The sequence below is a fragment of the Pinus tabuliformis genome, chromosome X (assembly GCF_031772625.1).
Source record: "Pinus tabuliformis cultivar Carrire ecotype Pingquan chromosome X, CPIR1, whole genome shotgun sequence".
Taxonomy (NCBI): domain Eukaryota; kingdom Viridiplantae; phylum Streptophyta; class Pinopsida; order Pinales; family Pinaceae; genus Pinus; species Pinus tabuliformis.
This window is the reverse complement of record NC_142308.1, coordinates 1,327,494,231-1,327,566,319: the sequence shown is the minus strand read 5'-3', so window position 1 is coordinate 1,327,566,319 and position 72,089 is coordinate 1,327,494,231. Positions and strand designations below refer to the sequence as shown.

General features: G+C 39.1%; 1 protein-coding gene across 1 annotated transcript; it reads right to left on the bottom strand.

The window, feature by feature from the left end:
- Window positions 1–43,317: 43,317 nt before the first annotated feature.
- LOC149144985 (uncharacterized) lies at window positions 43,318–68,379 on the bottom strand. Its single transcript, XM_089452325.1, has 4 exons — window positions 68,138–68,379; window positions 67,101–67,993; window positions 65,608–66,924; window positions 43,318–43,376 (listed from the first exon to the last, which is right to left on the bottom strand). Exons 1-4 carry the CDS (start codon window positions 68,377–68,379, stop codon window positions 43,318–43,320), a joined length of 2,511 nt encoding a protein of 836 aa, XP_089308451.1.
- Between the last annotated feature and the right edge of the window lie 3,710 nt (window positions 68,380–72,089).

Below are 72,089 nucleotides of genomic sequence, written 5' to 3'. Positions count from 1 at the left end.
ATAGATGGACTTCTATTTTTGATGAAAGTGTGAGTGATCACAGTGTGAGTGATTACAGTGTGAGTGATCACAGTGTGAGTGATCAAAGTCAAAAATAGAAAAGTCAAATATTATTATCTCACAATAATATTTGGACTATAAACTTAATCTTATTCTCTTGGAGCACTTCAGTTTGAGCTACAGAAGTGGCACATGCAGTTGTCAGAAGGAAATACGCTTTTCTCATGAGTCAGTTGAGTTGGTGCATGCATGACTTTAGTTAGAACTCAAGTGAGTTGAGTTTAGTGGACTGGAGGTACAGTTGATGGAGTTGTGTTCAGTTTAGCTTTGTTAAACTGGTTGTATTTAGTCTAACTGATCAATAGACTAAAGATGAGTTGGGTGAATTAGTTATTAATTAATTCACAAGTTATTAACTCATAATGCAACTATAGAATACATCAGTTAACTCAGTTGCATGTCAGTGCATGTTCAGTTCAGCAGGGACAGGTGTTAGAGGATCAGATTGCTATCAGTTGTGACTATAGCTGTGCATGATGATTTGCACAATCAAAGGATTGAGTATGCCAATGAGTTTGCTCACGTATCTTCATGATATTATAGCTTGTGCTCACGTCCAACATAGTGTGGGTGACTATTTTGCAGTGTAAAATCGAGTTTGGGAAGCTATTCTCATCAGTTCTCGAGCAGGTTTGAGCAGTGGAGGCAGGCAAGCAGCGGGAGAGATTTGGAGATCAAATCTGAGCTGTATTGTGTGTAACAGGTGGAGAAACTTGTGAGAAGTATTATGCTTTGTATTGTTACATGATTCAATCAATATAATATACAGATAGTGTGGGGTTTTTAGCGAGATGCTTTCCCCGGGATACATACTGTGTTTATGAGTTTGATTGATGCTTCTATGTGTGCCTGTGGATGTTTCTGCTTCTGTAATTTGATGATCAACGTAGAGGAGATTATGTATTATACATGTTCCGCTTAAATTGTATGATCAGGATAATCTCTGTTGAATATGTGTCATATTATTCAAAATTTCTACATGGTATCAGAGCTAGATGATTTGTAGAAAAAGTTTCTACATGGTATCGGAGCTGCTTGATTTGTAGAAGAGATTTTTACAGGATATCAAGCGAGGATTGATCATCAGATCTACTATTCTCACGAATTCTAGATCGGAAGCAATTGAGTTTTGTGCTGGTGGAATTCGAATTTAATTCCAAAGCAAGAGATAAAACTCAGAAACATTCAGTTCGAGAATGGAGATAGTATGCCCCAGTATCTCACGAGGTTCACTCAGTGTCGAGATGAGCTGGGAAGTGTGGGGGTTACTGTTGATGATGAGGATGGTGAGTCTAGGACTCCTTGACCTTCCTAAGAGTTGGCATAGATACCAGGACTCGGTGAATGGAAGGGAGAAACTGCCAAATTGGGAACGACCATGGTCGGATTTGATGCAGGAGGAGATTAGACGGAGCACCAGAGACGGTTCTTCATCCATGCAGGATGAGGAGAACTGTGCCTTAGCGAGTAAGGCGAAGAAGGGGAAGGGGAAGGTTTCTCTTTTTGAATCCAGTTCTTCCAGTGATGGGAAGAAGGTTGACAAGTCGAAGGTGAGATGCTTTCGTTGTCATGAGATTGGTTCAAGGGTCAGGAACCTGTATGCTCTTGAGGTTCAAGATGCATGCGAAGCCTTGAGCAGCGAGGCAACTGATGGAGACTTGGTGGTTGAGAGGGAGCGCATATTACCTCTCAACATGCAGAGCCAGAAGAAGTCTCAGACGATTGTGGAGGAGCCACGATTGGTGCAGCAGCTTCAGGAGATTGTGGAGGAGCCACAACAGGGGAAGCTGAGAGGAGATCGAGTAGAGACATCTACTCATCCAGAGACCTCCAGTAGGGGGAAACTTCAAGCCAGGTGGGCTGAGGGATCGCATGCATCCATACCTCCAGGTAGGAGGTGGGGTGATGTGGATTGATTGTCCCAAGGAGGAGGGGCAAGATCCTTGAGGTACCCAACCTCTTGGATGAGACCTTGCTACGGGAGCCCCGATGTGTAGTAGCAGGAACTGACTGATTGGGTAGAGACAGATGCGGATGGAGCGGCAGAGAGAGCGACAGTGCAGGGAATCCCAGGACAGCGCATAGCTAGCAGGCTGTAGCAATGCGAGAGGCACAAGTGTTTTGCACAGTGCTAGGTGGCACAGAGAGGTGTGCAATGGTGCGAGATGCATGGAGATGTTGCAGTAGCGCAGATGTCAGAGAGGGAGCACTTGTCAGCAGCAGGTAGAGCTTCAGCATCAGAGGATGTTTCTATCCCAACAGGGAGGTCAGTTGGGAGGTGCAGTGCGGATGCAATGCTGGGAGATAGAACCAGCAGCAGCACGGATGCAGTCAGAGATCAAAGTGACAGAGGCTAGAGCAGTCAGATACTGAAGAGCACAGAGATGCAGAGTTTCAGTCGACAGAGGCAATAGCAGTCAGAGACTTTGATGACAGAGCAAGTGGACCGGCCAAATGTGTTGCATGGAGAACATTCCAGAGTTACAGGATCGGGTTTGAGAGGAAGCCTTTCTTGTTGAGAGGGAGTGTTGAAAAGTGTGCAACAAGAAATGCTTGTTGAGAATACAACAAGATGATGGAGCTTAGTGAAAAGAGTCGCCTTCACTAAGTGGGCCCGCAGGCTATTTTTGGCGCAAGTCTATTTTTAGACTATGTCTATTTTTAGACATATGGATCATGTCTATGGATGATTGATCAAGTTGGGAAAAATAGATGGACTTCTATTTTTGATGAAAGTGTGAGTGATCACAGTGTGAGTGATTACAGTGTGAGTGATCACAGTGTGAGTGATCAAAGTCAAAAATAGAAAAGTCAAATATTATTATCTCACAATAATATTTGGACTATAAACTTAATCTTATTCTCTTGGAGCACTTCAGTTTGAGCTACAGAAGTGGCACATGCAGTTGTCAGAAGGAAATACGCTTTTCTCATGAGTCAGTTGAGTTGGTGCATGCATGACTTCAGTTAGAACTCAAGTGAGTTGAGTTTAGTGGACTGGAGGTACAGTTGATGGAGTTGTGTTCAGTTTAGCTTTGTTAAACTGGTTGTATTTAGTCTAACTGATCAATAGACTAAAGATGAGTTGGGTGAATTAGTTATTAATTAATTCACAAGTTATTAACTCATAATGCAACTATAGAATACATTAGTTAACTCAGTTGCATGTCAGTGCATGTTCAGTTCAGCAGGGACAGGTGTTAGAGGATCAGATTGCTATCAGTTGTGACTATAGCTGTGCATGATGATTTGCACAATCAAAGGATTGAGTATGCCAATGAGTTTGCTCACGTATCTTCATGATATTATAGCTTGTGCTCACGTCCAACATAGTGTGGGTGACTATTTTGCAGTGTAAAATCGAGTTTGGGAAGCTATTCTCATCAGTTCTCGAGCAGGTTTGAGCAGTGGAGGCAGGCAAGCAGCGGGAGAGATTTGGAGATCAAATCTGAGCTGTATTGTGTGTAACAGGTGGAGATACTTGTGAGAAGTATTATGCTTTGTATTGTTACATGATTCAATCAATATAATATACAGATAGTGTGGGGTTTTTAGCGAGATGCTTTCCCCGGGATACATACTGTGTTTATGTGTTTGATTGATGCTTCTATGTGTGCCTGTGGATGTTTCTGCTTCTGTAATTTGATGATCAACGTAGAGGAGATTATGTATTATACATGTTCCGCTTAAATTGTATGATCAGGATAATCTCTGTTGAATATGTGTCATATTATTCAAAATTTCTACATGGTATCAGAGCTAGATGATTTGTAGAAAAAGTTTCTACATGGTATCGGAGCTGCTTGATTTGTAGAAGAGATTTTTACAGGATATCAAGCGAGGATTGATCATCAGATCTACTATTCTCACGAATTCTAGATCGGAAGCAATTGAGTTTTGTGCTGGTGGAATTCGAATTTAATTCCAAAGCAAGAGATAAAACTCAGAAACATTCAGTTCGAGAATGGAGATAGTATGCCCCAGTATCTCACGAGGTTCACTCAGTGTCGAGATGAGCTGGGAAGTGTGGGGGTTACTGTTGATGATGAGGATGGTGAGTCTAGGACTCCTTGACCTTCCTAAGAGTTGGCATAGATACCAGGACTCGGTGAATGGAAGGGAGAAACTGCCAAATTGGGAACGACCATGGTCGGATTTGATGCAGGAGGAGATTAGACGGAGCACCAGAGACGGTTCTTCATCCATGCAGGATGAGGAGAACTGTGCCTTAGCGAGTAAGGCAAAGAAGGGGAAGGGGAAGGTTTCTCTTTTTGAATCCAGTTCTTCCAGTGATGGGAAGAAGGTTGACAAGTCGAAGGTGAGATGCTTTCGTTGTCATGAGATTGGTTCAAGGGTCAGGAACCTGTATGCTCTTGAGGTTCAAGATGCATGCGAAGCCTTGAGCAGCGAGGCAACTGATGGAGACTTGGTGGTTGAGAGGGAGCGCATATTACCTCTCAACATGCAGAGCCAGAAGAAGTCTCAGACGATTGTGGAGGAGCCACGATTGGTGCAGCAGCTTCAGGAGATTGTGGAGGAGCCACAACAGGGGAAGCTGAGAGGAGATCGAGTAGAGACATCTACTCATCCAGAGACCTCCAGTAGGGGGAAACTTCAAGCCAGGTGGGCTGAGGGATCGCATGCATCCATACCTCCAGGTAGGAGGTGGGGTGATGTGGATTGATTGTCCCAAGGAGGAGGGGCAAGATCCTTGAGGTACCCAACCTCTTGGATGAGACCTTGCTACGGGAGCCCCGATGTGTAGTAGCAGGAACTGACTGATTGGGTAGAGACAGATGCGGATGGAGCGGCAGAGAGAGCGACAGTGCAGGGAATCCCAGGACAGCGCATAGCTAGCAGGCTGTAGCAATGCGAGAGGCACAAGTGTTTTGCACAGTGCTAGGTGGCACAGAGAGGTGTGCAATGGTGCGAGATGCATGGAGATGTTGCAGTAGCGCAGATGTCAGAGAGGGAGCACTTGTCAGCAGCAGGTAGAGCTTCAGCATCAGAGGATGTTTCTATCCCAACAGGGAGGTCAGTTGGGAGGTGCAGTGCGGATGCAATGCTGGGAGATAGAACCAGCAGCAGCACGGATGCAGTCAGAGATCAAAGTGACAGAGGCTAGAGCAGTCAGATACTGAAGAGCACAGAGATGCAGAGTTTCAGTCGACAGAGGCAATAGCAGTCAGAGACTTTGATGACAGAGCAAGTGGACCGGCCAAATGTGTTGCATGGAGAACATTCCAGAGTTACAGGATCGGGTTTGAGAGGAAGCCTTTCTTGTTGAGAGGGAGTGTTGAAAAGTGTGCAACAAGAAATGCTTGTTGAGAATACAACAAGATGATGGAGCTTAGTGAAAAGAGTCGCCTTCACTAAGTGGGCCCGCAGGCTATTTTTGGCGCAAGTCTATTTTTAGACTATGTCTATTTTTAGACATATGGATCATGTCTATGGATGATTGATCAAGTTGGGAAAAATAGATGGACTTCTATTTTTGATGAAAGTGTGAGTGATCACAGTGTGAGTGATTACAGTGTGAGTGATCACAGTGTGAGTGATCAAAGTCAAAAATAGAAAAGTCAAATATTATTATCTCACAATAATATTTGGACTATAAACTTAATCTTATTCTCTTGGAGCACTTCAGTTTGAGCTACAGAAGTGGCACATGCAGTTGTCAGAAGGAAATACGCTTTTCTCATGAGTCAGTTGAGTTGGTGCATGCATGACTTCAGTTAGAACTCAAGTGAGTTGAGTTTAGTGGACTGGAGGTACAGTTGATGGAGTTGTGTTCAGTTTAGCTTTGTTAAACTGGTTGTATTTAGTCTAACTGATCAATAGACTAAAGATGAGTTGGGTGAATTAGTTATTAATTAATTCACAAGTTATTAACTCATAATGCAACTATAGAATACATCAGTTAACTCAGTTGCATGTCAGTGCATGTTCAGTTCAGCAGGGACAGGTGTTAGAGGATCAGATTGCTATCAGTTGTGACTATAGCTGTGCATGATGATTTGCACAATCAAAGGATTGAGTATGCCAATGAGTTTGCTCACGTATCTTCATGATATTATAGCTTGTGCTCACGTCCAACATAGTGTGGGTGACTATTTTGCAGTGTAAAATCGAGTTTGGGAAGCTATTCTCATCAGTTCTCGAGCAGGTTTGAGCAGTGGAGGCAGGCAAGCAGCGGGAGAGATTTGGAGATCAAATCTGAGCTGTATTGTGTGTAACAGGTGGAGATACTTGTGAGAAGTATTATGCTTTGTATTGTTACATGATTCAATCAATATAATATACAGATAGTGTGGGGTTTTTAGCGAGATGCTTTCCCCGGGATACATACTGTGTTTATGTGTTTGATTGATGCTTCTATGTGTGCCTGTGGATGTTTCTGCTTCTGTAATTTGATGATCAACGTAGAGGAGATTATGTATTATACATGTTCCGCTTAAATTGTATGATCAGGATAATCTCTGTTGAATATGTGTCATATTATTCAAAATTTCTACATGGTATCAGAGCTAGATGATTTGTAGAAAAAGTTTCTACATGGTATCGGAGCTGCTTGATTTGTAGAAGAGATTTTTACAGGATATCAAGAGAGGATTGATCATCAGATCTACTATTCTCACGAATTCTAGATCGGAAGCAATTGAGTTTTGTGCTGGTGGAATTCGAATTTAATTCCAAAGCAAGAGATAAAACTCAGAAACATTCAGTTCGAGAATGGAGATAGTATGCCCCAGTATCTCACGAGGTTCACTCAGTGTCGAGATGAGCTGGGAAGTGTGGGGGTTACTGTTGATGATGAGGATGGTGAGTCTAGGACTCCTTGACCTTCCTAAGAGTTGGCATAGATACCAGGACTCGGTGAATGGAAGGGAGAAACTGCCAAATTGGGAACGACCATGGTCGGATTTGATGCAGGAGGAGATTAGACGGAGCACCAGAGACGGTTCTTCATCCATGCAGGATGAGGAGAACTGTGCCTTAGCGAGTAAGGCAAAGAAGGGGAAGGGGAAGGTTTCTCTTTTTGAATCCAGTTCTTCCAGTGATGGGAAGAAGGTTGACAAGTCGAAGGTGAGATGCTTTCGTTGTCATGAGATTGGTTCAAGGGTCAGGAACCTGTATGCTCTTGAGGTTCAAGATGCATGCGAAGCCTTGAGCAGCGAGGCAACTGATGGAGACTTGGTGGTTGAGAGGGAGCGCATATTACCTCTCAACATGCAGAGCCAGAAGAAGTCTCAGACGATTGTGGAGGAGCCACGATTGGTGCAGCAGCTTCAGGAGATTGTGGAGGAGCCACAACAGGGGAAGCTGAGAGGAGATCGAGTAGAGACATCTACTCATCCAGAGACCTCCAGTAGGGGGAAACTTCAAGCCAGGTGGGCTGAGGGATCGCATGCATCCATACCTCCAGGTAGGAGGTGGGGTGATGTGGATTGATTGTCCCAAGGAGGAGGGGCAAGATCCTTGAGGTACCCAACCTCTTGGATGAGACCTTGCTACGGGAGCCCCGATGTGTAGTAGCAGGAACTGACTGATTGGGTAGAGACAGATGCGGATGGAGCGGCAGAGAGAGCGACAGTGCAGGGAATCCCAGGACAGCGCATAGCTAGCAGGCTGTAGCAATGCGAGAGGCACAAGTGTTTTGCACAGTGCTAGGTGGCACAGAGAGGTGTGCAATGGTGCGAGATGCATGGAGATGTTGCAGTAGCGCAGATGTCAGAGAGGGAGCACTTGTCAGCAGCAGGTAGAGCTTCAGCATCAGAGGATGTTTCTATCCCAACAGGGAGGTCAGTTGGGAGGTGCAGTGCGGATGCAATGCTGGGAGATAGAACCAGCAGCAGCACGGATGCAGTCAGAGATCAAAGTGACAGAGGCTAGAGCAGTCAGATACTGAAGAGCACAGAGATGCAGAGTTTCAGTCGACAGAGGCAATAGCAGTCAGAGACTTTGATGACAGAGCAAGTGGACCGGCCAAATGTGTTGCATGGAGAACATTCCAGAGTTACAGGATCGGGTTTGAGAGGAAGCCTTTCTTGTTGAGAGGGAGTGTTGAAAAGTGTGCAACAAGAAATGCTTGTTGAGAATACAACAAGATGATGGAGCTTAGTGAAAAGAGTCGCCTTCACTAAGTGGGCCCGCAGGCTATTTTTGGCGCAAGTCTATTTTTAGACTATGTCTATTTTTAGACATATGGATCATGTCTATGGATGATTGATCAAGTTGGGAAAAATAGATGGACTTCTATTTTTGATGAAAGTGTGAGTGATCACAGTGTGAGTGATTACAGTGTGAGTGATCACAGTGTGAGTGATCAAAGTCAAAAATAGAAAAGTCAAATATTATTATCTCACAATAATATTTGGACTATAAACTTAATCTTATTCTCTTGGAGCACTTCAGTTTGAGCTACAGAAGTGGCACATGCAGTTGTCAGAAGGAAATACGCTTTTCTCATGAGTCAGTTGAGTTGGTGCATGCATGACTTCAGTTAGAACTCAAGTGAGTTGAGTTTAGTGGACTGGAGGTACAGTTGATGGAGTTGTGTTCAGTTTAGCTTTGTTAAACTGGTTGTATTTAGTCTAACTGATCAATAGACTAAAGATGAGTTGGGTGAATTAGTTATTAATTAATTCACAAGTTATTAACTCATAATGCAACTATAGAATACATCAGTTAACTCAGTTTCATGTCAGTGCATGTTCAGTTCAGCAGGGACAGGTGTTAGAGGATCAGATTGCTATCAGTTGTGACTATAGCTGTGCATGATGATTTGCACAATCAAAGGATTGAGTATGCCAATGAGTTTGCTCACGTATCTTCATGATATTATAGCTTGTGCTCACGTCCAACATAGTGTGGGTGACTATTTTGCAGTGTAAAATCGAGTTTGGGAAGCTATTCTCATCAGTTCTCGAGCAGGTTTGAGCAGTGGAGGCAGGCAAGCAGCGAGAGAGATTTGGAGATCAAATCTGAGCTGTATTGTGTGTAACAGGTGGAGATACTTGTGAGAAGTATTATGCTTTGTATTGTTACATGATTCAATCAATATAATATACAGATAGTGTGGGGTTTTTAGCGAGATGCTTTCCCCGGGATACATACTGTGTTTATGTGTTTGATTGATGCTTCTATGTGTGCCTGTGGATGTTTCTGCTTCTGTAATTTGATGATCAACGTAGAGGAGATTATGTATTATACATGTTCCGCTTAAATTGTATGATCAGGATAATCTCTGTTGAATATGTGTCATATTATTCAAAATTTCTACATGGTATCAGAGCTAGATGATTTGTAGAAAAAGTTTCTACATGGTATCGGAGCTGCTTGATTTGTAGAAGAGATTTTTACAGGATATCAAGCGAGGATTGATCATCAGATCTACTATTCTCACGAATTCTAGATCGGAAGCAATTGAGTTTTGTGCTGGTGGAATTCGAATTTAATTCCAAAGCAAGAGATAAAACTCAGAAACATTCAGTTCGAGAATGGAGATAGTATGCCCCAGTATCTCACGAGGTTCACTCAGTGTCGAGATGAGCTGGGAAGTGTGGGGGTTACTGTTGATGATGAGGATGGTGAGTCTAGGACTCCTTGACCTTCCTAAGAGTTGGCATAGATACCAGGACTCGGTGAATGGAAGGGAGAAACTGCCAAATTGGGAACGACCATGGTCGGATTTGATGCAGGAGGAGATTAGACGGAGCACCAGAGACGGTTCTTCATCCATGCAGGATGAGGAGAACTGTGCCTTAGCGAGTAAGGCAAAGAAGGGGAAGGGGAAGGTTTCTCTTTTTGAATCCAGTTCTTCCAGTGATGGGAAGAAGGTTGACAAGTCGAAGGTGAGATGCTTTCGTTGTCATGAGATTGGTTCAAGGGTCAGGAACCTGTATGCTCTTGAGGTTCAAGATGCATGCGAAGCCTTGAGCAGCGAGGCAACTGATGGAGACTTGGTGGTTGAGAGGGAGCGCATATTACCTCTCAACATGCAGAGCCAGAAGAAGTCTCAGACGATTGTGGAGGAGCCACGATTGGTGCAGCAGCTTCAGGAGATTGTGGAGGAGCCACAACAGGGGAAGCTGAGAGGAGATCGAGTAGAGACATCTACTCATCCAGAGACCTCCAGTAGGGGGAAACTTCAAGCCAGGTGGGCTGAGGGATCGCATGCATCCATACCTCCAGGTAGGAGGTGGGGTGATGTGGATTGATTGTCCCAAGGAGGAGGGGCAAGATCCTTGAGGTACCCAACCTCTTGGATGAGACCTTGCTACGGGAGCCCCGATGTGTAGTAGCAGGAACTGACTGATTGGGTAGAGACAGATGCGGATGGAGCGGCAGAGAGAGCGACAGTGTAGGGAATCCCAGGACAGCGCATAGCTAGCAGGCTGTAGCAATGCGAGAGGCACAAGTGTTTTGCACAGTGCTAGGTGGCACAGAGAGGTGTGCAATGGTGCGAGATGCATGGAGATGTTGCAGTAGCGCAGATGTCAGAGAGGGAGCACTTGTCAGCAGCAGGTAGAGCTTCAGCATCAGAGGATGTTTCTATCCCAACAGGGAGGTCAGTTGGGAGGTGCAGTGCGGATGCAATGCTGGGAGATAGAACCAGCAGCAGCACGGATGCAGTCAGAGATCAAAGTGACAGAGGCTAGAGCAGTCAGATATTGAAGAGCACAGAGATGCAGAGTTTCAGTCGACAGAGGCAATAGCAGTCAGAGACTTTGATGACAGAGCAAGTGGACCGGCCAAATGTGTTGCATGGAGAACATTCCAGAGTTACAGGATCGGGTTTGAGAGGAAGCCTTTCTTGTTGAGAGGGAGTGTTGAAAAGTGTGCAACAAGAAATGCTTGTTGAGAATACAACAAGATGATGGAGCTTAGTGAAAAGAGTCGCCTTCACTAAGTGGGCCCGCAGGCTATTTTTGGCGCAAGTCTATTTTTAGACTATGTCTATTTTTAGACATATGGATCATGTCTATGGATGATTGATCAAGTTGGGAAAAATAGATGGACTTCTATTTTTGATGAAAGTGTGAGTGATCACAGTGTGAGTGATTACAGTGTGAGTGATCACAGTGTGAGTGATCAAAGTCAAAAATAGAAAAGTCAAATATTATTATCTCACAATAATATTTGGACTATAAACTTAATCTTATTCTCTTGGAGCACTTCAGTTTGAGCTACAGAAGTGGCACATGCAGTTGTCAGAAGGAAATACGCTTTTCTCATGAGTCAGTTGAGTTGGTGCATGCATGACTTCAGTTAGAACTCAAGTGAGTTGAGTTTAGTGGACTGGAGGTACAGTTGATGGAGTTGTGTTCAGTTTAGCTTTGTTAAACTGGTTGTATTTAGTCTAACTGATCAATAGACTAAAGATGAGTTGGGTGAATTAGTTATTAATTAATTCACAAGTTATTAACTCATAATGCAACTATAGAATACATCAGTTAACTCAGTTGCATGTCAGTGCATGTTCAGTTCAGCAGGGACAGGTGTTAGAGGATCAGATTGCTATCAGTTGTGACTATAGCTGTGCATGATGATTTGCACAATCAAAGGATTGAGTATGCCAATGAGTTTGCTCACGTATCTTCATGATATTATAGCTTGTGCTCACGTCCAACATAGTGTGGGTGACTATTTTGCAGTGTAAAATCGAGTTTGGGAAGCTATTCTCATCAGTTCTCGAGCAGGTTTGAGCAGTGGAGGCAGGCAAGCAGCGGGAGAGATTTGGAGATCAAATCTGAGCTGTATTGTGTGTAACAGGTGGAGATACTTGTGAGAAGTATTATGCTTTGTATTGTTACATGATTCAATCAATATAATATACAGATAGTGTGGGGTTTTTAGCGAGATGCTTTCCCCGGGATACATACTGTGTTTATGAGTTTGATTGATGCTTCTATGTGTGCCTGTGGATGTTTCTGCTTCTGTAATTTGATGATCAACGTAGAGGAGATTATGTATTATACATGTTCCGCTTAAATTGTATGATCAGGATAATCTCTGTTGAATATGTGTCATATTATTCAAAATTTCTACAAAATGTACCCAATGATAGAGCAGAAAAACGAGATAATCCGGCAAAAGAAAGTGAGAAAAGTCAAGCATTCAGCATTGAGAACGAAGTCTCGAAATTGAAATTGTCCATTCCACTAACAGAAGTCATGAAGAACACTACCTACAGAGCACAAATTTCTAAGATGTTCAATACTGATCCAATGTTAGATGCGGTAAATGTGGAGGATGATCAGCCGGAATTAATCTTTGGGCCAGCTCTAAACGGTGAGTCTCCGGAAAGCGATGTCCCGCCATTCTATATCAGCTTAAGAATTCATGATTATGTGCTTCATAATGCTATGTTCGATTCGGGAGCATCACACAATTTAATGCCCAAGGCAATAATGGAGAAGTTGGGACTTGATATAACTCGTAAGTACCATGATCTATATTCATTTGATTCCAGCCGAGTTAGATGCATCGGTTTGATTAAAGATTTGGTTGAGTCTAGATCAAATCCCAGCAAAGAATCTTTTGATGGATGTTGTGGTGGCGGACATTCCTCCACGGTTTGGCATGCTGCTCTCAAGGTCATGGGGAGCTAAGCTAAAGGGTACACTTCAGCTTGATTTTTCATATGCTACTATTCCGGTGTTTGGCCAAATGAGAAAGGTGTACCGAGAGCAAAAGATGAAGTATATGATTACTAGCAAGGAAAAGCCAGTAAATCATCCTGTAAATTATGTAAAAACAGATTTAGAATCTTTTGTTTTGTTTGCGGAAAACTTAAATGATATAGATAGTCAGCTAGTTCAGGTAGAAGATATCCCAGGTATTGCAGAAAATTTCAGAGAAGTTTTGAGAACGGAAAGCGAAGAAAGGACTGCTGTCATAAGATCAATCGCTGAGACAAATGGGCAGCAAATTATGACTGAAACAGCATCACAAGTGCAGCAATTAGATGATGATGAGGAGGGTCTTTGGACCATGGATTTTGATGATGCAGTGGGCAGCGATGGAGCTGGCATAGGTGTGTGGATTCAAAGTCCATTTTCAGTCCAAAACCAAGTTCCAAGCAAGGTACGGGTGTGTTCTTATAAATTAGCTTTTGATTGTTCAAATAATGAAGCGGAATATGAGGCTCTTATTGCTGGTTTGAAAATCCTTCGCAAATTGAAAGCAAAGAAGATAGCGGTTTATGGCGACTCCGAATTAGTTATCAAACAAGTGAAGGGGGAATTTCAAGCCAAACACCCTCGTATGCGGGCTTATCGCAATGCTGTCCTAGATATTTTGAAGCGGTTTTCAGAACATACTTTGACTTGTGTGCCCCGAATTCAAAACGGTGTGGCGGATGCATTGGCAAAGGCAGCAAGTAATTTGAAGATACCAATGAATTCAAGCAACAAGTTCGAAATCTATGTAAAGCACCGTCCTACAGTCCCGGATAATCAAAGATGTTGGCAAGTGTTTCAAGATGACAAGGAGATCAAAGATTTCTTGCATGGAGAAGGTAAATTCGAAGAAATCTCAATAGATATGGAGCCTGAAGGAGTGAATCAAATGGATGTTTTGCAGCTGAAAGACAATTATATTCCTAAAGGGTTAATTCCTTTAGAGGAACTTTTTGATCAAGATGATGTGGCCCGCAAGCCAAATTTGATGCCAACAGAAGAAGGTGTGGAAGATGTGAATCTTGGAACAACCGAGAATCCAAAGATGGTGAAATTATCAAAAGCATTGCCGCTCAAGGTAAAGAATCAATACATTAGATTATTGTCATCATTTTCTGATGTTTTTGCTTGGGATTATTCAGATTTAAAGACCTATGATACAAGCATTATTCAACATACTATTCCCATAAAGCCAAATCAAAAGCCTTTTCGACAAAAGTTGCGGAGGATCAATCCCAAGTTGTTGCCCTCGATTGAGAAGGAAGTCAATAGGCTCTATAAGTCTGGAATTATAGTCCCTATTCGCTTTTCTGATTGGATCTCCAATCTAGTGCCTGTGAGAAAGAAGACCGGTGAAATACGCTTATGCATAGATTTCAGAAATTTAAACAAAGTGTCGCTAAAGGACAACTATCCGCTGCCTAAAATGGACCACATATTGCAGCGGGTAGTGGGCGCTTCAAGAATGTCATTGCTTGATGGATACTCCGGGTACAATCAGATTTTAGTGCACGAGGATGACCGTGATAAGACAGCCTTCACTACACCATGGGGAACATTTCACTATGCCAAAATGCCATTTGGGTTGAAAAATGCGGGTGCCACATTTCAGCGAGCTATGGATATGGCTTTCGCTAATGAAAAGGATGTATTTTTAGTTGTGTATCTTGATGATCTAACCGTGTTTTCCAAATCAGATGAAGAGCATCTGTTTCACTTAACTAAAGTGTTCCAAAAGTGCAGAAAATATGGCATTTCCTTGAATCCGAAAAAGAGTCTTTTTGCCATGAGTGAAGGCAAATTGCTGGGACATATAATTTCCAAAGATGGCATCCGAATTGATCCCGCACAGGTGGAAGCAATTCAGCAGCTAGAGCAACCCCGAAACAAGAAGGAAATACAGTCTTTTAATGGCAAATTAAATTTTCTGCGCCGCTTCATTCCCAACCTTGCAGAGCACCTTAGAGAAATAACCAATATGCTCCGGAAGGACATCGAGATTAAGTGGACCGAGGAGGCAGTCAAATCTTTCAATCTAATCAAGGTAATCTTGTCTTCAGCCCCTACCTTGATCAGTCCCGATTATACTCAAGATTTCATCTTGTTCTCTTTCGCTTCCGAGCATATATTGGCAGCAGTATTGATGCAAAAAAGAGAAGGAGTTGAGAGGCCAATAGCTTTTTTCAGCCGGATTATTAGAGATGGAGCACTAAACTATAACATCATTGAGAAGCAAGCTTTGGCGCTGATCAAAGCCTTGAAAGATTTCCAGGTATATATTCTCAACTCTCATGTGTTGGCATATGTTCCTAATGCGGCCGTAAAGGATGTCTTGGTACAAACAGAGCCGGAAGGTAGGAGAGGCAAATGGATTGCTGCTCTCTTAGAGTATGATGTTGAAATCAAGCTACCAAGCTGATTAAAGGTCAAGGTCTCGCGAAATTAATGGCTGAAACAAACCTTCATGCTCTTGACATCAACTTGATCGCTGCCTTATCCGATGGTGACGAAGAAAATTCAGCAGTTCAGGTATCAGACATCTTTGTTTCTTCACCTTGGTATGCTGATATAGTTTATGTACTTCAAAACTTATCTGCACCTCCCGAAATGTCAAGAAATAAGGCAAGAACATTAAAGCTAAAGGCTGATAAATTTTGCATTTTGAAATCTGCACTTTATTGGAAAGATCCCGGAGGCATCTTGCTGAATTGTTTGGTCGAAGAGGAAGCGAAGGCAACAGTAGAAGACTTCCATAAAGGTGATTGTGGAGGTCATTTGTTTTGGAAGACAACGGCCAACAAGATCTTGCGAGCTGGTTTTTATTGGCCTTCCCTATTTTCTGATGTGTACAAAGCGGTGAAGAGCTGTCATGAATGCCAAATATTTCAAGGAAAGCAAAAGTTGCAGCCATTGCCTCTCAAACCAGTGGAGATTATTGCGCCATTTCAGCAGTGGGGCTTAGACTTTATTGGCGAAATCCACCCAGCATCATCCGGGCAGCACCGTTGGATCTTAACCGCTACTGATTACTTCACAAAGTGGATAGAGGCAATTCCTACTCGGCAGGCCACAGATTCGATAATTATCTCTTTTCTTGAAACTAATATCTTGTCACGTTTCGGCTGTCCATTCAAATTAATCACAGATAATGCAGCTGCCTTTAAGTCCAATAAGATGGTGGATTTTTGCTATAAGTACAACATCAGCTTGGGTCACTCCACCGCTTATCATCCGCAAGGTAATGGGCTGGCCGAATCGTCAAATAAGTCACTAGTGAACATTATCAAGAAGATGCTGGAAATTAACAAGAAAAGTTGGCACAAGAAATTGGTAAATGCGTTATGGGCTGATCGGGTGAGCCAAAAGAAGTCCATTGGAATGTCGCCATTTGAGATTGTTTACGGAGTTGATGCAGTCTTTCCAACATCACTTAGTGTACCGGTCGCGAAATTACTTCAAGAAACGGGAGAAGATATGGATCCAATGCAACGGAGAATCAATCAAATGGTCCACTTACAGCAAACAAGGGAAGAAGTTCTCCAAAACTCTTTAAGGCTGCAAGAACGTATCAAGAAAATCTATGATAAGAAGGCAAAGTCGGAAAATTTTCAGCTAGAGGATGTTGTTTTGAGATGGGATGCTCGAAACGAGGACAAAGGTAAGCACAGTAAATTTGATAATTTGTGGAAAGGTCCTTATAAGATTGCTGCATTTCGTGGTCCCAATGCTTTCATTCTCAAAGAGTTGAATGGGGATGAATGTCCCGGTGGGTCGGTGAATGGCCGGCTTCTGAAAAGATATCATGCTTGAGCAATGCTGCTCTAATCATCTTCATTGTAATTACCGTTTTCCTTCATTATAGCAAGTGTGAACTGATCTCTCATCCTTAGTTTGGGGCCCGCAGTGAAGGCTATAATTCCGAGGATGAAGATTGGTTGGTGTGAAGTTTTCAGTTTGTTTATTTTCTGCAAAAATCAGTTTGTTTGAGTCATAGTCCTTTGAAAGTTTTCAGTTTATAATCCAAGTCAAATAAAGTCTGTTCGAGTATGGTTATATTTGTACTAGTTGACTCCATTGCCCAATGGGTGGAGGCACTGGTCTGCTCTCCCAAGAGGTCTGAGGTTCTTGGCACCTCCAAGGAGCTGCCATCCCCATTGGAGCCAATGTTAGTGTCGGTCTTGAGCCCTCCATCGGTGATCAATAGCTCTTTGCATATGCATAGGTAGGTGTCTCATTAGTGTCAGTTTTGCATCCCGCTAGGCATGCCATAAAACTGAATGGAGGGCTGGTCTTTGTTCCCTTCTTGGCTTTGCTGGATCAGATCATACCACAATGAAATTGAGTCATGTTTGTTTTTATTTTTGTCTTGAGGTCCCAGGTCTTAGGTCTAGGGTTTTGAGTCAAAATCACTGCAAGGTCATGAGTTCAAGTTCAGTGAGTGCCCAGCAAGCCAGAAGGAGGTATGTACATATGTTTCATTGTTATTTTCATTAGCTACAGGTCATTTAATGCCTTGGATTTAAAAACCCTGTTTTTAAGTCCAAGGTCATGAGAAATTTGCAAAAATAAAGAAATTTTCAAAAGTTTTCAAAAGTGCCGGCAACAACCCTGGTTCATTCGCCATAGTCCATCAGATGGTCAACCTGCAAAAAGAACGGAGTCAAACGCCTCAAAAAGCTAATTTCAGGACAAAATCAACTCAAAAACAGTGTTAAAGAGAATGCAAAAGTGAAAACATTATAAAGTGGGTTTTTCAAGTTAATTTTTTCAAATGTGAGCATATAAAGGCAAATTCCCTCTTTGAAGAGCCTCATTATGCATTTGAAGGCAAGAAAACACAAGGAGAGAGGCAAGAGGGCGAATTTGGTAAGTTTTAGCAGTTTTCAGGCTTTTTGAGGGTGCGCGACCACTCCACCAGGGTGCGCGACCACCTGGGAGGTGCGCGACCACTCCAGCAACATTTCCCTGTGTTAATTTGGTCGGGCGCGACCACTCGAGGGGGGCGCGACCACTCGAGGCTGGTGCGCGACCACTCGACCAGCTTGCTCCAGAACCCTCCAGAAACGCATCAAAACTTCAAATTTCTTCGTGTTGGCTCGTGATTGGAGTGAGGTAGGCTTCCCTTACAATGTTTATGATGGTGCCATGGATGGATAACTTATTTATGGTCATTTTTTATCATGCAAAATTATGAAAAGATAGGTTAAGTGATTTTTTGTTTTGCAAGCATTATGCTAGGGTTATTGTTTGTTCTTCAAGGTTTTTTATTCCTTCATTTCCCTCCATGGTTTCCCATCATTATGCACAAATGTCAGAGTGTTAATTTATTAAATCTCATTTGCAAGTAATGCTGAACCCCAGCTCAATTTCCTAAAAACCCTAATCCCTCCCTAAAACCCTATTCAAACCCTAATTTCTCCCATACAAACCTACCAAAACCCTAGTACTATGTCACACAGCAAATATATATGTAAAAAAAACACAGCAAAAAATGAAAAGAAACATTTTGAAAAGAAAAAATATGATGGCGAGAGGCATGCACATGAATATAATAAAAAACAGAGTAATGTAATTATGCATAGCCTAGTAAAAGACATGAGCAAAACAGATATGTTGTTGTATAAATATCAGAGGTTAGATAGCTGTGGGAGTGTCCATGACAAAGTTTATCAATGTACTAGTGGTCAAAATGAACAGTTTGCTGTGCTAGGGTTTGCACAAGGGCATGATACATCTCCCTAATTCCCTTGATACAAAGTATCCCATTTCCCTTTCAAAACTGTCATAAAAACCCTTCCCTTCCTCTATGATCAAATAAGTAAAAATCCCTGTTTCCCATTAGCATCAAATGTTGAAAAACAGAGTATGCTCATGAAAGACATTCAAATACAAAATAAAAAGGAGTAGCCTGTTAATTGTTCATAATTGATGCTACCCTATTCCCCTATGCTCATGCCCTCATTCTCTCCATGATGAAAATTTATATTGTCCTTTCCCTTGGTGATCATAACACCTATTTTCCCTAATAAAGTATTTATTTGCAAATGATGAGAGATGGAATGACATATTTGACATTATGTGATTATTTCCTTCAAAATTCCCTGTTGTTTATATATATTTTCCCTTTCCTTATGTAAATTCCCTCCCCTAACATTTCCCTCATGATTTTCCCCCTTGAAAACAGCATACTTCTCAGCATTTTTGCAGGCAGGGCAGCAGTCATCTTGGCTTATTTGTTCCACCTTGTTCAATAACATCATGTCAACCACTGAGACTAATGAGCAAGGTGATGACCGATCTTCATCCACGGAGGTTGAGACACAGCGGAGGCCTCGTAAGGGTGGCAAGGGTGGTCATCACAAGAGAGAAGAGCCCACATCCTTGGCAGAGTTGCAGGCTTGCCCATTGGCAAGTGACTTGCTTTCAGTACATGTCATGCTATCAGTTTTGCGAGAGGCTTGCACAGATTCAGCATCATAGGGAGCTGGCCCGGTTATTTGTTCTACACCTTCATGACGGGCAGGTCACCCTTGCAGGGGTGGATTTTGTGTTTTCTCCAGAGGCTATTTCACAGGCTACCGGGATACCAAATGTGGGTGAGGTGTGGCCAAAGCGCAAGTGGCTGGATTTTGTTTACTTTGAGCCATATGTCAGGCCAACATACATACACAACTTGTCAGGGAACTTTCCTATCAGGTTCCTCCGAGGGGAATATGCATCTATCATGAGGCTTATTATGCACTATTTCACATGCGAGGGGAGGTTCTCACGAGTATTTGCTTGCCACATTCGCATGCTGATGCACTTTACCAGGGTGAGGATGATGAACATCCCGATTTACCTTTTTCATGACATTCAGAGGATGGTTTCTATATTCCAGAAGCAGACCCCAGCTCAGCAGCTCAGGAGCTTGTGTCATCATGGTCTCATCCAGCTGGTTGTTTCCCATCAGCTGAGCCAGCAGGGCATTCCTTGGGCAGATTTTATCTCCCGTGAGTTCTTCACACAGCCACAGCCAGAGCCAGAGCCAGAGGCAGTTCACGAGGAGGGAGGGCCATCACATCAGCCTGAGGCTAGTATTCCGAGACATATGGCTTCTTCTCCTTGGGTCACTTATCAGAGAGGTCATAGGACCTTATTTGCAGCAGCTCGACGAGTACTTTCTCCACAGCAGGTGGAAGGGGTCTCGTCATCCTCTTCAGATCAGCGAGTGTTATCTCCACACCAGGTGGAAGGGGCCTCGCATCCTTCAGCAGCAGAGGCAGTACGAGAGGGCAAGCAGCCCATGGTTGAGGATGAGGCAGTTGGCGAGGCACATCCTGATTTCATTGATTTTGATGCTCATTCTCCTTCCTCTTCAGATTTCTATGAGCTCATTAGGCAGAGAGAGGAGGAGAACCTTGTGTTGTAGCGGAAGCTTGAGATGGCTCAGTGGACTATCACTTATTTAAAGCAGCGGAACAAACAGCTAGAGACGGAGAAAGAGCTGGATGAATTATGGAGAATCCGCGGTAACAGAGGCTTGAACCGCAGGAGGCCCGGGGACCCATTGCCGCTGATAGGGAGTCATTGCTCATCCAAGCAAATTTTCGCTTGGAGAGATTGTTGGAGAAGGCAAATCATGACAAAGAGCTGCTACGCAACATGAAAACACACTATTGGGCAAGATTGCATGTTTGCAAGGCTAAAATGAAAATTCTCCGAAGGAAGCTGTCAGAGGCCCAGAAGAAGAAGAAAAGGACAAACCCACTCCGTATCTTGGCTGAGGCATCCCTCACTCACCATGGTACTCATTAGCCTTCATCCAACAACAAAATCAAAAAATTTTGAGAGTTTTGGAGCATTTTGGAAATTTTTGGAAATTTACAGGTTTTTGCCTGTGGAGTGGTCTCACCCCCCGCGCGACCACTCAGGAGGACTGCTCAGAATCACAAAAAGTTGACATTTTTGGAAAGGGCATGCAAAAACTAGAATTAACTATACTTGGGGTCAACTTGATTTTGAGATTTGGGCCTCCAAAAGCTCAAAATACATCAAAATTTTGACTTTCTGCCCACTTTTTGAGTTGCAAAAAGTGACCTTGGGAGAATTGACTTTTGAGGGGTCAGTTCAACTCCAAATCCAGAAATTCCACTTGGGATGGAAAGTAGACACACAGAGCTTTCCAATGAGCCATCTTTCACTTGATTTGGACAACTGGAACCCATTCAAAAAGTGCTGCAGGGGCGCGACCACTCGAGCTAAAATTGCCAGTTTTGACTTTTCAGGCCTGCAAACTCTGTTTTTACCTTGGTTGATCATTTGTATGTGTAAATGATGGATGTATGGATAATTTTCATGGCACATTGATAGATTTAATCTCTCTTAACCCTTATAGAAGCTTCCTTGATGTAAATAGTGAATTTTTAATGCATGGATGAGTTAGCTAAGTTTTAGAGGCAAGTTGTTTTGACTTCCTATTATCTAGTGCTTAGTTTAGAATTAGTTCAAACTGCTCCTAGGAAGCTGAGCTCGACCCCTAGAGGTGGGGAAAGGAGTTAGATGGTCTATATTATGCCTTCTCTTGCTCATTTTCACGGTTGGACTCTTGTGGGAGAAGCATTATTGTATATTGTACATCTATTACTGCAATTTAAGGAAAAGGAAGGCCAGGGTTTTGCATACATCATTGTGGATTCTTGTGGATTGTTGTGTTGATGGTGTGTTCTCTACATGTTATTGTAAGTGTGTTTATGTGTTCCATCTCTTTCTTTGCTGCTAATTGAACAGATGAAGTGATAAAGTTTGAATTCATGCATGCCATGCTCAGCTTTTAATTTTGTTCAATATCTATGTTTTCCACTGTCTAAAGAGGATTCAAAGTTGTTGTTTGCCCTCTTTAGCTCCTCCTCTATCATTCCTGATCATCCATCTCAGATTAAGGCATCAGCACTCACTCCTACCTTTCCCCAAAGATCCCCCTGCAAAAACTGAGCCCAATCCCCGCACCCTGAATTGCACTCCCTCCAATTGCCACCAAAAACCCCAAAAATCTTTAAATCAACCCCCCTTATCAATTTACTAGCCTAAAATCTTTATTCCTAATTGGTCATCTTATCATATTGAAAGATCTACCGAATCTGACCCGAGAGAGCCTTCTCATACCTCGTAGGGCTAGCTACGAGGTGAAATGGTTTGATGTAGCCTTGAGAGTCTCTCTATCTCAGCCTAGGTGAATTCCAAGCGCTAACACCTTCCAAAATAGGTCAAAGTCTATTAAAAGCACGTCGAAATGTCCCAAAACAAGGCTGGTCAATGTTGGTCAAAGTCACCCAAACAGAAATAGAATTTGGCCAAAAAAAAATAAGACTTCCTCCTTCACACGTGTGAAGAGACCTTGCAATTTTTAGATGTACAAAACCAATGAGAGAAGAGAGAGATGTTTGATGTGATGTCTCCAAATGAGGTGCCTTGACTTGTATTTATAGGCGTTAAAGGAGGGCTAATTAGTATTTTACGCTGACCTTTACTTTTGAGCCATAGTGGTTTTTCACTTTAAAAATACATTTTTCCTTAACCAAATTAAATTCTTCCAAGGGCAGTTTGGGGCTTCTCTAGATGAGGGAGATTGTCTAATGGAGGGAATTTTCCCCTGAGTTTCCAAATTAACAATATGTTATGCGGTTAATTCTCTGAGTCAATTCATGACTGAACATCAACATGCACACTAGGTCACTACTAACCATGTTCTTAGATATTTACATGGGACGATTAATCTTGGTTTGAGATATACTGTTAGAGATGTTAGATTACATGGTTACACTAATGTTGATTGTGCCAAAAATTTTATTGACAGAAAGAGCACATCAGGGTGTTTCTTTAATCTGGGTCCTACCATGATATCTTGGATGAGAAGGAAGCAAAAGTATGCTTTTTTAAGAATGGTTGAGGCCGAATACATTGTTGCTAGCATGGCTAGCTACATGGAAGTATGGTTGAGGAAGCTCTTTGGAGATATGTTTGAGTAGGTCCTTGATACAAAAGTGATATATTGCAACAACAAGAGTGGGGTTCGTCTGGAAGAGAATGCCATGTTCCATGACAAGCCTACGCATATTGAGATTAGGTATCACAACATTCGAGATATGGTGCAGAAAGGAGCCATAATACTCCATCACATTTCCACTAATGAGTAGATAACAAATATTCTCACCAAGGCTTTTCCAAAAGGGAAGTTCTTGGTCTTAAACCACTAGCTTGGACTAATGGATGTGACCCTCCCAAGTAAGGGTCATGGCTGATCGAGGCCACTGAGTTATCCTCTTCCACCTATTTGAGCTCACAGGGGGAGGAATTGAGCTGGAGAGATCTTAGGGTTGAGGGACCTCTATACAATAAGTGTGTGTGATCCTTATCCCTTGTGGTAAGTTGTATCTCTCCTAATGTCACTATAGGGTGTGTGTGATCCTTATCATTTATGAAAAGGTTTATCTCTCCCTTTTAATTCTTGGACATGACAGAGTATACCCCAGTTGTACATTTTAACCCTGTACAGATATCACCTGCAAATAGATTCTTAAAACAGGAAAAAAAATACAATGGAAAGAACATAAAATATACACAAATATTTTCTCTTGGAACCGAAACTAGGAAACCAAATTGATTTTTCATTACATTCCTTTCAATGTTACAATACATATATAACATGCCAAAGCATTCATAAACTCTAATGCATTAACCCTTGATTATAACATAATTATGGTTCCCTTGACTGGATCTGCAACATACCATGGGAAAAAAACCATGCGCAAAACCATGGGTAGGTTCGCCCACCATCTTTGGGTCCTCCCCCTATCCTTCGGTTCGCCCCCCATCCTTGGGTCAACCTAACTATTATTGGGTCCGCTAGTTGTGAAAATAATATAACACACCCAACACCAGTATGCATCCTAGCTTCAAGTGGGGCTTGTAGGGATTGCCCCCCATCTGGCCAATGGGTGAGGGGACTTGGGTGTGTGTTATCCTTATATTTTATGGTAAGTGGTATCCCTCTCAAATGATGGGATGTAGGTGTTCTACCAATTGATTCTTAAGGGTCAAGGTTGGAATATCAACAGATAATAGATGTGTAAGATCCTTAGCCTTTGCAGTAAGTTGTATCCCTCTTATTATCATGGAATAGTTGTTTGTGATCCTTACCTCTAATGGTAAGTTGTATCTCTCTATTTTCCTTGAATATAGGGTGGAAACTGGAGCTCCCCTATAATGATTCTTCTTCTTTAGATTCAATAGTGTTTAGTAGATGAGTAGGGATGAGTAGAGACAAGACAGTATATGATACAATGATGACAATGACAGGAAATTTGAGATGGAACTTATGATGCAGTTGGAAAGTTCTACCTATTTGAGAGGGAGTATTAATTTTGAACCTCAAAGAAAAATTTCCTCCATTGGAGAGCCTTTGTCATCTAGAGAAATCCCTCCTAGCCCTTGGAATAATTTAATTTGGTCAAGGAAAAATATTATTTTTAAGGTGTAACTCGTGTTAGGGTCCTATAATATAGGTAATCAAGGTCTCTTTGTCCAGTTATTTATTTTGGGAATCTTCTAGTAAAGTTTAGCCTATAAATCCACCAGGTCTTATAGTCTAAATTGTGTTTGTACAAAGGTCCCTAAGGGGTGATCATTGAGGTGTCATGAGTCAGTTGTGAATAACCCTTTCCATTGCTAAAATATGAAATTTCTCTAAAGTTATTTTTAATAATTTTTATTTTAATGAGATTTAATTTTATAAAATATTAACCTACCCCTCCCCTCTCTGAAAAAATTGTTTTACTTTACTGGTCTCATTCATTTCGGATTGCCCCCCCATTATTATTTGTATTGATTTAAATTTTATGAAAATGTGGTGGGAAAGGAGGTAAAGGAAATTTCATATGTTTATGAAATGAGTTTTTGGGTGAAAGGAGGCTGAATGAAATGAGTTTACCAGTGAAAGACTATAAGTAAAAGGAGGCCGAGTAAAATGAGACTGAGGTAAAAGGAGGTTGAGTAAAAATGAAATTTTACAAAGGAGATATTTTGTTTGTTTGTTATGGTATAAAGAGGAGAAATGCATGGAACATAAATGTGGATGAATAATTATCCAAAGATTTTATAGGAGTAAAAGGGGAAAATAAAATATACTTTACCAACCATGGCAAAACAAGATATGGTTTTTAAAATCCATGGGAAGGAAGTGGATGGTCTTTATAAAATGTGTTTATGAATCCCATTTATTCATCAATATATAAATTCAGGGAAACAAGACATGGATTTCAAAACAAGAGGATGGTTTGTAAAATCATCTAAAGGAATATATTGAGATTTTATTTATGAAATTCATTTATAGGTTTAAGAAAAATATTTTTTTCCCAAATATTTTGCGACAATGATGAAGTATTTAAAGGATGATGAAGGCAAAGACTATGGGAAAAAAGGTCAACACATAAGTTTGGTTTAATTCCAAAATACAAATAATTCATTGATCAACTAGGTGGAAAACATAAACAGACATACAATTATTTTCAGATTTTTGACTCAGAAATAATAGTCAAAGGGACAACTAGTTGATACAGGTGGCAGAGTTAATCAAGTTTGAAAGGGCAACTAACAGGTTTTGTGAAAACAACTTCAACCATTCCAGATTCCAAGGCAGAGGATCAACATTAATGAACCAATTTCCAGATTTGAAGGTTGAAGATTTTCCAGTAGTTCCAGATTTCCTGCAGTTTTCCAGTGATTGTTTTTATCTTTAGTTTATTGTTCAGATTTTTTCCAGAAATTGTTAGATATTATTTTGTAATCAATTCCTTTTTGGAATCTGAATTTAGTTCAATAAGAAATCTATAAATATTTTGTAAAAAGACTTATGAAGGGTTATAACATGTATGAAGAAAAGAGTTGCACATTGAGGTAAGTCATGGATTGTACTCAAAGTGATCAATTTACAGAAATACAGAGAAAGTTTGTTCCAAGATTCCCATGTCAAGCAATTGGTGATGTGTTCTTTCATGTAAACTTGTTTCTTTTCCTTAGTTTCCATATGATTTTCCCTCCTTATTGTTGCAAGAATATTAAGGGTCGAATTTTCTTAAATGTACTCTGCTCTAGCTTTTTAACAACATCAATGTTTTCTTTCTTATATTAAGTATAGAATTCATCTGTGTATGCTCTATATTTAAATTGACACTAAATATAATTCATCTGTGTATGCTCTATATTTAAATTGACACTAAATATAATTCATCTCATTCACACCATAAATGTCTTAAATGATCCAAGAGTTTTCCTACCCTACCCTGTTACAACGACTTTGTAAATTTGTAGTTGATTACTGACAAGGTTTATGACTTTATGCCCAATGGACTTTTCTAGCATCTTTCAACCAAACTTTTGAAAAACCCACCTCGAATTCAAATAGCTAGCCTAAGATCTTCAACACAGAAATCTAAAATAAAAAAGAGAGATCCCTCTCTAAAGCTGGAAGGGCTATATCCCAGCTTTAAAAGTGGTTTTGTGGTTACCTCTGGATTTCTCTCCTCAGCCTAGGGAAATTGCAGAGTGATAACATTTTGGCGACCATACTGGGGACCGAAAGGTTTCATCTTCCCTAGGAAAGACTACAAAGTCTCAGATCTTACCGTTGATGGTGCACAATAGTCAGACACATATGAAAGCTAAATAATTCATTGGGTTACTCCATTATCAAAGAATCCAGATTGTAGAATGCTCATGGTGACTCCATTGGCTGAAACATTCAGAGTTTAAATTGCTCATCTGACTTCTTTTCAAACAAAATGACAAGGTTTATGACAAACCCTATTTCTATTAAAAGTTTCAAAGAATATTGGGATGTTTGTGATGGTGATCAAATGGAGGAAGATTTTTCCAATTTACTAATTATTTATTTGAGGGCATGCAAATGTAGCTCTGAAGCTAAAGCCAACTTTTTAGAAGAGTTTGCTGACAAACTTGAGAAGGACATTCAGATCTTAAATGTTCGACTTCAATCTTACAATTTTCAAGATCAAAATCAGTTTTTTGAGGACCCTTTATAGTTGAAACCAGCGTTTGATTTAAACAACATATATGAGCAGTCTCATTTTGACAAACAAATTACAGAACTTCATGATGATCAACAAATGAAAACTATTTTCTTTGATCACATAACTGTCTATATGGAGGAACTGTTCATTACAAAGTTCTAATTATGTTTCTGTTGTGAAATAAAGGTCTACAATCATCTATCATTGCACTTACATTTTCCAGTTTCCATTTTGTTGAAACGCATTCCATGAATCACATGAAGTATGCAGCTACTTGATTGGTTCTTTTGGTATTTTTCTATTACTTAATTTTTCAGGGGTATAAGTAGCCCAAAGTAGGTAGGAGAGTGAATAAGCTCAACATTTTGAGAATTTTTTTATGCCATATTTTTCATACTTCAGTTTGCAGCAAAGTTTTCAATTTTTATTGTACAGCTTAGATTATAGTTTGAAGAATGAATTTGGTTCAGTTTGAGGATTGGAACAGATTACTAGTTGGGTTTCAGTTCTAGTGGTTTTAGGGTAGAGAATGTTGCATGTTTGGGATCAACCCAATGGATCAAGCTACTAGTCTACAGTGTTCTTGGCACCTACAAGGAGGATGCCATCCCCATTGGAGCCACTGTTAGGGTCCTATAATATAGGTGATCAAAGTTTGTCTGTCCAATTATTTATTTTGGGAATCTGTTGGTAAAGTTTAGCCTATAAATCCACCAGGTCTTATAGTCTAAATTATCTTCGTACAAAAGTCCCTAAGGAGCCACCATTGAGGTGTCATGAGTCAGTTTTCAATAACCCTTTCCATTGCTAAAAGATGAAATGTCTCTATAGTTATTTTTAATAGTTTTTATTTTAAATGAGATTTAATTTTATAAAATATATAATGATATTTTTTATAATATTATTTATTTGGAATATTAAACTTAATTAAAAAATAACAAATCAATCCAATCTCTAAATTATAGGAACCACATCTATTATCATACGTCAGTCACAAGTCAAAATAAAAAACCCTACCCCACAGTTCATACATTAAATTTACATGCCTAGAGATGTGTAAATACATAAAATCAATGGTATTGATGGATTTGGGGGGGGGGGGTTGCCTATTTGACATTTAACCATTATTTGTATTGATTTAATTTTATGAAAATGTGGTAGGAAAGGAGATAAACAAAATTTCATATGTTTATGAAATGAGTTTATGGGTGAAAGGAAGCTGAATGAAATGAGTTTACGGGTGAAAGACTGAAAGTAAAAGGGAAGTAAAAGGAGGCTGAGTAAAATGAGATTGAGGTAAAAGGAGGCTGAGTAAAAATGAAATTTTACAGAGAAGAGAAATATTGTTTTTTCTATGGTATAAAGACGAGAAATGCATGGAACATAAATGTGGATAAATACTTATCCAAATATTTTACAGGAATAAAAGGGGAAAGTAGAACATAAATGTGGATAAATACTTATCCAAAGATTTTACAGGAATAAAAGGGGAAAGTAAAAGATACTTTACCAACCATGGAAAAACAAGACATGGTTTTTAAAATCCATGGGAAGGAAATTAGTGGATGGTTTTTATAAAATATGTTTATGAATCCCATTTATTCATCAATATATAAATTCAGGGAAAAAAAACATGGATTTAAAAAACAAGACATGGATTTCAAAGCAAGAGGAGGGTTTATAAAATAATCTAAAGGAATATTTTGATATTTTATTTATGAAATTCATTTATAGATTTAAGAAAAATATTTGGAAATAATATTCAGAATATTCGGAAATATTATTCAAAATATTTTCTTCCCAAATATTTTGGGACAATGATGAAGTATTTAAAGAATGATGAAGGCAAAGACTATGGGAAAAAAGGTTAACCCATAAGTTTGGTTTAATTCCAAAATACAAATAATTCATTGATCAACTAGGTGGAAAACATAAACGTGCATACAATTATTTTCATTTTTTTGACTTAGAAATAACAGTCAAAGGGACAACTAGTTGATACAGGTGGAAGAGTTAATCAAGTTTGAAAGAGAAGCTAACATGTTTTGTGAAAAAACTTCAACTATTCCAGATTCCAAGGTAGAGGATCAACATTAATGAACCAATTTCCAGATTTGAAGGTTGAAGTTTTTCCAGTAGTTCCAGATTTCCTACATTTTTCCAGTGATTTTTTTTTTCCCAGAAATTGTTAGATATTATTTTGTAATCAATTCCTTTTTGGAATCTAAATTTAGTTCAATAGGAAATCTATAAATATTTTGTAATAAGTCTTATGAAGGGTTGGAACATGTATGAAGAAAAGAGCTATACATTGATGTAAGTCGTGGATTGTACTCAAAGTGATCAATGTATAGAAATAAAAAGAAAGTTTGTTCCAAGATTCCCGTGTCAAGCAATTGGTGATGTGTTCTTTCATGTAAACTTGTTTCTTTTTCTCAGTTTCCATATTGTTTTCCCTCCTTATTGTTGCAAGAATATTAAGGGCCGGATTTACTTAAATGTAATTTGCTCTGGCTTGTTAACAACATCAATGTTTTCTTTCTTATATTAAGTATAGAATTCATTTGTGTATGCTCTATATTTAAATTGACCCTAAATTTGATTCATCTCATTCACACCATAAATGTCTTAAAGGATCCAAGATTTTTCCTACCTTGCCCTGTTACAACTACTTTGTAAATTTGTAGTTGATTACTGACAAGGTTTATGACTCCATGCCCAATGGACTTTTCCACCATCTTTTAACCAAACTTTTGAAAAACCCACCTCGAGTTCAAATAGCTAGCCTAAGATCTTAAAAAGATAAATATAAAATTAGATAGAGAGATCCCTCTCTGGGGTTGGAAGGGCTAGAGCCCATCTTTAAAAGTGGTTTTGTGGTTACCTCTGGGTTTCTCTTATCAACCTAGGGAAATTACAAAGTGATAACAACCGACATGTGCACAAAAGTACAAGTCAGTTTCGGCAAGCTAATTCAATCCCCTGAGACACATATAAATAGAGCACATGTTACATCACTTTAGAGCATCCTCACAACATTCATATATTCTCTTCTATAGTTCATAAAACTCTGAAATTGTAGGTTTGAGGCCACACGTGCAAATGAGGAGAGAGGAAATTATGTGACTAAGTTTGACTTCTGTTTGGCACTTTTGACCAATGTTGAATTGACATGTTCTTACTTGGCTTGAATGGATTTGGATATGTTTTGAGAGGTTGAGGTTAAGGAGTTTTTGACCTAACTTTTCTAGGTTATTTGACCATAGTTGATTACAAAATTTGACCACAGATTTTTTGAAGTTGGATCGCATTCTTTATCTCTCTTTTGGCTGAGGATTTGTTGACTATTTTGGCTGGAATTTAACCAACAAATAAGGCCACATATTTTGACTATTGACTGAGCTAATTTGGAGGGTTTTTGACCATTGACTATTGACTGGTTAGGGTTGTTGTTGAATTTGACCAGAATTGCAGATTTGACTTTTGGGATCATCTCTTATTGCATATTGGTTGGTTGATTTTTGGAATAGTCAAAGGTTTGACCTTGACTCATTGTTGATGAATTGGATCATTGTATCTCTTTGTTGAACATTTGATGAAAATCTAATAGAAGAAGAATTTTCAAAGGGTTTTCCCCCTTGTGGGGTTTTTCCCTGTTCTTTGACCAAATCTTGTGTCTCTCTTATTCTTGTTCTTGGTTATCTTCTATTCCATTTGGATTGTTGTTCTATCTACAATTACTTACTTTCATTGGAAGATTGAATTTATTGGATAAAGTTATTTCTAATTAAATAAGAATTGTTGTAAGTGATTGTGCTAAGCATAAAACACTGGAAAATTAACACTTCACACATCAAAGAAATACCATTGCAAAAAATTAAAGCAATAGATATCTACAATATCTAAAGAAGTTAAGCTCAGACATGGAGCACATATAAATAAATCACACACCAAATATTCAAATAAATCCATAAACACTTGATTCTATATATATAAAAGAATGAAATAAAGAATGGAATAGAAGACAATGGGTTGGTTTGTTGGGCCCTGGCCAACCAACTCCTTGTCCATAAGAAAATTGAATTACAAACTTAACAAAATTGAAGGAAATGCACAAATAAACATGGCACTAGCTTGATATTAGATATATGAAGTACTTAATACATGAGCATAGAGTTAAATATATCCTAGTGGTATTGGAGCGATCCAAAAATTCAAAATAATAACATATGAATGCAACAGGACCAATAACCCAGATTAAAAATAGAGCTAGGTTTTAAAACTATTTACATTACATGTGGAGTCTGCGATGAGTCGAGATAATTACATAGTAAGAAAAACAATGATCCTAATAGTTTTCCATACTTGAAATTCTGATAACATTCACTTGTTTAAGTTGGAATAAGGTTGAGCTTATGTGGAAAAAGACTTGAAAGACTAGTCATTGGATCTTGGTCAAAGTGGTTGGACTGCCAGTCTAAATGTCCAAAGGCATCCTACTCTAATATGAAGCATAAAAACCATTTCCATAACATAGTCCACATGCCCATGCCAACCAAAAACAACAATGCAAGTCTACAAGTCCTATTGGAAAAACCTTAATCCCTCATTAGTAACTTTTAGAATAAATTTTAGGTATCATAAATGTACAAAAGCCCAAGATATTTGGCTTAATTCAAAATTTTACCTATTAACCTTGAAATATCATCTAGGTAGACATGTTAACCCCTTATTGTGTCTAGGGTAAGGTTGAAAATTAGGCAAAAGGAGGGGTAAAAAGGAAAAAAATGGGGGCAATATAACAACAAAACATCTTCAATTATTGAACCCAATATCTCCCCCAACCCCAAATATTTATGTGTCCTCACACAAAGAAAAAGGTCACCATCAATGCGTCAGGGTGAGAAAACATCTTCATACAAAATTACCCGAAATTTTAAATCTTTGCAAACTTACCTCCCAATATTGATATTTACTTTAGGCATACTAAACTTGTGTACTTCTCTCTGTTTCTTCCTCATATTCTTGTTATGGACTTGCAAAAAGTAAGACCGCATATGCCACCTCTTATCCCTTCTAACATTATTCTTACTCTCCTCTAAAATATTCTCTAATTCCTCACAAGGCTCTTCATGTCTCTCCTTCAGGGTGGCATTCTCAACTTTTAAATATCGATCAATATCCTTGTATTCCTTGGCATTTTGTTTTAAGTTCCTAATCCTCTTGACCTTTTCCTCTACTTTCTCAACGTGCATCTCAAAATGTAATAGGTATTGAGTATATGTAATGAACTAATAGTTCCAGTGAATGGACTTGCAAGGGTCATGTTCGAAATTAAATGATTTTCCTCTACCCTTAGAAACAATCTCCTCCTTGTAGACAAAATGGCAGTCATCAACAATATTCTTTGAAAAACATTTACAGGGCTTAAAAGTTTTTCCCCAAAACCTACAACATTCAAAAGGGTAGGATTACCGACAAGTGAATAATCCTCTCGAGGAACATAGGGCTCTTTCACATTGACAATTGCATCGTCACAACGAGATAGAGAGGATTGTAATGGATTTTATTCGAAGGCATCCCAATCAAGAGATTTTGAAGCATGAATAGGGGATTTTGGAACGTTGATATATGGTTTGGATGACAATGTCGTAGGATTCATCTTCAACATACTCCGTGTTATACTTCTAAAAGATTGTGTCTCTACTACCTTTCCCCATTTTGTCCTCTTCTCAATTTGACATTGATATTTTTATTTTCTATTTTGGACAAGGATTTCATTGAGTTGTTTCTCTGGTGCAATTCCAGACACAATGCGTGGATTACAAATTTGATTCATAGCAAAAAATAATACCAGGTAGACTCTCTCCCTTTTAACTCTTCTACAATCAAAATCTTAATTAATCCATGGTGATATAGTCTATACTAAACCTGGGATGGGGAATTCCACTGGACACCATGTGCCATGAGATTTAAGCTGTTACAAAGGAAATATGGGAAGTTGATGATCACATTAGATTCAAAATGTAGCAACATATGAATATGGTAAAGGAACGTAATGGAGTACTTGCCTTCGCAGGTCAAGATTTTTTCTAAAATGAATAGTAAATAGCTCCTATTTGAGATGATGTAATGCCTGGGCACCCCTTTCTTCTTGTTTACCTTTAATTTAGGATCAATGATGAAACATTTCCAAACCCCCTGGGTAACCTGTTGGTTTTTAAGCCACCTTTCCGTTTTTCGAGAAAGTCTTATAGCTTGGGGAACAAGTTCTTCATATATAACCATTACTAGATTACCCATTCTAGCCACCTTTCCATCAAACCCATCTGCAAAATCTTGACTGACAATAGTATCAAACCCCTAAAATTTATGAAGGAAGGGCATCCAATCCATAGCCTCCAAAATGGGTTTGTTGGTATTAAAATTTGGGCATCCCTAGAGTACTTCCAATGTCCAAGACTCCAACCTTATAGGCCCGGGCTTCCCCATAACACTGATAAAAAATTCCAAAATATTTCTTGCTTTACAAAGAATGGAAAATATGGAAACAATAGACTATGACAAGGGATATATATCATAAATATGAGTTAGTGTGGGACTTAGTATGGGAATCAGGCTTGGGAGTGAATAGAGAACCAATGTAACATAAAGACTAGTAAATCATGACATGTGGTCGCCCAATAAATAACCATTATAACACATATTATGGGAAGAAGGTGGCCATTTTAAATATTTATTTTAAAAATCACAAGAAGTAATGGGTCGTTCATGCACTAAATTTTAAATAAATATGAGGTTAATTGGTTATATGATCCAAAAAAGTATTAATGCTTAGTACACAATGAAACCTTATTTAAAATAAGTTACCTCAGGTGGGTTTACCACCAAATACTATGATATAAATTATATACCATTATGGTGACATAGACTTAGACAATATGGAGAAGCATAAGAAATTTGAAACCAAGAGACTCCTTTACCTCCGACCGTAATAAATTGATCATAAAAATAAATATTTATTGATGTCTCTTTATGATCAAACTTGTCTGAAGATGTTGTATTGTTTAAAACCCATGAAGAGATAGAATGAAGGCTATAGGTGTCTTGCAATCTTGTGCAGTTCTAGCAACTTGTACATGATCCTACTTTTATTTATTTATTTTTATTTTTATTTATTTTTTTTTATTTTTATTATTTTTTTATTTATTATTATTTTTTATTTTATTTTATTTTTATTTATTTATTTTTGTTTTATATTTTATATTTTATTTTATTTATTTTTATTTTATTTTTTATTTTGTTTTATTTTTTATTTTATTTTTATTTTTATTTTTAATTATTTTTTTTTTAATTTTTAATTTTTTTTTTTAAATTTTTAAATTTTTATTTATTATATATATATATTATTATTATTATTATTATTTAAATATTTATATAATAATAATAATAAATATATATATATATATATATATATATATATATATATTTATTATTATTTTTTTCTCGGTAAATCTATTCTATTCTATTCTATTATATATAGGAAAACATTACATTCAAAGAGACAGGTTGCCCAAGGCCGACTGTGGCACTTTGGGTTGGCATTTCGCATTCAGTATTCACCCTCGCAGGGGCAGCATTTCCATCGTGACACAACACAACATTGTTTTCAGACCATACCAAAACATCCCGCGCAGGGGCTTCAGAGCAAAATTCATCCCTCGCAGGGGCATCAGAAGACCTATAACAGCTCCCTTGCGAGTCCTACTGACCAAACCAGAGCAAACATGGACATAAACATGAACTATAGGGACACAAACATAGATATATAACCTATACCATACACAGACAGAAACGAAAGTCCTAAACCAGACCTGAATAAGAGAAATGGATGACAAAGTGTGCCATTGGAAGCTATTCCTCAGGCTTTTCCTCAATAATTCTGCACCACCCGTGGCCTTCTGGAATGCCTTCCCACATTTCCATGGGGTTCTACTTGGAGGTCGATGCCTCCTGCTCCTGAGGTCGGATGGGAGTCTGCTCAGGTTCCTTCGCTGGCGCTTCCTTGACAATTTCCGGTTGCTCACCTGGGTGTTCCTCCCTTCTGCCCGAACCATCTTCATCTTCCAGAGGATCCTCAGTGAAAAGAACCGATATGTGTGCATTAATGCGTGAATTGTCCCTCGAGCTGCCAAGAGTGAAGATCGAAGAGCCGAACGCTGGAAGAGGGTGCTGTCCAGCATTGGGATTGCCGGCATCCATGAATTGACTTGCCTGTATAGGAGTGGCCCCTGCCCTTCTATGGCAATAACAACAGCAGCAGTGGTGGTGGGATTCCGCAGCAGGGCGGCGTGAGGAACCTCCATGAACAAAACCCCTTCTGCTGAGCATCCTTTCCCTGGGTCGAACCATGATTGCAGAAATGTCGGCGGCTTGTGGCAGAGCAGCGTATGAGGGCTTTTCCGTCTTGAGTCGCCCCCCAACAGAATTACGTCCTCTCCCAACTGTTCTGGTACCGATCTCAGCAGAACATAAACAGCAGCCCACTGAAAATACAGGCTTGAAATTTCCTTTGGCGTCTTGAATGCCGGCAAGACCAGCAAGATCTGAAGCCTTAAAGAGACGATTACCCACAGAGACCTGAACTGCAAGCTTTTTTCTCTGATCATGGAACCGCAACATTCCTTCATCCTCCTTAAATCTCCTGACATTCTCTCGAAGCTTGTTCTCCTTAATTGTTCTCTGCAGACTCTCCATTTCACCTTACGCCGCATTGAGTACCCTGCAGAGCGTCTCATCTATTAACTCTCAGCGGCAAGAGGCATTAAATTCCCGGAGTGATCACGAGGCGGCACATGTCTGGCATGTGGCTCCTCACTGCCATTCATGCTAACACCCGCATCCGGGGATATTATTTATTTATTATTATTATTATTTTTTTTCTTCAGAAATTCCTTAAATTTCTCAAGACTATCACAACCAATCCAATTTTCTCAAGATCAATCTAAAACCATTCTAAACAATCCTCTATACTTGGTTATTATAGCATAGAAGCCAAACATAATAAAAAATATCAAAAACAAGAGAGAAATTTTTGGCTTGCTTTTACAAGACTGAATATTGAAGATTTATAGCTGATGCTTATGACCGCCACTTGGAGAGTGTCAAGACTGAATTGTTGAAAAAGACTGATGATGCCATTTCTAATAAGTGTTGAGAGTGAGGGGGGAAATATAAATAGGGAAACGCTAATAGGGATATAATGAAATGATGAGAATGGGAGGGATATAAAAGAGGGACAATATGTAGAGGGGTTGATAGAAATAGGGAAATGAAATTATAAGAATTGGAAGGATATGAAAGAGGGATAGTGATAGAGGGGATGATAGAAACATGGAAATGAAATGATAAGAATGGGTGTGATAGGAAAAGGGATTGTGAAATAGAGGGGATGATAGAAATAGGAAAATATGAGTAGAACAAAAATGATCATATTTCAAAAGAAATGATCATCATACAAGACAATAATAATAATTTTGTTGGAAAATACTGAACAAAAAAAAAAAAATTGTAGCGGAGCTATGTTTTCCAAGTATATAAAGATTTGGAAAGATGGTTGTTCTGAACTTCGTAAAGAGAGAGACTTGCCCAGATCTAGTTTGTTGCCACAAGGACTGATCATAGAAAACTGACTTCTTCTTAGTAACATACTATAATACTTAAAAAAATAAGTTATCACCCCCATTTTATTAAGTTATGGGGTGAATTTTCCCGCTAGTGACTTGGTTTTCAAGCAGATATCCTATTCAATTGTGCCAACAAGCTGGTTTTCACAATTGAACGTTATTTTTATCTCTCTCGTTTTTTCCTGTTTTATGATTCTCTTTTTCTTTTTCCTTTTTTCAAAGGAAAAATTACAGATCAAGGAATGCTTACAACAATCTCGAAATCTTCCCTTCCTACCATTTCCAATTCAGTTTGCTGCTTCATTTATTCGATAAATTCTTCCTCGTTAGTGGCTTGCTAATATAATTTAAGTCTATGCCCATTTACTAGGAAGGAAGTCCCATGCTCATATATAGTTTTAACCTTTACTTCTCCATTATAAAAGACATGCACTACCTCATATGGACCCATCCAATGTGTGTGGAACTTCCCTTTCAATTGTTTAAAATTTGAATCATACAAGAGAGCCTGGTTGCCTGGCTGAAATTGCTTCCTCTTTATGAATTGAGCATGCCACCTACTCCTTTGTTGTTGAACTAGAATAGTTTTTTGAATAGAATCACCTCTAATATCATTTAATTCATTCAATTGTAGAAGTCAATGTATCTGCGCCTCAGAGAGTTGTAGGCCTAACTGTATTGCAATTCAGAAAGTTTTGATTTGAAATTCAATAGGTAATAGAACTTGTTTTCCATACACTAATTCATAAGGCTTGTGTTTGGTGTTGGAGAATGTAACTAGTTTCAGTCTTCATAGTTTTCATTTAACTCATGTAATGATGTAACCTCTATGTATTGATCAAAATAAGAAATAAAAATGTAAAAGAAAATTATTTATAAAGTATGGGTTTCATGCTTGGATCATTGGTCAGTAGGTCAAAGCATCCATTGTATGCTTCTAGGTTTTTGTCATGAGCCATGGTCATTGTCATATTGTAAAAGACCTTATTGGGCCCTTGTATCAAAGAAAGAAACATTATTTTGTGATTTAGAAGTGTTTTGTAGGCTCTCAAGACCAAATCATCCAGCGAAGATGAAGTCGGCCTTAATATGGCAATTCGAGCCTCTTGGAAAGATATAAAAGGAAGGTTATTCAACCTCTTTCACACACAAGAAAGATCACTCATCTTAATTCAATTTGAAGGAAAAGAAGGAATGTTAATTCCTTGAGGAACAAAATAAAAGGATAGCGAAGCAAGGAGGAAGCCTTAGAAATTTAAGAAGTCTAAAACTACCCTTTTCTAGTCACATGTGAGAGAAACCTAGAGGTTTTTAGGGTTACCTCAGGGTTGAAGTTGAAGGTGGTATTGCAGATTGGTTTGGTAAACTTGAAAGGCTATAAGAGCCCTAATTATGATTAGATATTGTCTTGCTATCCTTGGAGATTGGGTGGTTGACTTAGTGGGAGGCCTGATCTAGGGTTAGGTCTTGGAAGTATCCTTTGAAATATGATTCTATAAGAAGAGAAGTTATTTTGGAGTTCCCCTTTGAGGGGTTTTTCCCTGCCTTGGAGCCTATTTCTGGTGTCTCTCTTTTATGGTTGTGATCTTTAATGTTTTGGAATTTATTTGATGATGAGAACATATACATAATAATCAAAGAAGAACTAAATATCACAATTAAATGTCATGTATGGAAAATGGATTTACTATGATGCCCTAATCTTAATTTTCCAACATGGTATCAGAGCTAAGGTCAAGGTTAAAGGCAGCTGGAATATCACTATTGCTTTAAGGGTTCCAAAGAAAAGAAAATGAAATCATTTGAAGACTAAAAGTGTTTTAGTATAGGACCAAGTTCCATAAGTGTCTACGGGACCGAAAACTTGTAGATGATCTTCTGTAAGAACCAAGTCAAATCAGGACTATTATAAGGGCTCTTTCACTTATAAAAAGGTGGGCTATCAGGCTGAGAATATCCCTATGGAGAGAGAGGTAAATAATGAAGTAATGAGGGCTCTTGTGTATGTACCAAGGCAACTACTATCTAAGGTTCATGTTTGTGGTTTCACAAAAATTCAAAGAGGCTAAAAATTATTCTTCAAGAAACACAAGAAAAGGCCTATTCTGTGTCTCAACATTAGTCTTCCTTGACAAGAAGAGAAAAATATATGGTCTTAATTTTGGGAGGCCTATAATGGACTACAAGGCCAATAAAACAAGACATTTGAAGAAAACAAAAAATTGAAGTTATAAGAAACGTTATAGGCTTGTCTAGAAGACTATTTCAATGACTATGACAAGCCCTGTATAAGAGGAGCCAAAATTTCATAATGATGGCATTGAAAGGATTGAAGTGAATTCTATGGAGTATCCTTCATATCTATGTGGAAATTTGTGCTCCTATAGATATACATTTGAGGAACAAAAGGTAGAAATAGTCATCACCTAGTGGAGGAAACTAGGTCAACTTATGTGGAAGGATTTTAGGCATGTTCTAAAAATATATAGTAAAAATAAAATCCCTAGTTTGAGGGTCAACAGTACAAAATTAAGTGGTTTGTAAAGGTGCCAATACATCTTTCTAAGAAAATATACGAGTAAATAAAGAAGGTACAAACTCGTTTAAATATTTGTTATATCATATACCAAAGCTCAAAAAGAGCAGAAGGTTAGTCATCTTTCAAATGAATATCATGTCCTATCATCCAAGAAAGCCTCTCTTAAAGGTTGTTCTAGAAGAAGAATATCTACCATGAGATCAAGTGTTTATCCTTGGAAAGCAGTCAAGCTGAAGGATAAGGATGAATTGGAAGGATTGTAGTAGTGTATTCAAGGAGAAACAATATTGGCATATTGGACAACATGGATCTTGAAGGAAGCTTTGATAGAACATTCATAACAATAAAGATTTGGATTATGAAGATCAAGATATTAGAAACACTCAATTATTATGAAATAAAAAGGTATGCAATCCTTGTCTATAAGGTATGCATGATTTCTATATGTTCATTTGAATTTTTTTATTAAAGGGTCTGTGTAAAGTATTAGGGTTTTGCTACATGTTCTAGGGTTTGTTCGGCTTATTTTTTTGTAAATCCTATGTGGATATTGGTCAAATAAACCCTAATGAAAAAGACTAACCCTAATCTGGCATGTTCCCTCATAAAAGATATAGTTTTGTTATCTATGGCTTGTAAGGAGAATCTAGGAAATGGTAATCACTAGTGAGGGTAGAATTGTTTGAAATCTAGGGTTTGATATTAAAACCCTAGGGTCGATGTTTCTAAGGGAAATATTAAGAAGTTTAGGTTTTGTACCTTAGGAATTTACCCTTTAAGAAATCCATGGAAACTGTAGATTGTTATTATGCTCTTATACTTGTATTTTGCTTGGTTGTACTTGTCAAGGAATGTTATAGGTACATAATGAAGGAAGTAAAGTGAGAATGATGGATAAGCAAAGAAGTCCTTATGCTTGGTAAGGATGAGTACGATGGAAGGAGGGAACAGTAAGGGCCTTGAAGTATTGATGCTATCAAAGAGTAAGTATACATCATTGTAGATATGGAATCATACATAGAAGCATGTGAAAGTAGCATATTTAAAAGTCTACTTGTTTGAATTGCTTGACATTATCTAGTCCTTTAAAGAATTAAAATCTTGGGACCATTCTACATGTGTGTTCATATGTTGTATAAAACTATGTTAAAGGAAGTCATTTTGATGAGATGGATTATCAAATTTGTATAAGAGTCAAGGATCTTAGAAAATGAATTATGAAAGGATCAATATATATTCCATATTACATTGAAACAATACTCTTAGAAAGATGAAGAAATGTAGTTGGTCAAGTTGCAAGCTCATTATGCATATATCTATATGATTGTGTGAAATATTATAATACATGTTTAAATGTAACCTCTAGGTAGGATTCATATGATCCTGAAAGAAAGGATGGTCACATGCATAGTAAATATTTCATTTGATGCCTAAGCAGATGAATCTGACTTACTCAAGAATGCTTATATTTTTATGACTTTCTAACTAACTGGTGATCAACATCTAGCATAATCTCCGAAAGAATAACAGTAACTTTGTAATCAAGTTCGATCCTTGGGAAATCAGATGAATGAAGGAAGGCATATGTGGAGATAGACTTTGAGGGTGTTGATGATGAGAGATTCATCATGATGAGGTAAGTCTTGTATTTCTGTTTCTGGTTATCTAGTTAACATATTGTTTTGGTAGGTTCAACTATATGAATGGAATGATAGGGAAAGCTCAATATCTAGTACCTAGCAACTGTGAATTCAAGATGTGCTCATCTTGGGATTTAAAGGTAGTAGTGCGAGAAGATAACCTAAAGGTCAAGGGAGATCACTTTATGGAGGAAGCTATGATCATATGGGAACTTGGGAAGGATCAATGTTATGCATGTATCAAAATTAACAAGATGAAAGTGATGTGAAAAATTGATGAACTATAACTTGTCACTAATATTGGAGGAAGAGGATGGTTCCATGATACCCAGAGTTGTGAAGGAAAGAGGGAGCCATGCAGAACTATGGATACAAGCTAGAGATCTTGTGGTTATGGCTTCTCAAGGAAGTCTAAGATCTCTTCTAGATTTGAGAGGGAGTAAAGAAGTCTCCTTAAATAGGAGAAATCATTTAATCTCAAGAGAAAAGGATAATAGGGATGTCCTCTCTGGTTGAGGGGGAGTGATGTTGGACATCACAGTGTATTCTCTTCTTCAGGTAATGGACAGAGAATAACAGAGGATTGGATAAGCATATATGGTTTCCTTGAGGATAGATCATCTAAGAAAGGAAAGGGATTGATACTTGAGGATTTGGAATCCAAGATAGGTAGTAGTCTCGAGGACTGGCACTCTTTGAGGATAGGAATTGAGAAATATAGGGCATATCAATTAGGAGTTTTCTCTTCTAATGATAACTTCTTATGAATATTGTTTACTTATTTAGATTAGGATATTCTCTTTACTTAGATTATTATTGTGTTCTTCTTCATCAAACAAATACCAGGGCCAAAACCTCTCCAACTTGAGAGGAAAAGCCAACTAAATTCTTCTTCTTATAAATACTTGAATTGACAAATACCAAGGCCAAGACCCTTGACACAACTGCTCCAAGACCAAGTTACAAACCCTTGTTTCAAGCTTCTTCTTCTTGACCAAGTCAACATTCATCAAAATGCCTTCCTTCACTATTTAATCTCGGCTACTCTAAAAATTCGTCTCCTTTCCACAGACCTGCAATATTTAGCCTACTTATACCTATGCAATTCCACACATGTGAGTTGATAAATGGAGATTTGAGATGCTTTCTTCCTTTGCTTAGCTTGGATACTTTTTCTTAAGGCTTCGACCAAAAAAAATAATTATAGGTGATTTCCTTAGTGGTTTCTCTAGGGACTATTATAACCCCACTGTAGAAACCCTAATTTCTACTACACGTGTGAAGAGAAAATACCCAAGAATAATGTTATACTTCTTCGCTCTTCTTTTGTTTCACTTCGCTGGTTATGAGACTTCTCCTTGTGATCTTCACTCTTCTTCCTATTGTAGAATGCTTGACTGAAAATTTTGTCTTCAAATGGAGGTCGAGCTGCCCTATATAGAGTGATATTCCCATCAAATAAGCTAATTTCTCCTATTGACAAGGTTGACATGCCTTTCTAGAAATGTCTTTAGGCCGACTTGAAGTAACTTCTTGAGCTTGGTCTTGGAGGGTACTTTAATAACTCATATACATATGCAACATGCCTAATAAGGGTCTTCCATACATGACATAGACTTAATTGACTTTTATGACATGATGACTAATCCTAAAGGCTCACAAAGGGAGCCTTAACTAAAATAAAATTCCTTGATCATCAAAGCCATGATTCAAGATTTACAAAAATATATATATATATATATTTATTCTTTACATCAATTACATAAAATCATAATTACACATGTCATTATGAAGACTGAACCTAGTTACACTTTTCAACTCTCCCTCTTAACTAGGGAGGTATTCATAATCCATAAAAGGTACTTGGACATTCTTAGTCTAAAGAATTCTTATAAGAAGAGTTGGATTGGTAACCCATTTGTATAGCATCATATCAACTAGCATTGTCACATAGCAAGGCCTTGACTAGCAACTCTATCTCTCTAAAAGATCGGAGCTCAATGCCGGTGAGACTAATGATGTATAGACATTCTCATCATTGTTTCTCTCGGAACATACCCCACCTGGGTTCTCTCAGAGTATGTTCCATTAGGACTATTCTTATCTTGGATTCCTAGTCCTCAAAGAATATCGGTCCTCTATGACTACTCTTATCTTGGATGCTATAACTCATCCTCAAAGAGCATCGAATGCCAAATGTTTACCCAATCTTGCACTATGTCTTCCCAAGTGAAGACAATATTGATGTGTCTATCTCTCCTTCTCAATTTAGGGAGGACATACCCATTCCACTAAAGGAATGTACCCATTCCTACAAACAAGAATATACCCAATCTCCCTCTTAACTAGGGACTTGACCAAGCTCCCTCTTGACCAGGGACTTGCTGTTAGTAGCTCTTCAAGTGGAAATCATGGGACAACCAATTTCTTGTAGAACTCCTTCCTTTGATGTCATGAATTTTTCTTCTTGGTTAAGGAGTATACATTTACAGGACTTCTTCCTAGGGCACATACCATCCATCACTTTCATCCATGAGTCAGTCATGTCATCATTCCTTTCATCGGAAAGTGATCCATTAGTCCATGTATGATCCTCCTTCATGCTTTGTTGCCTTCTTCATGCCATTTTTCCTTAAGGATATTTCATCCAGCTACATGGTTATCAGTGGTGGAAGACATCCAAAACTCTTCCATTGGCATCCCTGCATAATCCCATGGAGATATCATTCAAAAATAAGAAATGAATCATTAAATCAAAATTACTTTTTGATGGTCTTTCATCATGACATCATCCAATTTGCATCAACATCCTGCATACATATTGATACATCTCCAAAAGAGATACCATGAAGGGTCTCTTTCTTTTTGCATACATATTGATACATCTCCAAAAGAGATACCATGAAGGGTCTCTTTCTTTTTTCAGACTTCATCAAAGTCTTCATATCCTTTATGGAGATATCCTAGTTAAATATTTCAATCATTGGATGTTGATTGTCTTCTTCATGGTTGCATATTCCACGATCTCTTTCCTTCTTTCTTTACACATTTTTCTTCCTAGGAAATTTTAATTAGAGTTCCTCCAATCACTGTTAAAAACCTCATATTTCATATGAGGACATATTATTTTGATTTGATCTAGTTAATTTGTGACCCATGCCTTCTTGCATCCTTTGAGGAGATCCTTTCTTTTGATCATGCTCTCAAGATAGAGAATTTATCCATGTTACCTGCAACCATATGACATGACTCTACAATATCAAATACAAGCATACATACCTCATTTTTACTTTAGGTCATCTAGACTTCTTCAACATCTTCATTGATTGAAATAACTTCAATCCCTTGATTTGCTTCACCTCTTTTGTCATCATACCATCATCCCATGAATTCACACAAGATGGAATTATTGATGAAACCCTTGCTTCCTTTTGATTGGTGAAATTTCCAATGAAGATTCCAATAGAGTACCTTGAGTATCCTTATCCAACAAGTGTTTCCTTTTGACTGATGTATGACGAGCTTTGTGTTAGATGACTTTTTTTTCTTTTTCCCATAAGTGCCACTTATGCTTCTAATAAGGTTACCAAGAGCTATATCCTTCCATAGGTGATTGCCACAGACTTAAGCTATCTTCCATGGTTTTCTATGATGATGTTATGAGCTCTTGCTTTCAATGCTTCTATGATGCCATGATGCATCCTATCATGCTTATAATGATTCCTATCGTGATAGTTATATTTCATAATAGAAAAAAAAAACTTGGGAAGAACTAGGTGAGGAAAACTTATCTCAACAATAGTAGAGATATTTTACCTCCTCCTTGAATTTCTTCTTTTCAGATTCTTCCCTTATTCATTTGTTGATGTGCTTCTTGAGCTTAGGACAGTCTCTCTTGAAGTGACCATATCCTTGACATCCATAGCATTGGATTTTAGACATATTGATCTTCCTCTTTTTCTGAGGACCAAACTTGCCAAATATCCCTTTGCTTCTTGACACGACAATAAATGTTTGACCTTTCTCATTTGATCTTGTATCACTTTTTTCGTTCAAATTGATTTCTTGACTCTTGCATAGAGACCACAAATTATTGAATGGGATAGCTTTCTCCCCTTCATAGGCCTTTGATACAAGGTTTCCTTGTTCATAAATTAGAGCATTTATAACAATGGCAATCATTTCTTTATCGGACATCATATCTCCTCGATCTTGAAGTTGATTCCTTATTAGAGATGATTTTGTGAGACATGTAGATATCCCTTCGTCCTTTTATGCTTTCAATTTGAATAGATTAGATTTTAGTGATATGATTTTTCTTGTCATGCTTTCAAAGAATAATTCTACTAGCCTATCATATATCCCTTTTGATGTGTCCAACTGTGCTACATATGGGGTGAGGGAATCCTTGATGGATTCTATAAGGATCCTTTGAGCCCTTAGATCCTTTTTCATATATTGGATAGTTATTTACCTTCAGATGGTTTGGAGACTTTTCCATTGACATTATCAATAACTTCATTTTCCTTGAGGACTAAATCTATCCTCCTTTTCCATGCAAGGAAGTTCGATGACCCAACCAACTTGTTTATCCCCTTATAAAATGAAGTCATTTTAATAAATTTAATTTATATGGATGAATATACTTACTTGTCAAGTGAATATGAACTTTTCAACTTGATCCCTTTGTTGATGATGATTGATGACTTCTTGGATGATCTTCTTCAAGGATAAGGATTTTCTTTTTAGATGAAATCCTTTGCTTTAGAGAGAAGGAGATTGCCTTGATATCTTTTATGATGACAATTCCATTGATCTAGCTAATGAGCCAAGTCCTTCCTTTCTTGAGTGGAAATAGGGTCTTTGAGGTCCTTTTCTTTGATGATGACTTGAGTGAGAATCCCAAAATTTATTTTTAGTAAAGGCTTCTTCTTCGACCTAGGATTTTGACACTTCTTTGTAGATATTGACTTCAAGATGACCTTATAGACTCACTTTGATGCCTTCCTTGAGATTTGATCCTTGAATGCTTGAGTGTCACCTTAGCTTTGATACCATGTTGAGAAATCTAGGGCATATCAATTAGGATATTTCTCTTCTAATGATAACTTCTTGTGAATGATTTTTACTTCTTTAGATTATGATATTCTCTTTACTTAGATTATTATTGTTTTTTTATTCATCAAACAACTACCAATGCATAAATAATAAAGAGATAAGAGACACAAAATGTAGGTGATCATCTAGGGCCAAAACCTCTCCAACTTGAGAGGAAAACCCAAACGAATTCTTCTTCTTATAGAGACTTCAATTGACGAATACCAAGACCAAGACCCTTGACACAACCTCTCCATGACCAAGTTACAAACCCCTTCTTTCAAGCTTATTCTTCTTGACCAAGTCAACACTTGTCAAACTGCCTTCCTTCACTGCTAATCTTGTCTACTCTGAAATTTTGGCTCCTTTCCTGATCCGAATGCAAAATGACATCAACCCATGGTATTCATCCACCCATGGAATTTACCCATTGTATTTTAAGTGGCATCCACCCATGGTATTGTAAGTGACATCCACCCATGGTATTGTGACATCCACCCATGGTATTCATTCACCCATGGAATTGAACTGTGGTATTGTGACATCCACCCATGGTATTCATTCACCCATGGATTTGAACTGTGGTATTGTGACATCCACCCATGGTATTCATTCGCCCATGGAATTTACCCGTGGTATTGTAACTGAAAAAGACTATAAGTAACAAGTTGCATTTTGTGAAAGGACAGATTGTCCGCCACAATGTAGCCTTTACAGTTATTCTTTGTTTTAAAAAAAAAATCTTTGTGGTTGTTTATTGGGCATTCTCCTCTTTTTCTTCTGGCATTTCAATTTTTCAGATCTTGGGCGCCTCCCCCCGAGATCCATTTCAATCTTCTAGATCTTTAGGGCCTCCCCCCAAGATCCGGATAATTTCCACATACCTGCAATCTTTGACCTACTTGTACCTCTGCAATTCTGCACATGTGAGATGATAGAGGGAGATTTGAGATGATTTCTTCCTTCGCTAATATTGGAGACTTTTTCTTAAGGCTTCAGCCAGAAAAAAAATGATAGGTGACTTCCTTATTGGTTTCTCTAAGGACTATTATGACCCCACTGCAAAAACCCTAATTTTGGCCACATGTGTGAAGAGAAAATAACCAAAAATAGTGCTAGACTTCTTCGCTCTTCTTTCATTTCACTTCACTGGTTATGAGACTACTCCTTTCGATCTTTGCTCTTCTTCCTATTGTAGATTGCTTGACCAAATTTTTTTCTTCAAATGGAGGTTGAGTTTCCCTATATATAGTGATCTGGCCATCAAATAAGCCGACTGCTACTAGTTACAAGGCTGACATGCCTTTCTAGAAATATCTTTATGCCGAATTGAAGGAGGTGCTTGAGCTTGGTCTTGGAGGGTCCTTTAATGACTCATATACATATGAAACATGCCCAATAAGGGTCTTCCATACATGAAATATACTCAATTGACTTTTATGACATGATGAATAATCCTAAAGGCTCACAAAGGGAGACTTAACTAAAATAAAATCCCTTGATCATGAAACTCATGATTCAAGCTTTACAAAAATAATTTTATTTTTCTTCTTCACATCAAGTACATAAAATCATAATTACATTTATCATTATGAAGACCGAACCTAGTTACACTTTTCAAAAATAGGATAGGTGTCCAAGATAAGAGTGTTTGAAGAGGACCGATATTCTTTGAGGATTCAGGATTGGAAATCCAAAATAAGAATAGTACTAAAAGGACATACCTTGTGGACATCTGGATGGGGTATGTGCCTTGGAGAGTAGTGAGGCATCACACGTAAAGCCTCTCAACATAATGTCTAGTTAGGCCTTAGAGATAATGTTGGTTGATCATAATGTTGATGCTTACAAGATAAAATATCAATCTGACTCTTCTTATGAGAAATTTTCAAAGGAGTAATGCCCTTGTACCATTATGAACACCTCCCTAGTTAAGAGGAAGTGTTGGATAATGTAATTAGTTTCGGTCTTCATAATTGTCATTTGACTCATGTAATAATTTAACCTTTATGTATTGATCAAAATAAGAAAGAAAAATATAAAATAAAATTATTTATAAAGCATGGGTTTCATGCTTGGGTCATAGGTCAATATGTCAAAGCATCCATTGCATGATTCTAGGTTTTTATCATGAGTCATGGTCATTGTCATATTGTAAAAGACCCTATTGGGAACTTGTATCAAAGAAAGTAATATTATTTTATGATTTAGGCGTGTCTTGTAGGCTCTCAAGGCCAAGTAGGCCATCAAAGAAGAAGTTGACCTTAAGAGAGTAATTCAAGCCTCTTGGAAGGCTGTAAAAGGAAGAATATTTGACTTGTTTGACACATAAGCAAGATCACTGATCTTAATTCGATATGAAGGAAAGAAAGTAGTGTGAATTCCTTGAGGAAGAAAAGAAAACGATAACGATGCAAGGAGGAAGCCTTAGAAATTTTGAAAGCCTGAAATTGCCTTTTTTCAGTTACACGTGCGATCTAGGGTTACCTCAATGTTGAAGTTGCAAGTGGTATTGTAGATTGGTTTGGTAAACTTGAAAGGCTAGAAGAAACCTAATTGTGATGAGATATTGGCTAGTTATGCTTGGAGATTGGCTAGTTTACTTGGTAGGAGGCCTGGTCTAGCGTTTGGTCTTGGAAGTCCCCTTTGAAATTTGATTCTATAAAAAGAGAAGTTCTTTTGGGTTTTCCCCTTGGAGGGGGTTTGCCCTGGCTTGGAGCCTATTTCTAGTGTCTCTCTTTTATGGTTGTGATCTTTATTATTTTTTCATTTATTTGATGATGAGAACATAAGCATAATAATAAAAGAAGAACTAAATATCACAAGTAAATTTCATGCATGGAAAATGGATTTAATATGCTGCCCTAATCTTAATTTTCCAACATCTAGTAGTATTCCTCCATGTGGTTTGATATGCCCATAAAGCTTCTCGAAGCCAAGCTGCTCAATCACTATGATGCATATGCACAGTCTTTGTCAAGATGGCTTCAAGGACTTTGTTAGTGGATTCCACTTGGACATTGGCTGTGGGTGGTACAGTGAGGACTTTTGGTGCTTGATCTTATATTGCTCCATGATGGATCTCCCAAATTTTGAAGTAAATTGTGAACTCTATTTAGTTACAATTTCTCGAGGCACACCAAATCTGGTAAAAATATCTTCAAACAAAATTCTATTGAGATTTTTTAGTGGCAAAAGAAAGTTGTTTAATTTCAACCCATTTTGTAACATAATTAGCACAAACCAAAATATGCCTTTTCTTGTGTGATCTTGGCGTGATTGGTCCCATGAAATCAAGGGCCCATTTTTCAAAGGGATCCACCATTACTTGAGTACACAAAGGAATCTCTCCAACTTGCACTGGTTGTCACATTTACGAACATATTCCTTGGCATCCCTAAAAAGGGAAGGAAAATAATAGCCTGAGTGGAGGACCTTGCATGCATTCCTCTTATCATGGAAGTGGCCCCCACATGGTTCATCATGGGAAACATTTAATATGTCAAACACTTTCTCCTCAGGCACACATTTGCAAATAATCAAGTCAGTATTGGTGCAGAAGAATTTTCCTTGAACCCGAGAATATGAGGCACTATCTTTAATAATTTTTCGTTTTTCTCAAACATAAATATGTTGTGGTGTTTTCCTTGTGATTAATTAGTTTGCTATGTTTACAAACCATGACAAGTTAGTAGAAACAATGAATAAATGCTTGTTAGAGAAAGAATAATCAACAAGAATTACTTGGCCTAGATTATCTATTCTAAAAAGAAAAATAGCTACTACATTAGCTTTACCAAGCCTATCAATAACAATAATGTTAAATTCTTGTAGTATAATAATCACCTAGTAATTTATTCATTAAATATTTTATAGTAGAATGGTCTATGTGTACAAACACCTTATATTTGGTTATATAGTGTCTAAAATTATTAATGCCATAAATCAAAACTAAAAATTCATTTTTTGTCTGTGTATAGTTTAGTTCAACAAGCGAAAGGATCTTACTAGAAAAGTAAATAGAATAGGATGATTTCCCTTCTTCTTGTCCTAATGTTGCACCAATAGAAAGTTCTAAGGCATCGGTGGAGATGTGAAATATAATGGACCAATTAGGTCCCCTCAAGATAGGCGCCTTAGTCAATTACTCAAAAGAACATTAGCAAGCATTGGTACAAGGGAAGTCAATATCTTTATAAAGTAAACAAAAAAGAGGAGCAAAAATATTAGCAAAGTGCTCAAATAATATTTTATAGTAGCCCACATCTCATAGAAAACTCCTCACCTCCTTTTGGGATTTAGGTACTGAGAAGTGTATAATAACTTCAAATTTGGAAGGGTCAACCTGTATACCTTAAGGTGACTAAGGACTATTCCCACATTAAACATCATTTTAAATTTAACATTACATAAGGAAATATTAGACTCTTGGCCCCTAATCAACACCTTTTCCAAGTTCTTGAGGGATTCCTAAAAGAAATTACCATATACGAAAAAATAATCCATATATGCCTCAACAAAGTCAAGATCAACAAAGATGGATAAAACATCCCATTGAAAGGTAGTAAGGGCATTACATAGCCCAAAGGGGAGCACCCTCTAAGTGAATGTTCCTCAAGGATAGGTGAAGTTAGTCTTGTCCTGATCCTTAGGTGTTATTTGTATTTGCTTATAATCACTAAAGTCGTCAAGGAAGGAAAAGTACTTTTTACTAGCTAGGGTATTTAGTACTTGGTCTATAAATGAGAGGCAAAAGTAATATTTAAGGGTGAATTTGTTCAATTCTTGGTAGTTACACAAATTCACCACCTACCATATTTCTTCGGAAATACTACGAAGGGAGAGACCCATCGACGGTTAGAGATGGGGTAAATAAAATCAACATCAAGGAGTTTTTGAAGTTCTTCTTTCACAATGTCATTAAGCGCAAGGTTCATTCGTCGTTAGGATTTTAGGGCAGGTATATCCCCCTCTTGAATATAGATTTGATGAGTACAAGTCTCAAGAGGAATGCCTCTCATGTCTTCATAACTCCAAGCAAATGCACCGAGATGATTTTGCAACATTTTCACCAGTTGCTCTTATTGGGATTACTTGAGTTGTGAATTATTGTATAATGATTTACCTAGACTCACCTCAACAAGGGAAACATCAAGTTCATGGGTATTTGTGGCAATACTAAATTTTGTAGTGGTGATGAAATCTAGGGATCAAAACTCTCTTGAAAACCTGGGCTAAAAGTGAGATGGAATAATCCAAATTTCTGCAAGGAGTCCATTTTAACAAGGAAGTCACGAGTTTGACTCTCCTCAATACATTCTGTACGCTCAAAATCAAATCAATAACACAAATGGATTGGGTATCCTCATCATTAATATTGTCATCAAGCCGCAATGTATCAAGAAGATATTGGGTAGATTTGGAAAGAGGATAAAGGGTGACTTTCTTTCTTGATTATCCATGTGCAATAACCATCTCGCCAGAGGTAACCAATATAGGCATCAGTTGTGGCAAGCCATGGTCATCCCAAGATCAATGGATGTCCCCTATAGGATTTTTAGGTTGTATAACTATGAAGTATGCAGGTATTCCCAAGAATCTATGGAGATGATCATGACATCGAAAACACCCTCTGGTTTAATTTTTGATCTATCTGCAACCTCCGAGATAGTGGGTTTAGGGTGAAGGTGAGTCAATTGTAGTTGCTCCATGGTCTGCATGGCCATCACATTAATTGATCCAAAACTTTTACTTCAAGGATGCTATAGAATTACATATAAAAGAGCATGTAACCAAGTAACTTAAACACACAAAAAGAATTAAAAATCAAAAGTAACCATGACATGAAATGCACAAAATGATTTAATTATAGATTTCACCCAGTGTGGGCTATGTCTTTGGGCCCTATTCAATGTGGGGAAGCCTCTTTCATTAAATGGAAACATAAATCAAATTACATAAATGACCCTTATACCTCCATTTTTTGGCATGAAATTAAAATGAAAAGCTTAGTTGCGGAAACATACATCACCATTAGATTCGTGGCATGAAATCGTGTCAAACGACTATAAACTTGAACAAATTCTGACATAAACACTTATGAACCCCCAAGGAATCTTTCTTGGCATCAAAAGATACCCATATGTCAAGGTTCTGCACTTGGAACCTGACATCATGGTTTTGTTGGTCATGGTTCCGCACCTGGTTGGAAGTTCACTCCTGCTCTTCCCCCGTCGAATGGTGCAAGTGTGTTTTTATACAAGTTTTCGCGCAGAGATTTCAAAGGATGGGTCGTTGGCCCGTTGGTTGGTGGAGTCATATTAAGGCATGTTGTTTGGGGGAGGTCCCGAGATCCAACTTACAGTACCCCCCATTATGGCTCCTCAACTTTAAATTTTTGGCAACGGTTGGATCGTTGGTAACAAGGCCGCCTAGTCGGTGGGAAAGCCCACGGAGCTAGGTAGGTTCAAACCCTGTCGGCCCCTCATTATAGTTAACAATTGTTGGTAGGGTCCGGGTCACTTGTGGCCTTACCCATATGGTTCCAAACATATTTTTATTGTATAGTTGGATGGTGGCGGGGTTGGTGGCCCGCCGACCTATTTTTTAATATTTTTTAAATATTTGGAAGAAGGAGGTTAAAAAATTTGTCATGCAAAATTGGGGTCATCGGAAAAATTAAAGATGTGAAAAATTCTCCCATTCCGGTGGTCGTATTCCATGTGCCGATCCTTTGCCAAATTGTTTCCTCATTAGTGATTGCGATTGGGCCCAATTTTCCCATAACTTTGATCGGCCACAACTTTCACATACAACCTCAGATTGAGGCGTTGTTTGCGCTGTTGGAAAGATTGCGTTGAGATCTTTGATCTAACCCTAGTTCCACTTCAATCCAATGACTTTGAGTTTTGATATTTTTCAAAACCACTTCTATTTCTAGAGCCACCTCGATCATTCCTCCCCTCTAATAAGATTTTGGGCCACCAAAATATCTATTAGTCAATTGGCGAGTGAGGGAATTTATCCATCACTTTCTCCTTTTCAGTCCATCAAACCTTACTTGGATGCATTGCCTTTAAACTAATACGAAGGTACTCCACATCTCCCCATCATGAAGCCCTAGTATTACTGTCAAGAATGATATCCTCAAGTAGCTTGTCCAAGTCTTCGGGTGCAAAATCATCCACTATAGGAGCTTGTCCAACTTCTTCGGTGTCCATGATCAAATAAGGCTCATAAAACTTTAAGTTTTCAACGTTCACCACTGAGTACATTTGCATGTATGCTGGAAAATTGAGATGAAAGGAATTGTCTCCAATATTCTCACAAAAAGATAGAAAAGAGAGATTAACGCTTCAAAATAAGCCTCTTCGAGGGGGCAACCTCCTTTACATTACACAAAATGAATAATTCTTGGATGATTCAAATGAAAAAACCTCCTTTGTATATATAGGAGTCTAAGGGGTCACAATATAACCCAAGCCGACCTAACCATAATAATATAAGGCCACATAAATAACAATAGTGGGCTTCTGGGGTGCACAATAATAACAATATGGGGACAATAGGGTCGCAACAATATCAATAAGGGATACAATGACAAAAGTAATGGGGTAATCACTAGTATTATAGGGACCTAACATGCCCCTCCCTTCAAAAGAATGTTGTCCTCAACACTTGAGTAGTTCTGGATGATTCTGTAAAAAATTCTCATCCTCCCATATGGAATCTTCAACGGGTAGGTTCTTCCACTTGATGAGATACTCTGAAATTGATCGATTTCATTTGTCGAGTTCTTGTTTCTTTAACTGCTTCAGGTTCCAATATGATCTTTCCTTCCTCATCAAGATCTGGCAATATTGTATTTTTTTTTTCCTCGAAAGGGCTTTCTGGAGGAGCCTAATCGCTGCGCGCGCGTCCTGCCTGAGATCGCATTCAGCTCCGAAATGGCCAGGGCCTTGGCCCAGCCATGGCCCCATCGGATTCGCACCAGGAGGATCCCGATCCTCAAAAAGCATTCTCTGATCTGGTAAAGTCTCTCCCCCCACAACGTCCCAGACCTGCAATCTCGAAATTTGTCAAGAAACTTGATGTGCTTCAGGAAGTTCAGCTGCCCCCAACTATCCCTCGCATGGCAGCACTTTACCTTGCCGAGAAAGGACTAATAGGGCAATTTACAGGGCTTTGGCCATCGCCAAGAACAATCCAAAGATGGGTTGAATGAAACTGGTTAGATAATATCCAAGGGAAAATATCCATCAGATTTTGTGGAAAAGGGTATTTTACATTTCACTTCGAATCCAAAGAGGACAAGGATCTAATCTTCAGGAACAGGCCATACTTCATGGATTCAAGGGGGCTCTATCTCAATAAATGGACCCCAGATTTCGATCTGGAACTGGACATCCCAAGTGCTGTACCAGTCTGGGTCCGTCTCCCCCACCTTCCTCTTCACTGCTGGGGTGATGAATCGGTTCGGGCCATAGGGAATGCTGTTGGCAAATATATTGATCGTAGCAAGCCCAAGGACAACATGCAAGCATGCGCAAGGATCTGTGTCGAAGTGGATCTAGGTCGAGGAATGTCAGAGGCGATAAAGCTGAAAGTGGATGCTTGGAATCATATCCAGCAGCTGGACTATGAACAGATTCCATTTAAATGCAAGGTATGTCACGAATACGGGAATTTCACTAACAGATGCACAAAAATTGTTAATGTAGACAATGATGAGCAAGATGGCCATTGGGAAACAGTCAAAAGGAAGAAATCAGCTCCCCCCCCAAGCCTTCTTTGGATTCTGAAATTCCCGGCCCCTCCAGTCTGCGTCCATCCTCCTCTTCTCCATCACCCTCTGATCACCATCCCCTTGAATCGCCTCTCCTGCCTCTTCCAATCCTTTCTTTATCCTCTTCGTAGTAGACTTTGTCCCTGATAATTCCCCCTCTGAGCCCCCAGTCACCCTTCAGCCTCCATCTATCTCTTCTCAGCCTCCTCTTGAGCCCCTTTCATCAAGGATTACCAAAAGTTCCTCCAAAGAGCATGGAGCATCTAGTGATGCTTTGAAAAAATAGGGACCGGGCAGAAAATCAGCCAAGCAATAGAGGGATGAGAACGCCCAAAAAGATATATCCATGGGCAAACAAACCCCAATAGAATCTTTCATCCTTGGGCACCAAGAAAAAGAGACAAGCGACAAAGATCACGAGAGGCGAGCACCTCTCCGCATGCCCAATGCATCATGATGAAAATTCTTTCTTGGAACAACAGGGGTTTAGGGCACCCCTCCAAATTAGCTGCCCTTAGAGATCTAATTCACAACGAAAAGCCAGAAATCATGCTGATACAGGAGACAAAACAAGATCAGCACGAAATGAGAAAAATTATAGACCAACAGAGACAGTATTTAGGAAGCATCAACGAAGCTAGAGGGGCCTCCGGAGGAATCGTTACCATTTGGGACAACAGTAAATGGGTTTGCATCTCAAAAAATATTCATCAGAACTGGATTAGAACTACTCTTGACAGCAGAACAGGCAATCGAACAGTAACCATATATAATGTTTATGCTCCCAACCACTACAGAGAAAAATAAATCTGCTGGGATGATTTGAAGGTAAGCATAGAAGGGGAACAAAACACTAACATCATAGTTGCAGGTGACTTCAACCTGATTCTTCATGCCAATAAAAAAAGGGGATGAACCTTTACTCTAGATCCCTCCAGAGGCCGTCTAGAAACCATCATTACGGAGCATGATTTAGTTGACGTTATTCCCAAAAATCGCAGATACACTTGGAGCAATCGTAGGATCGGCATTGGCAACATAATGGAAAGATTAGACAGATTTCTAATCAATATTACATTCCTCTCCTCCTTCTCAGCAGGATATGCTAACATCCTCAATACATCTGCCTCCGATCATTACCCCATTACTTTGACTCTGGAAAACCATTGCCCTCTTGGTCCCATTCCCTTTAAATACAACCCTCTTTGGAATCGGATACCAGCAGCTAGAAAAATTGTTCAAAAGACATGGAATCAGCATATAGAAGGCTCACCAAGTTTTATTTAGGAATCCAAACGAAAAAGAATCAAATAAGTATTAAAAGATTGGTCTAAGGACAATTATCAGGAACCAGAAGAGAATAAAAAGAAAGTCAAAAGTGATCTAGAAGATGTTCAGCTAAGGATTGAAGAACAGGGATTATCGCAGCAAAATAAAGAGCAAGAAAGTGCCCTATATGCACATCTGAGTCATATTAATAGGGAGGAAGAAATCAAATGGCGCCTAAAATCTAGACAACTATGGCTTCAGGGGGGAGATAAAAATACAACCTATTTCCACAAACAAGCTACTGTTCGAAAGCTCAGGAACAATGTAAGTACAATTATGGACAGCGAAGGAAATCGGCACAACACTCAGGAAACCATAAAGAAAGCTGCCTCTAAACACTACAGGGACCTTCTAACTGAAATTAAAGGGGTAGAAGATTATTCCGACTTGCTCTAGCATCTGCCCAAAGGAGTCGCTAAGGAGATGAACGATAATCTTAGCAAAGAAATTGAGGAAGAGGAAATTAAGAGAGCAATCTGGAGCTGGCACCCTGATAAGGCACCAGGACCGGATGGATTCCCCATCTGCTTCTTCAGGGAGTATTGGACTCTGATAAAAAAGGATCTGATAAAGATGATCCGTTGGGTGCTAAGAAAAGGGAAATTAGGAGGATTCACCAACTCCACCTTTCTTGCCCTCATTCCCAAGGAAAATCGGCCCACCTCCTTTTCGAAATTCCGACCCATTTCTCTATGAAACTCGTCCTATAAAATTATATCTAAAATCTTAGCTTCCAGGCTCAAAACCCTTCTTCCCTCCTTGATATCTGAAAATCAAGGAGGTTTCCTTCCCAACAGGCATATCACTGACTCCATCCTCCTTGTACAAGAAGCCATCCATTCGAGCTTATCCAGGAAAGAGAAAGGATTTGTCTTAAAACTTGATCTGGAAAACGCCTTTGAAAGAGTAAGACATGCCTTCCTTATTTCTGTTTTAAATAAAATGGGCTTCGAGCCTTCCTTCATCAACACGATTGTAGCCTGCATTTCAGGGCCCTGGATCTCCCCTCTGATCAATGGAAGGCCTTGTGAGGCTTTCCAATCTTCCCGGGGGCTCAGACAGGGTTGTCCCCTTTCTCCATACCTGTTCATCCTCATGGCTGAATCTTTTAGCCAAGTTTTAGATCACAACTGTAGAGTGGGGCCTATAACTGGCATCAAATTTGGGAATGGAGCAAAAAACATTAACCACTCTCAGTTTGCCGATGATACCTTATTAATTGGGGGAGCATCCACCACAATAGCAAGGCGATTCAAGAAATCCTTGACCAATTTATGGAGTATTCCGGAGGCATGGTTAATTAGCTCAAAAGCTGTATCTACGGGTGGAATACCACAAATCAGGTTATACACAACATTGCAAGCATATTCGGTGTCACATGCAACCTGGAATGGACCCACTTTTCCTATTTAGGTATGCCTATGATCTTGGGGCCTTTGAAGGCCGAAACCTGGAATGGAATCATTGACAAGGTAAAGAGGAAAGTGCAGCAATGGGGAACAATGTGGCTCAATCCAGCAGGCAGGCTCATTCTCAAGGTATCACTTCCCTTCCTCTCTATCGCTTTTCTCTATATCAAGCTCCAGCTATTTTTCATCATAAATTGGAAGTTGCTCTTCGACATTTCCTCTGGCAAGGGGGGAAGGCTGATAAAAACAAGTTCAATTTAGTCAGCTGGAAGCATGTAATTCAAACCCAAGATAGAGGCGGACTTGGCATCAGATCACCAAAGTTCTTAAACCTATCCTTTGGTGCAAAAATTGTCTGGAGATTAATAACAGGACCTACATTGTGGTGGAAAAAGGTGCTGGAGATTAAATATCTAAGCTTTCCCAGACAACAACTCTTAGACTCCAATATCCCCAACAGAGAATCCACCAAAATCTGGAGACTATGTAAGAAGGCCCTTCCATTTATGAATCAAAACATTTCGAAAGTCCCTGGGGGGGGAACCCGCATAAAATTTGGAACTGATAAAATTCTGGGGCAACAATCCTTGATCATGCACAAAGAGGCCATCCCTGTTATAAATTTCTTTAACAATAGAGGAATCTATCACCTGTCTCAAATCTCAAGATGGGATTCCCACTCACATGTCTGGACTAGCTGGTATTTTCCTGAAATTCCCAATGCCTTAGAACCTAGCCTCAGCTATCTGAAGATGCTCCTCCACAGTAAGGCTCCCATCCAAGAAGGCGAAATGGATGGTTTTCGTTGGGACGCAACTGGAACAAATTACACAATCAAAGCAAGTCATCAACATCTCTGCAATAGCACCTATCAAATGAGTTTGTGGAATCACTGGAAAATAGTATGGCGAACAGAGGCTCCTCCAAAAATAAATTTTTTATTTGGCTCTTGCTGAAAGGTAAAATACTAACAACCGAAAATCTAAAAAGAAGAGGCATCAATGGCCCATCCAGATGCCCTAACTGTTGCAAGGCTGAGGAAACGATGCACCATTTATTCATAGAATGCCCTGTTGTTGTTGATTCTTGGGAAAAGATGGCCTCAACAGGTAACATAAACTGGGAACCCCAGTGCACTATAGCTGAGAGAATCTACAAATGGAGAAAAGACTACCCCTGGAAAGAAAAAAGAAGTAGTTTGGTGAAGAGAGTTTGGAACGCTCTCCCCCACACTCTGTTATGGTGTATCTGGCTAGCTAGAAATCAAAAAATCTTCCAGGACAAAAGCTCAAGCATACGAATAATCTGCAACAAAGCTCAAAAACTTGCATTGGAAACGATCTCAATAAACACCACTGGAAATATTGAAGCAACAAAATACAGCACAGAGGAGCGAAACTTCATAAGTTACATTTTGGAAAACAACCCCAAAGCTCAAGAAGTTCGCAGGAGGGAGACTCAGACCAAAACAGAAGTCAGTACTTGGAAACTGAGACTAAAAGAAGAGGAGTTTGCCAACTGGATATGTAACTGTAACTCCTTCCACTTGTTCTTCGACGGGGCATCCAAATCAAACCCGGGTATAGTCGGAGCAGGAGGGCTGATCTGTAACGCCAATGGGGAATGTATTCTGCAATACGAATGGGGTCTTGGGAAGGTTTCAAACAACAGAGCTGAAGCATTAGCTCTGTTCCAGGGCCTAACTCAGTTAGGAAAACTAGGAATAAAGAAGGTGAAAGTATTCGGGGACTCCTCTATAGTCATCCGCTTAATGGTTCATCAGCAGAACTCTCCAAACACACTTCTACAACAAATAAACAGGCGCAACCAAATTTTGCATCAGGTAATGGAAGATATACAATATCATCACATTCTTCGTAAACTGAACAAGAGGGCCGATGAATGCGCCAACTGGGCATGTGAAAGACCAATTGGTGTCCTAAGCTGTAACTCCAGCGAGTCCTTTCAACCCCTGCCATGATACAAAAGCATCTCTTTAGCGCCAAGCACCAAAACAATGACAGAAACGAGTCGAATCATGAGTTATGGGCCATTAGCTGGACAGCTCACTATAATAAGATACTGGATAGATATGATATTCACAAAGCACTCAATGACCTTGAAAACTTCAACATCACAGCTGGTAGACGTCCCTTCGGATCTGATCCTTGGATCTCACAGGACTCTTTCTAGATCTTCTTGCAGGATCTCCATCTTCATCGCGTGATCGGCTTGCCCTCTTCCCGCTCTTTCTATCTGCAGTCTTCTTCTATATATTTCCCCTTCTTTCTATATCTTCATTGTTCTGTTTTCCTCTGCCCCCAAGAGCATCCGTCCTCTGCAGGCTTTCTTGTGCTGTCTTCAGCGCTGATCCGTTGCCCCTTCATTAGAGTCTGCTCTTTCCCTCTTCGTATCAATCAGAACCTCTGGTCAGCCCCTCCTTGCCTTATCTGTTTGATTGTCCGCGTTCCCAGGCGAGCTTTGGTTTATAACTACCCAGCTTCGTGGCCTGTCCTTTCTTTTTTCTTTGTCTCTGGTGTTGTCGACCGCAACCGTCCACCAACAGTAACTATGGCATGCTTCGAGGACTGTTTACACTGCGCGGATTTGCAAGCTGAATTAGAGGAAGTCAAGGCGTAGCAACGTATCTTAGAAAACCAGCAGAGGATCTTGGAGACCAGAATTGAAGATCAAAACCGCATCACCAATGACAAATATTGAGCAGAGATAGACCTTTTCCTGCATAGGGTCGCTTCTCTTCATGAGCAGTTTAACCATTTGTCAAACTGATGCAGTCATGCTGAAGAGTCGATATCAATACTGCAGTATATGATGGACAAGTGGAACCAGGCAGCCCCTAGCTCTTCAAGTGCCAAGCAGACAGAACCGGATCAAAATCCGGAGGAATCCACAGCAAGGCAAATAAGCCATATAGAAATAGATTAAAGATGTTTTGCAAATGTAAGTTTTGGTTGTCCCAATATGTAAGAATCTATAGTAGTCCAAGGAGCTTTAGAGGTAGAACAAGCAGAAAAAGGACCAAGGAGAGATTCCCATTTTGTAACTCCTTTGATCCAAGTTACCAGCGGTATATATTATACTTCAGGAGATCTGACTCCTCCTTTTTCAGCCACTAATATAGCAACCGACTTTGTTAAAAAAGAAAAGATCTGGCAATATTGTTTGAACTGGGAGCTTGTCACCCATAACCTTCTTCAAGCATGAAACATGGAAAACTGGGTGCACTCGAGAAGTTGCAGGAGACTGGAATTTTTATGCCATTGTAGCTATCTTTTGCAACACCTTGTATGGACCATAATACTTTGGTGATAATTTATTATCCTTCTTAGCTTGCTTGAGGGAAATTTGTTTATATGGTTGTAGCCGTAGGAATACCTAATCACCTACATCAAAACTTCTTTCGCTACGATGTTGATCTGCCTGCTGTTTCATTCTATTCTACGCCAAGGTGAGGCTATCCTTTAAGAGTTGGAGAACTTGTTGTTGATTCTCGATGTGATCTTCCACTGCTTGAACCTTAGAATTTTCTCTTAAATATGATGTGATGGATGGTGGGTGATATCCATACAGTGCCATAAATGGGGTCATTTTTGTTGAAGTATGGAAGGAACTGTTATACCACCATTTAGAGAGAGGCAACCATTTGACCCAATGTTTCTGTTTATCAGATAAAAAGCAACGAAGATATCCTTCCAAACATTTGTTTACTATCTCATTTTTCCCATCAGATTGAGGATGATAAGATGAACTATGAGCTAACTGAGTACCAAGACAAGAAAATAATTCTTTCCAAAAATTTCCGGTGAAGATGGGATCTCTGTTGCTTATAATAATCTTTGGGTTTCCATGTAGCTTTTGAATTGTTTCCATAAATGCAGTAGAAACTGTATTGGCTTTAAATGGATGAGATAATGCACAAAAGTGTGCATACTTGGTAAGTGTGTCAACTATCACCATGATGCCACTCTTCCCTTTGGATTTGGGTAAACCTGTGATAAAATCCATTGAAACCTCCTCCCAACATTGAATTGGAATGGATAAAGGTTGTAGTAGACTCGGGGTCTTAATTGTTTCAACTTTATTTTGTTGGAAAACCAAACATTCCGCCACAAACTTTTGAATATTAGATTTAAGGCCATCCCAAAAAAATTCCTTCTTGATCTTGTGGTAAGTCTTTAAAAATCCTGAGTGCCCTCTTAAGGGAGAGGCATGCAATTCCATAAGAATCTTTTGTTTGAGTTGGGAATTCTTACATAGGTATAAGCGATTTTTGTACCATAATGAAACATTTTTCCAGCTAAATGATTTCGATTGTATGAGAAATCAATCACACATGAACATGAACCATCTCAAACTTGAGTCCTCCAATGTGGACTAGAAGAGCTTGAGCTTGTTCTCATCTGAAGTGTAAACATAGGTCTTGTATACAACTACAAACTTAATCAAGAAAATGTCAAGATTCTTTGTAGTTAGGCCATGGAATGAGAGAATGAAAACTGATTGATGATTTTAATTTTTGTTTTTCCACTAGTTTCTCAAATTGGAAACTTAATGATGTTTGTTCAGTCTCCACTATTAGTCCCTATAATACTAGTGTATCCCCCTTATTGTTATTGTTTTTTTTTTTACAAAGTCGGTTGCTAGATGTATTCAAAAAAGTAGAGGGAGACTAAGCTCCGATATTACAATGGAAGAGCTCACAGAGTGCGCTTGCAGCTGAATTACATTGTGACAGTTCACAGGAATACTTTTACTATCCGATTGAAAGATCCTAATACAAGTATAGATTCTGATAAATTGGGACAAAAGCAAGCTGACTTTACAATACATCTAGTAGATACTTATATGGCTGATCTGTCGGGCATTGGAGTCCTCCGGATGGCTGTCTTCTGTTGCAACTCTTGCACTAGAGGAGCTGGTGCTTGGACCGTTTGAACTGTAGATTTTGTCCATTATAAACTTGAGGATCTCAAGAGAACACACACTTACTGCTGCTGCAAAGCTGAACACAATTCTATAAGATTTATCAGCCTTGGAACCGGGCGCTGAAGCCGAGCTAAGGAAGTCACAAAAGATTATAACAGGAGTACAGAGGAGCAGAATAGCGGATTTTATTAAGTCGATGAGGAGGATTCGGTCGAGGGGGGACCTGAAGAAAGAGGCGAGGCCAGAGGTCGTCGGCCAATAGATGGACACTACAGAGAGAGCGAAGACAGATAAGAATATGGGAGAAGGGGCGTAGAAATGAGGAGGAGGTTTGCTGAGATATATAGCGAGAAAACAGGGACATGTTGAGGACCAGATCACGTGGAGGAGGCATGGGTGATCACGGTTCTTGCTGTCAAGGATTAGATTCGCTGCATCAAAATCTCTTGCGATGTGATACGACTAGGTTATCAGGGATTTGCAGCAGTATATTTCAGATTTCTTATGGGTTTGGTCAGAGTCCTTATTAGCAGAGGCGCAGTTCATTGGAGGGGATTGATTTGAAACAATCATAGATTTCAGGGTATGAATTGATGAAGGGTCGTGTTGTTGCATAGGATACTTCCTTTTCCCCGTGAGCAGGCTTGGCTTGCCCTTTTGTCAGCGTCTTGATTGTTGGAGCGGAGGACGTGAAAAAAAAGATACTCCTGATCATGAGATAGCAGACTTTTACAACGATTGATGGTTTGCTGTAAAAAAAGATTGGATGCTTGCCGATTACTGTTCATTAAACTTATTATGATGGCGGAATCACCAAATATGAGGGATTTTTTAATCCCTTGGGCCTGTAGCTGAAGGATGCCTTGGTAGAGGCCCAGAGCTTCGGCTCTGTTGTTGGATAGGATTCCCAATCCCCATTCATAAGAGGAAATGGGGTCGCCTGTAGGATTGAAAATGATGCCCCCTGCTCCCGCTGCTCCTGGGTTAGATTTAGATGCTCCATCAAAGAATAAAGAATGAGAATTCTTTGATTGAAGCCATCTGCTGAATTCATCCTTTGTTAAGCGAATTTTCCAACTGAGACTGTTTGCTTTGCCTCTGAAATTGCTAATTTTCACTGTTAAAGAATTATTGGTCTTATCAAGAAGATTCCGAATGAAGTTTCTTTCCTCTGTCCAAAGACTGGTGGAATCGATTTTTTTGGTTATCTTGGAGGCTATGGTTTCAGTGGCCAAACTTGTTGCTTTGAGGGTAAGGTGCCTGATTGAAGTGATTTTATCTCGGAATATCATGCTATTCCGCGCAATCCAAATCCGCCAGAGAAGAGCAAATGGGAGGGCGTTCCAAACTCTTTTGGCGGGATTGTGCTTCATGGATTGCCAAGGGTAGCTCCTCTTCCAGTTATTTAGAGCTTCGTCGATGGAATGCTGAGTATTCCAAATGGAAGGAGCTGAAGGAGTGATACTATTCCAGCATGAGACTGCAAAGGGACAGGAGATAAACAAATGCTGTATGGATTCCTCTGCAACTTTACAGTTGGGACATCTAGAAGGTCCAACGATGCCTCTTTTTTTGAGGTTCTCTGCAGTGAGAATTTTCCCTTACAGGAGAGTCCACATGAAAAATTTGACTTTTGGAATTGCTTCTGCTTTCTTTAAGATCTTCCAATGTGTCCATACTGTCATTGGGTATTCCTTGCTACTTAAGTAATCATAGCCTGCTTTGATTGAATAATTGGTTCCTGTAGGATCCCATCTGAACTCATCCTTATCAGTTTTGATGGTGGGCGCAATACTGTGCAGGTGGTTGCAAAAAGAATCAAAGCTGCCTTTAAGTTGATGGGGGATGGGGGGAAATTTCCAGCGAATCCAAACATTGGTTGCTGCATTCCATTGAGAGATTTGGCCTAAATTAAATATACCTTTGCTTTGTAAATAAAGGATTATAGGATTCATACCTGGGTGACTGTTTATGGGTGGGTTCCCCATGATTTTATCCGAACCGATGTTCACAGTTTCACCTCCTTTTGGCACTTTGGAGACATTTTGTGCCATGAATGCAATGGCTTTTTTGCAAAGCTTCCATATCTTTGTACAGTTTCTACTGGGGATCTCGGATGTGAGTAGATGCTGCCTTGACTGGTTGAGGTATTTTGCCTCCAGGACTTTTTTCCACCATGCTGTTTGATTGTCCAAAAGTCTCCAGATCATCTTTCCACCGAAAGCTAAATTCATGAGTGATGGGGATCTTATGCCAAGACCTCCTTTCTCTTGACTTTGGATGACCTGTTTCCATTTTACTAAGTTGAATTTTTTCTTTTCATTCTTGCCTCCCTGCCAGAGAAAGAACCTGAGAACGCTGTCCATTTTACGATGGAATGAAGCTGGAGCTTGAGCCAGGGAGAATTGATAGAGGGGAAGAGAGGAAAGGCCTGATTTTAGTAGCACCTGTCGCCCAGCTGGATTGAGCCACAAAGTTCCCCATTTCTGAACTTTCCTTTTCATTTTGTCTAATGTTACATCCCAAACACCTGCCTTTGCATTCCCTACGCTTACCGACATTCCCAAGTAACTGAAGCTGTCCCAATTTAACTTACAGGGGACACCAAAAATGTTGGCAATGCTGTGGATCGTTTGAGATGAAGCATTCCATCCATAAATGCAGCTTTTGAGATGATTAATTTGACCCCCTGAGTATCTCATGAATTTATCTAATAGGGATTTGAATCTTCGTGCTATAATGGTGGTCGCCCCCCTAGCAATAGGGTATCATCAGCAAATTGAGAGTGGTTTATATTTTTAATGCCATCTTCAAACTTAATGCCAGTAATGAGGCCTGACTGTCTCTTATGATCAAGCGCACAACTGAATGATTCTGCCATGAGGATGAAGAGATATGGGGATAAGGGGCAGCCTTGTCTTAATCCTCTTGAGGATTGAAAGGAAGGCCCAGGTCTGCCATTGATGAGGGGGGCAATCCATGGGCCAAAGATACAGGCTCTTATGATATTAAGAAGGAGAGGAGAGAAGCCCATTCTCTGAAGAACTGCAAATAGGAAGGAATGCCTTACCCTGTCAAAGGCGTTGGCCAAGTCTAATTTCAAAATAAATCCTTTTTCATTCCTTACATGGCTTGAATGTATGGCTTCCTGAACCAAAAGAATAGAGTCTGAAATTTGTCTATTAGCCATAAAGCCTCCTTGGTTTTCAGAGATTAGCATCGGAAGGAGAGGTTTGAGGCGAGAGACTATGATTTTAGTGAAGATTTTGTATGAAGAATTGCATAATGATATAGGCCTGAAGTGAGAGAAATTGGAAGGGCGGTTCTCCTTAGGAATGAGGGCCAGATGAGTAGAGTTTGTATAACCTCCTATTTTGCCTTTTCTCTGTATCCACTTGAAGTATTTGATGAGATCCTTTTTTATCAGCTCCCAGTATTCTCTATAAAAGCAAATTGGGAATCCATCAGGTCCAGGTGCCTTGTTGGGCTGAAGGCTCCAGATTGCTTCCACTATTTCTTTCTCTTTTATTTCTTCTATCAAATTTTTATTCAAATCAGCTGTGACTTTGGTTGGCAAATGCTGTAGTAGGTCATCATAGAGTTCTTCCTCCTCTGTTTCAGTTAAGAGTTCCTTAAAATGGTCTGTGGCAGCCCTTTTGATATCTGATTGTTCAGTATGTTGATTCCCTGCACTGTCTACGATGGCTGTTATGGTATTTTTGATTTGTCTTGCAGTGGCTTGTTTGTGAAAAAAGGAGGTGTTCTTGTCCCCGCTCTCCAGCCAGATTTGCCTTGACTTAATGCGCCATTTTTCTTCCTCCTCTCTTTTGATTCTGCTCAGCTGATTGTAAAGTTTTTCTTCTTGAGCTTTTTCATTCTGGCAATACTCCTTTTGTTCTATTGCGCATTGAAGGTCTGCGATTTTGGATTTCAGCTCACGTTTTTCCCCTTCAGGTTCATTGTATTGTGTTTTGGCCCAGTTCTTGAGCGCTTTTTGCACATTTCTTAACTTGTTCTCCCATATGAACCCTGGGGATCCTTCAATATGTTGACCCCAGGTGTGTTGAATGATGTTTCTGGCTGCTTGATAATCGCTCCATATATGATTATATTTGAATGGAAGCGGACCGAGGGGGCAGTGTATTTCCATTGCTAGAGTGATTGGGTAATGATTTGAAGCAGCAAAGGGCAAAATGGAGGAATTGACAACTGAGAAAGTTGAGAGAAGGGAGATGTTGACCAGGAACCGGTCCAGCCTCTCCATTATATTACTACTGCCCAGTCTACGGTTGCTCCATGTATATTTTCGATTTTTTGGAATGATATCTATCAAGTCACCACTTTGCATTATATTTTCCATTTGATTTCTGAAAGGATCTGGCATAAAGCTTCCCCCACGCTTTTCATTGGCATGCAAGATTAAGTTGAAATCGCCTCCTAAGATGATGTTACTGTTATCTTCTTCCATTATGTTTTTACTGAGAGAGTCCCAACAAATTTCTTTATCCCTGTAGTGATTGGGAACATAAACATTAAAAATGACAATCTGCTGTTTGCTCATGTTATTTCTCAATACTGTTTTTATCCAGTGCTGTTCTATTAAATCAGCTTCGCTATTCCATTCATCCTGATTCCAAATGGTGGTGATTCCACCAGATGCCCCTCTAGCTTCGCAAATGCTTCCTTTATAACATTTATGCCTTTCAATAATCTTGTTGATTTCTGGTTCTCTTTGCTTTGTTTCCTATATTAAGATGATAGATGGTTTCTCCTGCACTATAAGATCTTTTAGAGCGTTGGTTTTGGAGGGGTGCCCAAGTCCCCTGCTGTTCCATGAAAGGATTTTGATCATTTCAAACCTGTGATTTGAGGAGGTGCTCTGCCTCCCTTGTCTCTGCTTGCTATTTCTTGGTCTTTTGTGCCCTGAATGTAAGATTCTATTGGATTCTGCAGGCCTAGAGCTATATCTTTCTGTGCATTCTCATCCCTATGCTGTTTGGAGGTCTTTCTGCCCGGCTTCTTTTGACCATCTAAAGAGGATCCCTGGTCCTTGGAGTTGCTGCGAGTAATTCTAGGAGGGAGGGGGTCTGATAAAAGGGGGGGGAGAATGGTCATAGAATGGGGGGAAGAGGGGTGTTCAGGAAGATTCAAGGGAATAGGATCATCTTCAGGGAGGGAGAGAACATGGAAAGGATTGGAGGATGGAGGAGATGGAAGGGATTTTTCCAATCCAGGGGATTGAGGTCGATGAGGAGGGGAAGGAGGAGGGGATGGGGGCAGGGCGGAGGGGTTATGAGAGGAAGGTCCAGATTCATTGGGCATTTTGAGACCAGGGGCTAATTTTTTCTTTTTTACCACTTCCCATTGTTGTTCTTGAGGATTGTTATCAACATTAATGAGCTTAGTGCAGCGATTAGCAAAATGACCATACTCGTGACATACCTTACACTTGAAGGGGATCTGTTCGTAATCAAGCTGTTGTATGTGCGACCATTCATCAACTTTGAGCTTGATGGCTTCTGGAAGACCTTTGCCCAGATCAACCTCGACACAGATATGGGCACATGCCTGCATGTTGTCTCTTGGCTCGCTCCGATCAATATATTTTCCGACTGCATTTCCAATGGCACGCACTGATTCATCTCCCCAGCAATGCAATGGGAGATGAGGGAGACGAACCCAAACAGGAACCGCATTAGGGATATCAAGCTCTGGATCGAAATCCGGCATCCATTTGTTTAAATACAGACCTCTGGAGTCCATGAAGTAAGGGCCATTGCGAAATATCAGGTCCTTGTCGTTCTTTGTCTCAAAGTGGAAGGTGAAGTATCCCTTCCCGCAGAATCTAATAGCAATTTTCCCTTGAATTTTGTTCGCCCAATTCCTTTCCACCCACCTCTGAACAGTTTTTGGTGAGGGCCAAAGGCCTGTAAATTGCCCTATCAGTCCCTTTTCTGCCAAAGCAAGAGCAGCCATTCTGGGCAAGGTAGGAGGAAGGGAAACCTCCTGTAATCCCTCGATTTTTTTAACGAATTTAGAGATAGCTGGACGAGCTCGTTGGGGCGGTAAGGAGTTGATGAGAGCTGAAAAGGCTTGTTGCTGAGCTGCCTCCTCCGGTGGAGCCTCCGGAGGGGCCATCTGGGAGAGATTCGAGCGATTCAGGGGGGAGAACCAGGGCGCTATCGCAAAAGAGAAACCAGGCAGCCGCAACAGTAGCAGAGAGCGCACGTGCGCTAGGTCTCCATAAACCCAGGAGAACAAAATAAGTATTGCATGTCCCCCCTTATTGTTATTGTTAGTGTAGCCCCCTATTATTATTGTTGTGCCCATGTATCCCCCATGTTTTTATTTTTGTGCCCCATAGAAGCCCACTATTATTATTGTTGTGCCCTTACATTATTATTGTTATGCAGGCCTTGATTATATTGTGTTCTCTTAGATTACTATATATACCAAGGAGGTATTGTCATTTTTATCATCCAAGAAATATTTGTTTATGTAATGTAAAGGAGGTTCCTCTTGAAGGTCGTTTATCTATCTTTTCTTCTGCTTTGTGAGATGGTTGAATAACATTTGGTATCTGAGCTTTGGATTCTAGGGTTTCATTATTGCAAACAGGTCATCTTGGAATTTTCGCTATAACTTTTTTTTCTACAAAGTTTCAGAAGCTGAAATTTTGACCACATGGAGCTAAAAGCTTGATGAACGTTTTGTAGAAATTTCAGATCTTGATTCACTATATTTTATGAGATATGGTCCAAAGAAGTTAAGGGTTTTGCATGATCTAAAATTCAGTCTCAAATAGGTGACCTTGGGAAAATAGCTTCTTATATGAGCATCAGATTTGAATTTTGTAAAAAGTGGTTAAAATTGAATGGATTGTAGTTCTTTGTGCATCATTTTTAGGGCCGAAGGTTGAAACAATGACACGTGGAATTCATTACAAGTTCGCTCTACTGAACTAGTCCATAATCAAGTCATTGTGAAATATTGAGCATAGCATTTTCTTGAAGAATCCAATTTTGGTATGACTTGTGGAATTGGAAAGAAGACTTGGAGGGCTACCAAAAAATGGAACTTTAGACCTTGGAGATTCGAAATTATAGAGGTACAACAATTTCAATATCGAGCTCCTAAAAATCCAAAAAAGGTGTGTATTTTTTAAATTTTTTCATAACTTTTGTTAGAAACATCATGCTGAAGTGATTCAAAGGGAATGTTGAAGCATAGATATCATTGTTTGATTCCAAAATGTCTTGAAAAAAAAATAGACACACCTAGTAAGCAACTAGAAATATCTTCTATGGCACATGAAGACGAGGAAGAAATGCAACATGATATATTAAAATTAAGAGACCAAGTGCAACAAATTTAGCTCTCGCAAAAAGTAACAAAAAACGAATTGGAAGCCATGATGAATGTTAAGATAGATGGTATAAAAAGGGACATGAGAGTTTTGAATTATGGTTTAAAATTATACATGGAAGCAATGATGAATGTCAAGATAGAAGGGTTGAAGGAAGGTTTGGCAAAGTTGCTAGAAGAAACGCTTCCCAATGGTGACAAGGTAATCCATGAAAATAATGAATAGGAAAAAAGGGATATGAATTATGATCTTAGAGACTTCAATGCTGGATTTAAGAAGCACCACATTTGAAATATCGATATGAAGAAGTTTTATGGCAAGGATTTGGTAACATGGATACTACAAATGGAGCAATATTTTGATCTCCGTGATGTGCAACACATACAAAATGTATGCATCACATCTTTATATTTAGAACCCAATCAATGGTATCTATGGATTTTTTTATTTTTATTTTTATCATAAACCACTTGTTACTTGGTAAAATTTTAACATAGGAAATGATAACACATTATGAGGATATGAAGAGAAACACCTTTAGTCAATTGATAAATCTCAAACAAAATGGTTCAATGGGAGAGCACATTGAGGACTTCCAAAAATTGAATATCAAGGTAACTGATATTCCAAAGGAGCATAGGATTGATGTATTCATAGGGAATTTAAAGGATAACATCCAACATGATGTTCGTCTTTGGGAACCTAATTCATTGGATAAGGCATTCATGGTGGAAAGAAAAGTTGACAACAAAATTATGGCAACAAGGAAGTCTACCACTCACAACTATAAATATGGAAGTGTTGTTGCTCCTAGCTTCCACAACCTACAAGGTTGACACCACAACAATTGGAGGAAAAAAGAGCAAAAGGGATTTGTTACAATTGTGATAGAAAGTACCTTAATGGTCATAGGTGTGATGAGTAGAAATTATTTTACATAGATTGTGAAGAGGAGAAAGAAAAGGAACAAGAAACATCAAAAGCGGAGGATATACACCAAGAACCAACCACAGAGAAAGAATAAATGAATCCGACCATATCTTGTAATGCATTGGCAAGATTTATGACTCAATCTCTCAAGATAGAAGGATATATCAAGAAGAAAAATGTAATAGTGCTAATTGATTAAGGTAGTACCCATAATTTTATTCATTGTAAGATAGCGAAGGCATTGAATTGATTCCTATATCCAGTTCCAAAGCGTCAAGTGATGGTTGCAAATGGAGTAACTATAAAATGATTTGGATATTTCCATAATATCAAGTTAAGCATGGGGGAATATGTATTGAATAGTACAATGCTTTCCATTCCAATGGGCAATGCTGATGTTGTACTAGGAGTCCAATGGTTGCAATCTTTGGGGATGATAGCTTTTAATTTTCAAGAACTCTTCTTGAATTTTTTGGGGGAAGGAAAGGAAGTTTAATTAAGGGGTATCACAAGGAAACCAGGAAATATAATAAATTTTAATGGCATGAAAAATCATCTGAAGAAAGAATAACGGGGTGCAATTGCACAATTATGCTCACTAGATGTTCAAACATCGAAATAATCTATTTATCTAGATCTCCAAAAAGTCTTAGAAAATAATTCCAAGGTATTTGAGACTCCCAAAGGCCTCCCACCTATTCGTGATCATGATCATGCTATTCATTTGATTCCAAGAAGTGTTCCTCCAAACATCAGACCTTACAGATATCCCTATGCCTAAAATAGCGAAATTGAACGTATGGTTGCCGAAATGCGAGAGGCTGATATAATTCAAGCTAGTCAAAGTTCTTTCTCTAATCCAATAGTATTGGTGCACATGATGGATGGATCATGGCGTACGTGTCCAAATTATAGGGAGCTCAACAAGCTCACTATTAAAGATAAATTTCCCATTCCTGTCATTGATGAATTATATGGAGCAATTTACTTCACCAAGTTGGATCTTCATTTAGGATATCATCAAATTAGAAAGAAGGTTGAAGAAATTTTTAAAAAAACATTCAAAACTCATGAGGGTCATTATGAATTTTTGGTCATGCCTTTTGGCCTTATGTTTGCACCTTCCACATTTCAAGGTTTGATTAATTTCCTTTTGAAACCCTTCCTTAAAAAAAATTGTGTTATTATTTTTTGATGATATAGTAATCTACAATAGGTCTTGGAAGGATCATGTTCAACATGTTCACATGGAACTCAAACTATTGGAGGAGAAACAATTATATGCAAAAACCTCCAAATGTTTATTTGGAGTACAAGAGGTGGAATATTTGGGTCATATTGTATCTCATGAGGGTGTTAAGATAGACCCTAACATAATTAAAGTCATTAAGGAATGTGACTCCTTAGGAAATGAAATTGGTGTTGTTTAATGCAAGAAGTAAGACCCATTTATTTTGAAAGTCATCCAATTAAAGGATCATGTTCAACATGTTGACAGGGCGCTCAAACTATTGGAGGAGAAACAATTATATGCAAAAACCTCCAAATGTTT

Excerpts from the sequence above, each read along its gene's own strand:
- LOC149144985 (XM_089452325.1), bottom strand. The coding sequence starts at position 68,379 with ATGGCCCCTCCGGAGGCTCCACCGGAGGAGGCAGCTCAGCAACAAGCC. Across the intron at positions 67,994-68,137 it reads TCACCAAAAACTGTTCAGAG|AGGTCTGTATTTAAACAAAT; the intron begins GTGGGTGGAAAG and ends CATGGACTCCAG. Across the intron at positions 66,925-67,100 it reads AGCACCTCCTCAAATCACAG|GAAGCATTTGCGAAGCTAGA; the intron begins GTTTGAAATGAT and ends AATGTTATAAAG.